Below are 72,089 nucleotides of genomic sequence, written 5' to 3'. Positions count from 1 at the left end.
AATTGAGAGTATCACCTGGAAAGTGTGCCTTCTGTCAAGGTCAGAGAGAGATCTGGTGAGGACAATGACAGAAGTTCCAATGGTGGAATTTAAGCACAGTCTTAAAACATTTCTTTGGTTAATTTTTTTTTTTTAAAGAAAAACATTATTCCAGAACTAAGTTGTCATTTCTAGTCCCAGATGACGTGGGTGAGTGGACAGGGGATGACCATCAGAGGGAGATGATCTAGTCACTGCTGTACACCAGCTATGACCATGGTAGAACAGCCAGCCTTGAACTGATGGTTTTGTGGAGTTTTAATGAAGAATAGAGAGATTTTAAAGTATCAAAAATTTCTGTGGTTATTTGAGCAATGATCTCGATTTAGCATTGAGTAAAGGGCAATATTGTTAATAACCTACAAGATAAAAAACAGTGATGGAAGCCTACCTTTTTTTTTTTCATTTGCAGAGTATTCCATAAATTCAGTATGATTGACAAGATTCCAACACTTTAGAGGTTTGAGAAGGAAATAAGATAGTCTGTCTCTATATACTCATTCCTGTTACTTTTTTTTTATTAATTTTATTTATTTATTATTTTTGGGGGGTACACCAAGTTCACTGTTACTTTTTTTAACAGAGAAAAAATAGTTGTCTGCATTTTGGTGATTATTCCATGCAGTTTCATAATTATATGTGCACATGTCAACAAACATATTTGGAGGAGTCTTATTTTCTTTGTGGGATATATAGGATATGGAAGGGTATTTCAAATTCCAATTTATTTAAAATCAATTTATGCTTAAATATCTTTCATTCAATGTGAATGTTTGCTTTTAGAAAAGTTAAGAGAAAGCTCATGTAACAACACATTTTTAGTGTTCCCTTCACATTTTAGGAATGGATGGTTAAGGTTTGGAAAGCAGATATGGAAACACAGTGAGGTACAAGAGTAGGATTATTGGGCTTGACATTAACTATGTGGAGAGTGTCAGTAATGTCGATCCACCACTAGTCAACTTGGATGATGATCAGGCATAGGAAGGTCCTCTGTCTTGACACATAGCCTAGAAACATCTGTACGTTAAAGTGTAGCTGATAGTGTTTAGTAATGGAAACCAGAGATAAACCATTTGTTCAGGTTCCATTGTGTGCATATTTTCAAACATTTAAACATGGCAACTACACTAAAATAACCTTGACTATGGAGGGGGACAGGGTGATGTACCTTCATCTCAGCTCCACATAAGCTCATTAAGAAAGGGTGGCTATGATGCAGCATCTCTGCAGGATGACTTTCTGTTTATTTCCTTCTCTTCTAATTGTTAGAGAACTTTTGCTAAACAGACATTTGACTAGTCTTGAGTGATGGGGGACTCCAGACAGATTGCGAGCATTTATTTAACCTTCATTGTTACTGTCCCTCTATCTGGTACAATCTATGTATATCTTCCAGGGAGTAAATGAATCTTGTGTCTCAGCTTCACCAATTTAGGTGACACAACAATACAGGAGGGGGACATTCTATTCAATTGGTCAAGGTGTTAATATTGTTGCTCTTGGGATGGGGCTGTTGGGAGGAATTGGGAGATTGAGATGGACACATACAGAGTGTGATATTATGTATAAAATAGATAATTAATATCACACTGTGATATTTTGTATAAAATAGAGTTCCCTGTATATCAGAGGAAACTATACTTAATGCATTGTGGTGACCTAAAGAGGAATAAAATCCAAAAAAGAGGGGATATATGTATAGCTGATTCATTTTGCTATGCAGCAGAAATTTAACAAAACATTGTAAAGCAAATATACTCCAATAAAAATTAATTAAAGGAACCCTCCTGCACTGATCATGGGAATGTAAGTTGGTACAGCCACTATGGAAAACAGTTTGGAGGTTCCTTAAAAAACTAAAAATGGAACCACCATATGACCCAGCAATCCCACTACTGGGCATATACCCAGAGAAAACCATAATCCAAAAAGAAACATGTACCATAATGCTCATTACAGCACTATTTACAATAGCCAGGACATGGAAGCAACCTAAATGCCCATCAACAGATGAATGGATAAAGATGTGGCACATATATACAATGGAATATTACTCAGCCATAAAAAGGAGTGAAATTGCGGAAAAAAGATGGTGGCGAAGTAGAGAGACGTGGAGTGCATCCCTCTCCACAGATGCATTGGGAATGCACGGAAGGACGCAGTAATTCCCACAGAGAACCAGCTGAACACCAGCAGACGGCCTTGGACACCAGAAAGGGCTGCGGGGAGCCCGACATAGCCGGTAGGGAGGCATCTACGAGGGCTCAAAGAGGGTGAAGCGGCGGAGCTGTGGCAGACGGGAGGGAGTGAGTAACATACGGAGGGTCCCCAGCGCAGCTCAGCGTTCCCGGACCGAGACATCGATCCGCGGCTGAATGGAGTGTCCAGGAGCGGGAGCTTGGGAACTGGAGAGCTGGTTCAGGGTGAGAAACATTGTTGCCGGTAGGGTGACGGACCGAGAGGACAGGAGGGAGGAGGTCCGCGGAGAGGAGTGCCCGTCCCTGAGAGCTGCCCAGCCATGATGGCAGCTGGAGGCTGCAGGCTCCCGGGCGGGGGGGAGGAGCCGCGCGCATAGCCTCTCCCTCTCTTTCGGTGCCTCTGCAACAGGCAGTGGAGAGACGCCCTGCGGGCCACCTAAGGTGCTCAGGGATAACAAGCACCCTCAGGCGCTCGGGCAGGGCTAGATTAAAACCCCTTGCAATGCCAGCAGCAGGGAGGCTGCCGAGAGAAAAAAAAAACCAGCATCAAAAAGAAAAAACCCCGAGAGAGGCCCAACTCTAAGACTTTCTGTGTACGCCTGAGCCACCAGCGCCCTCTGCAACAGGCACCTCCAAGCCTGACTGAAACAACAGTGCGCCACTGCTCACTCACTCCCAGGAGAAGGAGCCACTATTGTACCCTCTCCCTCCCCACACACCGAGGCTTACAGACGAACAATAAAGGAACCTCTCCTGGTCACAGAATAACGCAAAAAACAACCCAAGGCAAGGAGAAGAACACTTACAGCTGAGACGCTAAGGAAACAGAAATACTAGTATCAATACCTATTGAACTGGTCCATTCTGGGATCAGTTCTGGATTTTTTTTTTTTTCTTTCTCTCTCTCTCTCTTTTTTTTTTTTTTTTTTGATTTATTAAATACGAACTTAGCCCTAAGGGATCTACAAGTTTTATAACATAATTTTTTAAGGATATTTTTTATTCTTTTTTTTTTTTTTTTTTTTTTTGCCTTTTTATATACTTCTATATCTAGCTAAGTTTTTGGTAGTATGGACAATATATCTCTCATACTTTCCTTTCATCCCTATCTTTTATACACTTCTATTCCTTTCTTTTTCTTTGCATATTTCCAACCACATTACGCTCTTCTGTTCCCCTTTCTTCCAGCCATTTTAAGTGTATTTTATCTTAACATACTTATAAGCAACACTATCGGTCTGCTCAGACTCCTTGCTCTATTCTCCAGATGATGCACTGCCTTGGTATTAATATTAGGCTGTTGTCTTTATCTTAGTTCTTAGTACAGTTGTCTAATTACATTCTGAGAATCTCCATTCTCTCTGGTGGTACTCCAGCTCATTTCTATATTTGATCCTAGCTTACAAAATCTCCCTGGATTGATGTTTGTATGTGTAGGGTGTTATTTGTTGTTTGTTTGCTTTTGCTTTTGTCTCTGATTTGTTCTGTTTCAGTTGTCAATTTCTGCTGGGTTTCTCTTTGAATATCTGATAGCACACTGGGGTTCTGTCAGGTCTTTCTAGAGCCTTATGTCCTAACGGATTCAATAATTGTGTGTCTTATACATGTATGTGTTTCCTAGACTGAATATTCGTTTAATCCAATACCTGGACATTAGTCTGAGGCTTAGACAGTCTTCTATAAACACCTCTATCACCAGGACAAGCAACCCCAAAAGCTTGGACAACCATGAGGAAACAAAGAAACCCCATGCAGGCAAAGGAGCAGGAAAAAAACCCACAAGACCAAATAAATGAGGAGGAAATAGGAAAAATGCCTGAAAAAGAATTTAGAGTAATGATAGTAAAAATGATACAAAATCTCGATAACAAAATAGAGAAAGTACAAGAAACAGTTCATAAGAACTCAGAAAAACAAACAGCAATGGATAACAAAATAACTGAAATTAAAAATACTCTAGATGCTATAACCAGCAGAATGACTGAGGCAGAAGAACGAATAAGTGAGTTGGAAGATAGAATGGGAGAAATAAACGCCACAGAGCAAGAAAAAGAAAAAAAAATAAAAAGACTAGAAGACAGCCTCAGAGACCTCAGTGATAACCTTAAACGTACCAACATTCGAATTATAGGCATCCCAGAAGAAGAAGAAAACAAGAAAGGGTCTGAGAAAATATTTGAAGAGGTTCTAGTGGAAAACTTCCCCAACATGGGAAAGGAAATAATTAACCAAGTCCAAGAAGCACAGAGAGTCCCATACAGAATAAACCCAAGGAGAAATACACCAAGACACATATTAATCAAACTAACAACAATTAAACACAAAGAAAAAATATTAAAAGCAGCAAGAGAAAAGCAACAAACAACATATAAGGGAAAACCCATCAGGATAACAGCTGACCTTTCTACAGAAACTCTGCTGGCCAGAAGGGAATGGCAGGATATCCTGAAAGTCCTGAAAGAGAGAAACCTACAGCCAAGAATACTCTACCCAGCAAGAATCTCATTCAGATTTGATGGAGAAATCCAAAGCTTTCCAGACAAGCAAAAGTTAAGAGAATTCAGCACCACCAAACCAGCCTTACAACAAGTGCTAAAGGAACTTCTCTAAGTAGGAAACACAAGAAAAGGAAAACACCGACAAATACAAACCCAAACCAATTCAGAAAATGGTCATTGGAACACACATGTCAATAATCACTTTAAATGTCAATGGATTAAATGCTCCAACCAAAAGACACACACTGGCTGAATGGATACAAAAACAAGACCCTTCTATATGCTGCCTACAAGAAACCCACTTCAGACCAAGGGATACATATAGACTGAAAGGAAAGGGATGGAAAAAGATATTCCATGCACATGGAAGTCAAAAGAAAGCTGGAGTAGCAATACTCATATCAGACAAATTAGACTTGAAAGTAAAGACTATTAAAAGAGACAAGGAAGGGCACTACATAATGATCAAGGGATCCATCCAAGAAGAACATATCACAATGGTAAATATCTATGCCCCCAATATAGGAGAACCTCAATACATAAGGCAAATGCTAACAGCTATAAAAGGGGACATCGACAGTAACACAATTATAGTGGGAGACTTGAACACCCCACTTACATCAATGGACAGATCATCCAAACAGAAAAAAACAAAGACACACAAGCTTTAAATGACACATTAGACCATCTCGACTTAATTGATATTTATAGGACATTCCATCCAAAAACGACAGACTACACTTTCTTCTCAAGTGCACACAGAACATTTTCCAGGATAGATCACATCTTGGGTCACAAATCAAACCTCAGCAAATTCAAGAAAACTGAAATCATATCAAGCATCTTCTCAGACCACAATGCCATGAGACTAGATATCAATTACAGGAAAAAAACTGCAACAAATACAAACACATGGAGGCTAAACAATTCACTCTTAAACAACCAAGGAATCACTAAAGAAATCAAAGAGGAAATCAAAAAATACCTAGAAACAAATGACAACGAAAACACAACAACCCAAAACCTATGGGATGCAGCAAAAGCAGTTCTAAGAGGGAAGTTTATAGCAATACAGTCCTACCTTAAGAAACAAGAAAATGATCGAATAAACAACCTAACCTTACACCTCAAACAACTAGAGAAAGAAGAACAAAGAAACCCCAAAGTGAGCAGAAGGAAAGAAATCATAAAGATCAGAGCAGAAATAAATGGAAAAGAAAGGAAAGAAACCATAAGAAAAATAAATAAAACTAAAAGCTGGTTCTTTGAGAAGATTAACAAAATTGATAAACCATTAGCCAGACTCATCAAGAAAAAAGGGAGAAGATGCAAATCAACAGAATTAGAAACGAAAAAGGAGAAATCACAACGGACACCTCAGAAATACAAAACATCATGAGAGACTACTACAAGCAACTATATGCCAATCAATTGGATAACCTGGAAGAAATGGATACATTCTTAGAAAAATACAATCTTCCAAGACTGAACCAGGAAGAAATAGAAACCATGAACAGAGCAATCACAAGTACAGAAATTGAGGCAGTGATTAAAAATCTCCCAACACACAAAAGCCCAGGACCAGATGGATTCACAGGCGAATTCTATCAAACATTTCGAGAAGAGTTAACACCTATCCTTCTCAAACTCTTCCAAAATATTTCAGAAGGCGGAGCACTCCCATACTCATTCTACGAGGCTACCATCACCCTGATACCAAAACCAGGCAAAGATGTCACAAAAAAAGAAAACTACAGACCAATATCACTGATGAATATAGATGCAAAAATCCTCAACAAAATACTAGCTAACAGACTGCAACAGCACATAAAAAAAATCATACACCATGATCAAGTGGGGTTTATCCCTGGGATGCAAGGATTCTTCAATATACGCAAATCAATCAATGTGATACATCATATCAACAAATTGAAGGAAAAAAACCATATGATCATTTCAATAGATGCAGAAAAAGCTTTTGACAAAGTTCAACATCCATTTATGATAAAAGCGCTCCAGAAAATGGGCATAGAAGGAAATTACCTCAACATAATAAAAGCCATATATGACAAACCAAAAGTCAACATTGTTCTAAATGGGGAAAAACTGGAAGAATTCCCTCTAAGAACAGGAACAAGACAAGGGTGTCCACTCTCACCACTGTTATTCAACATAGTTTTGGAAGTGTTAGCCACAGCAATCAGAGGAGAAAAAGAAATTAAAGGAATACAGATTGGAAAAGAAGAAGTAAAATTGTTACTCTTTGCAGATGACATAATATTATATATAGAAAACCCTAAAGACTCTACCAGAAAACTGCTAGCACTCATTGATGAGTTTAGTAAAGTAGCAGGATACAAAATTAATGCACAGAAATCTCTTGCATTCCTATACACGAACAACGGAAGAGCAGAAAGAGAAATTAAGGAAACTCTCCCATTCACCATTGCAACAAAAAGAATCAAATACCTAGGAATAAACCTGCCTAAGGAGGCAAAAGATCTGTATGCAGAAAACTTTAAGACATTGATGAAAGAAATCAAAGATGACACAAACAGATGGAGGGACATACCATGTTCCTGGATTGGAAGAATCAACATCGTGAAAATGACTGTACTACCCAAAGCAATTTACAGATTCAATGCAATCCCGATCAAATTACCAGTGGCATTTTTCACAGAACTAGAGCAAGAAATCTTACGATTTGTATGGAAACGCAAAAGACCCCGAATAGCCAAAGCAATCTTGAGAAGGAAAAATGGAGTTGGTGGAATCAGGCTTCCTGACTTCAAACTATACTACAAGGCCATAGTGATCAAGACAGTATGGTACTGGCACAAAAATAGAAAGGATGATCAATGGAATAGAATAGAGAACTCAGAAGTAAGCCCAAACACATATGGGCACCTTATCTTTGACAAAGGAGGCACGAGTATACAATGGAAAAAAGACAGCCTCTTCAATAAGTGGTGCTGGGAAAATTGGACAGCAACATGGAAAAGAATGAAATTAGAACACTTCCTAACACCATACACAAAAATAAACTCCAAATGGATTAAAGACCTACATGTAAGGCCAGACACTATCAAACTCCTAGAGGAAAACATAGGCAGAACACTCTTTGACATCCATCAAAGCAACATCCTTTTTGACCCACCTCCTAGAATCATGGAAATAAAATCAAGAATAAACGAATGGGACCTCATGAAACTTAAAAGCTTTTGCACAGCAAAAGAAACCATAAACAAGACTAAAAGGCAACCCTCAGAATGGGAAAAAATAATTGCCTATGAAACAACGGACAAAGGATTAACCTCCAAAATATACAAGCAGCTCATGCAGCTTCATACCAAAAAAGCAAATAACCCAATCCACAAATGGGCAGAAGACCTAAATAGACATTTCTCCAAAGAAGACATACAGATGGCCAACAAACACATGAAAAGATGCTCAACATCACTCATCATCAGAGAAATGCAAGTCAAAGCCACAATGAGGTATCACCTCACACCAATCAGAATGGCCATCATCACAAAGTCTGGAAACCACAAATGTTGGAGAGGGTGTGGAGAAAAGGGAACTCTCCTGCACTGTTGGTGGGACTGTAAGTTGGTACAGCCACTATGGAAAACAATTTGGAGGTTCCTTAAAAAACTACAAATAGAACTACCATATGATCCAGTAATCCCACTCCTGGGCATATACCCAAAGAAAACCATAATCCCTAAAGAAACTTGTACCATAATGTTTATTGCAGCACTATTTACAATAGCCAGGACATGGAAGCAACCTAAATGCCCATCAACAAATGAATGGATACAGAAGATGTGGCATATATATACAATGGAATATTACTCAGCTATAAAAAGGGATGAGATGGAGCTATATGTAATGAGGTGGATAGAACTACAATCTGTCATACATAGTGAAGTAAGTCAGAAAGAGAAGGACAAATATTGTATGCTAACTCACATATACGGAATCTAAAAATGGTCCTGATGAACTCAGTGACAAGAACAAGGAAGCAGATACAGAGAATGGACTGGAGAACTCGAGGTATGGGAGGGGGCGGGGGGTGAAGGGGAAACTGAGACGAAGCGAGAGAGTAGCACAGACATATATATACTACCAACTGTAAAATAGCCAGTGGGAAGTTGTTGTATAACAAAGGGAGTCCAACTCGAGGATGGAAGATGCCTTAGAGGACTGGGGCAGGGAGGGTGGGGGGGACTCAAGGGGGGGCGTCAAGGAAGGAAGGGAATACGGGGATATGTGTATAAAAACAGTTGATTGAACCTGGTGTACCCCCCAAAAAATAAAAAAAAAATAAAAAATAAAAAAATAAAAAAAAAAAAGGAGTGATATTGAGCTATTTGTAATGGGGTGGATAGACCTAGAGACTGTCATACAGAGTGCAGTAAGGCAGAAAGAGAAAAACAAATACTGTATGCTAATTCATATATATGGAATCTAAAAAATGCTACTGATGAACCCAGTGACAGGGCAAGAGTAAAGATGCATATGCAGAGAATGGACTTGGGGGAGTGCGAAGGGGAAGCTGGGACGAAGTAAGAGAGTAGCATAGACATATATACACTACCAAATGTAAAATAGATAGCTAGTGGGAAGTTGCTGTATAACACAGGGAGATCAACTCGATAATGGGTGATGACTTAGAGGGCCAGGATAGGGAGGGTGGGAGGGAGTTGTGGGAGGAAGTTTATATGGGGATATATGTATAAATACAGCTGATTCACTCTGGTGTACCTCAAAAACTGGTACAAGAGTGTAAAGCAATTATATTCCAATAAAAAGCTTAAAAAATTAATTAAAAAAATAAAAATAAAAGTAGGAAAGAAATAAATTTAGTTAATCCTGAATATTTACCGTTACATAGATTTAATTAATCTTTAATAAATTAATAAAATTAAGCCAACTAATTAAAAAATAAAATACTTTTAATAATATTATAACTAAGACTTCTTCCTGATGTCTATCATTCTGTGTTATTCCTTATGTCTCTGTATAATGAAACACTGAATATAACGGAAAAAAATATATTGTTGCTCTTATACTCCTGCAGCTTCTAGGAAATGGGGCTCTTAACTAAAGAAATCAAGTGGGGCAACCAACCAAAGAATAATATATCAAAATCCCTAGTCTGATTAATACAATTCTAAATAAGGGCATACATTTGGAAGACAGTTTGGCAGGGCCTTACAAAACTAAAGATAATATTGCCATATGATAAAGTAATTGTACTCCTAGGTATTTACCAAATTGAGTTAAAAAATTATGTTGATACAAAAATCTGCATATGAATGTTTATGGCAGCTTTATTCTTAATTACCAGGACCTAAAGATAACCAAGATGTCCTTCAATACGTTAACGGATAAACAAATTTTGGTACATCTGTACAACAGAATATTATTCAGCAATAAAAAGAAATAATCTATCAAAGCATGAAAAGGTATAGAGGCTCCTTACGTTTCTATTGCTACATGAAGGAAGCTGATCTGAAAAGTCTGCATACTGCATGATTGTACCTATACAACCTTCTGGAAAATGCAAAACTCTGGAGATGGCAAAAAAATAGATGGTTGTCCAGGGTTCATGGATTCGCAGAGATGGATGAATAGGTGGAGCACAGGGATTTTAGTGCAGTGAAATTATTTTTTATGATACTGTAATCTTGGATATATGGTCTTAGACATTTGCTGTGTCATCTGTGAGCTCCTGAAAGGAATGACATCCTAGCAACAATGAGCACATGTTTGTTTCTAATACCATTTTCCACTAAAAGGAACCAAGGATTTTAGGAGAAATGGCTGATCAAAGTAATAGGAAACATTGCACTTTTTTTTTTTTACCAGCTTTTGAGGTACACAAAAGTGAATCAGCTGTATTTATACACATATCCCCATATCCCCTCCCTCTCGCGACTCCTCCCCCCCCCCCCCCACCATCCCTGTCCCGGCCCTCTAAGGAATCACCCATCATCGAGTTGATGTCCCTTTGTTATACAGCAACTTCCCACTAGCTATCTATTTAACATTTGGTAGTATATATATGTCTATGCTACTCTCTCACTTCGTCCCGGCTTCCCCTTCACCCCCCACCCCCCCAACCCCGTGTCCTCCAGTCCATTCTCTGCATCTGCTTCTTTATTCTTGCCCTGTCAGTGGGTTCATCAGTACGTTTTTTTTTTTTTTAGATTCCGTATATACGAGTTAGCATACAATATTTGTTTTTCTCTTTCTGGCTTACTGCACTCTGTATGACAGACTCTAGGTCTATCCACCTCATTACATATAGCTCCATTTCATTCCTCAACATTCATTATACAAAGCATTTTTCACATCTTTTCTTAATTTAATTATATTTACTCACCTTAACAACTATAAAACTTCATGGAAAATAATTAGGGAAACTTTCATTTTAATATGTTAATAAATATATTTGTGTAGTTATTATGTACTGCATATATTGTATTATTCCATAATAAAATAAGTTTCTGTAACAACAACAAAAAAAAGGAATAGGAAAGAATGATGCAAGATAACCTAGAGCGTTCTTTAGTTCCAGAAAATAAAAGAGTGCTCAAACATACATAAACTCACAAATTTTGATGGGGATATATATCAAAGAATCTTAAGAGCCAAAAAAGAAAACTCCCAATAGCAGTATTAGATTATAATTATAATCTAAATTATGAAATAAATATCCATGATTTCATACTGATATAAATGATTGAATAAATTAACACGTGGGGTATAAGAGAAATCACCCATGCAGAAGAATTACAGGTAAATTATGTAGACACGCTACCCTAAACAAGGGGAACATATGTCCCCATTACTTAAGTATGGGCTGAGTATAGTAGCTTTTTCAAAAACTATAGCATAGTAGTTAAAATAACTTTACAATGAAGCAACCTAACAAACACTACTTCAGCCAGATAATCAAAGTCAACACCAATGGATGTAAATCATGTTGATACTGTACACCCTTGCTAGGAGGTGATGAAAATAGCACTTTACGTGTGGTATTCCTCCCTTGAGCCCATAACTCTGGTGTAGTCATGAAGAAAATGTCAAACAAATGTCAGTACAGTGCTATCTTTCTTACTTTGCAGTTCCTCAAAAAGTTAAACATAGAATTACCATATAACCTATCAATTCTGATCCTAGTTATTAACCCCAAAGAATTAAAAACAGGTTTTCAAACAAAGCCCTGTATACAAATGTGTATAGTAGAACTATTCACACTGGCCAAAGGTGGAAACAATGCAAATGTCCATCAGCTGATGAATGGATACACAAATGCGGTAATCCATACGAAGGAATGTCATCACAGGGGGTGGGGGGGATGGACAGTGACTGCTCATTGGGTACGGGTTCTCCTTGGGGCGATGAAAATATTTTGGAACTAGGTAGAAATGATGATTGCACAATATCGTGAATGTACTAAATGCCATTGGATGGTACCCTTCAAACAATTAATATCACATTAAGTGAATTTTACCTATGTGATAAAATAACAAAATTTTATATTAAGAAGATAAATGTGGAAATATTTTCCATTATGAATTAAGATTTTAGTTATCCATTTTGTTTTAGCTCATTTTTTCCAAAATCATACTTGGCTTATGTACACCTTTCCCTTTTTTAGATAAAAGTGTACTTCTGTTATAAATGAGAATGCTACGGTTCACACACCAAGTTTTTGCTCATTTGTCTCCAAGCTAGATGTTATGTAGAAATTAGTCCAAAAAATTGTGAGAGTTTCCTAGGTGGTGCAGTGGTTGGGAATCTGCCTGCCAATGCAGAGGACAGGAGTTTGATCCCTGCTCCAGAAAGATCCCACATGCCACAGAGCAACTAAGCCCTTGCGCCAAAAAAAAAAAAAAGAAAGAAAGAAAGAAAGAAAGAAAGAAAGAAAGAAAGAAAGAAAGAAAGAAAGGAAGAAAGAAAGAAAACGTGGTGAAATGAGAATAATAGATGTTTAACTAACAAAAATCAAGTTTTTAGAACAATGTGTTGAAATGGAGCTCTTATAATAGTGTTAAATGATATAAGAATGTGTGATATTTGGTCTTCGGTGTGTGTATATTGTTTTTCTGGGCAGCATTATAGGCTTAGAGATATTCAGTATGTCTGGATTTACTTAATGAATAATAAAAAAATTGCTGGGCTGAATACCAACGCACGCAAATTCTATCCCCTTTTCTGCTATTAGTTTGATCAATCACAATTTTATTTCTTCATCTTTTAGGGAAGAATATTGGGTTTCCATCTCACCATTTTGTTAGAAATAATAAATGAAATAATAAAGGTAAAAATATTCAGCCAAGCGTAAAGCTAAGTAGACCTGTGAACTTTCATTTTTATGTTCTGCAATGATCTAAATAAAAGAGAGACTTATAGCACAGTGAATAAATGAATGGACTTTATAAATTTATTTATTTTATTGGCGGTGTTGGGTCTTTTTTGCTGTGTGCGGGCTTTCTTTTTAGTTGCGGTGAGTGGGGGCTCCTCTTCGTTGTGGTGCATGGGCTCCTCATTGCCGTGGCTTCTCTTGTTGCGGAGCACGGGCTCTAGGCACGTGGGCTTCAGTAGTTGCAGCACATGGGCTCAATAGTTGTAGCTCACGGGCTCTAAATCTCAGGCTCAATGGTTGTGGCGCATGAGCTTAGTTGCTCCGCGGCATGTGGGATCTTCCTAGAGCAGGGATCGAACCCGTGTCCCCTGCATTGGCCGGCGGATTCTCAACCACTGCGCCACCTAGGAAGCCCCAATTCATGGACTTTAAAATCAGAAAATTATTGCATTTGAATTTTGGATCTGATTTTAGTATAGTGACATTTGCCAACATATTAAATTTCCATATCATTTAATATTAGTATCTCTAAAATGGGGATGGTAAATTGCATAAATGAGGTAAAAAGCAGGTACAGTGATTCCAAGGATGTTCCATGGATATGCTTCCAACAGAATTCTAAATAATTTTTACTAATGAGTTTTTAATAGGTATTCCTTTTTCACTGGTATTGGTCTAAACGATATTTAGCAATAGGCATTAAAATGTTAGGAGGTACTAATTTTCCCTGAAGATATTTTCTGTCATATTTTATTAAACATAGCTTCCATTGTCTTTTTTTACTTTTTTTTTTTTGGTGGGGTGTGTGTGTGTGTGTGTGTGTGTGTGAGAGAGAGAGAGAGAGAGAGAGAGAGATTTGGCCACACCATGCTGGCATGCAGGATCTTAGTTCCCAGACCAGGGATCAAACCTGTGCCCCCTGCAGTGGAAGCACAGAATATTACCTGCTGGATCACCAGGGAAGTCCCGCCATTTACTTTTTAAACCAAACTTCTAATATTTTTTTCTTCTCATAATGACATGGGAATTGAAAGTCGAGCTCCTGTGATAAGTGGCCTGAAGACTCAGGTGACTGAGTCATCAAGGGCTAACCAAAAGCTGTTGTTAGAGCTGGAGCAGTTGTAAGGAGCACTAACCACAGAGATCTAAGAGGGAAACAGTTCTTAAAAGGGTCAGTAACTGAAACCATTGTTTTCTGAGATTTGTTTTTGGGGGAGAGGTCAGGTAAGTGGGAACCGTGTAATGTAAGTGAATGGCGTGCTAAAACTATCAGCTATTTGCCTTATATGTGTAAGGCATAGCAGCTCTGCAACATCTCAACAAACCTCCCACCCCCTCCTTCCCTCCACTCTTATCTCCATTTCTAGTTTCACTTCAACAAGCATTTGTTGAACCAACACAGGTGTCAGTCTTTCCAAAGGGAAGTTAGTATTTCGTTTCAGGTTGCATGAATTGCTCCATATACCTTGATTGTTTCTTGATTTGTAGGGAAATTTTTGGACCTGGACTATTTTTTGTGTGTGTGCTTATAATTACTTTTTTTTTTTTTCATTTTATTTATTTATTTATTTATTTTTGAGGTATACCAAGTTCAATCATCTGTATTTATACACATATCCCCATATTCCCTCCCTCCCTCGACTCCCCCCACTATTTCACTAGGAACTTGAAAGGAACTTGGAAATTGGTTTTAATGTGAATCACCTCTGACTTTCCATGTGTTCATGGCAATTTCTAGAATGATAATTGTTTTTTATTTCTACTGGCATCATTTTTCATACAAATAAAATATAAATTACAAAAGTTTTTACCAAGAATCCATTCTTACCAATTATCGACGCATTTATATGCATATGCATGCCCACATCCATCCGAACACTTGCTTCTCTGCCAAAATGACCACACAGTTTGGTCAGGATTTATGACTAAGACACAGTCCTTGCTCTCAAGAAGATCATACTCCTAGCAGGGAGACAGAGAGAATAGTCAATTGTAAATTATAATGTCTTGAAAGAAGTGTCATGAGAAGTTTGCATGTATAATGTGAAAGCATAAAGGAGTATGCAATCCAGACTGGAGAAGAGAGTGAGAGACATCCTTGAGTAATTGTTGCAAAGTTGGAATTTTTAGTAGGGAGGTAATCAGCCAAATGAAAAAGGTCAGACAAACCTTTAAGGCAGAACAAAAGTATGGGTAAACCTGATATTAGTGAAACAACAAATGTCCATGTTTTTCAGGTTTGTGAGGTGGAGAGGCGAGATAAGAGGCTGGGAAAATGAGTTGTAGATAGATCCCAAGAGTTTTAGGTGCCTTGCTGAGACTTGGTGAAGGCAGAAGTTACTGAGGGTTTGTGAGCAGTGAGCAGGCAAGGAAACACTGGAGGAACCACGCCCTAGGTATGCTGTTCTAAGTGCTTCCCTTTTGGCTGTTAGGGTATTCCTTCTTGCTTGCTTCTATTCTTCTCTCCCACTTCTTTTCTCTGCATGTTCCTGTCCCTTCTCTCTCCTCCCTATTCTTCCCTTTTTCTGTCATCTCCTTCCTCACTAGTATCAATCAGCTAAAGAATAGACATATGTTAAAGAAACTAGCAGTAGACTGACAAATAGGAGGTTTTATCTTGGTCATTAATCTGACAGAGAACATTTCTGCCATGGGGATGTTGTGATTTTTATGAGTAAATGCTTGTTCACACACTTGTAGAACTTTATTTCAATTTTTAAATGCTTATTTGATGCTGACATTGCTACAATCGGAATTTGAAGGGTTGTAGATCTTGAACCGCTTATTCAGTATCAAAAGCAGTATCAGGTCATTTTAGACCATTTGAATAATACAGAAATATAGGCCTTGGGCACTGAAAGGCCTTCGTTGTAGCAAGGCCTTGTTACATGTAATAAAACATGTAATCCTGTGCTTCAGGATTCATTGTTGGTAATATTTGGTGTGCATTCTTGGAACTTTTTTTTTTTTAACACAAATGTATTTTCATAATATGAATTTTTTTTTTTTTACTCTTAGAGATTCTTTTATAATTCAGCATTTGAATGGTTGTTTCCAGTTATTTAAGTACGCATAATAAACTGACCTCAGCATTTTACTAATTTAAGACATAGTACTGGTCATCATGTAACAATTTCTTGCAAAAATTAATATTGCCTAGGGATATTCACAAACATGTTAAATTCTAATACTGTTGACTTCACATCTACATGACGATAATCTTGCTATAACTCATGAGAAGACCTCATTTTTTTATGTAACATCAAACTTAACCAGGTTAGTTTGTGGATGGCAGATTGTTGTGGATAGAAAATTCTTTATGTAGGACTGAACAAGCCACGGCAAATGCTGATTGATGTAGTTTTTTTTTTCAGGTAGTTTAGACTGAGTTATGCTGTAGTAGCTAACAGCCTAATACAAGTGACTTATGATAGTGTATTTTTTCAGCTATATTGAGATATAATTGACAAATAGATATTGTATATATTTAAGGTGTACAACCTGATGTTTTGATATATGTATACATCATGAATATCAAATAAGTTTTGATTTATAACTACATTGTGTATATCAAGTAACTACCACAATCAAGCTGTTTAACATATCCATCGCTTCACATAGTTACCGTTTTTTTCTGTGAGAACTGTTAAGATTTACCATTTTAGCAAATTTCAAGTATACAATACTTGAAGGTCAACTTGCTTTAATATTAGGTCTCCAGAACTTATTCACCTTGATAAGTGAAATTTTATCCCTTTTAACCAACATCTCCCCATTTCCCTCTCCCCCAACCCCTGGCAACCGCAGTTCTACTCTTTGTTTCCGTGGATTTGACTATTTTAGATTTCTCATGTATGATACCATACAGTGTTTTTCTTTCTATGACTGGCTTCTTTCCCTTATCTCCAGGTTTAATCATGTTGTTGCAAATGGCAGGATTTCCTTTCTTTTTTTAGGCTGAATATTGTTTTGGTGTGTGTGTGTGTGTATCACATTTTCTTTATTCATTCATCCATCCATCACCAGTCATTTAAGAATATTTTGGTTAATGTGACTAATCTTCCAATGAACATGGGAAAACAGATATCTTTTCCAGATACTGATTTTATTTCCTTTGCATATATAAGAACCATGGGATTGCTACATTATAAGTTAGTTCTATTGTTAATTTTTTGTGAACCTCAAAACTGTTTTCCCACAGTGGCAGGCATAATATTATTTTTATGCACGTTTCTTTTTTCCTTTAAATTGAAAATCTTTCCAGATTTGTATATATAGAACTATTTGTTTAATTTTTTATAGCTTTATAGTATTCCATTGCCTGTATATACTACAGTGTGATTAATACCTTCTCTATTGATTGACACGTGTTAACATTCTATTATATGTATATCTGTGTGTGAATGTATGCATAAATGTATACGTCATATAAACATATATACCACATATGTATAATGTTTGGTCTTGTGCTAGTATGTCTAGAAACAGATTTGTACATTTTAAATTCTACTAAATATTGTCAATTGGTAATTCCTTCAACAATGTACAAGAGTAGCTTTTATTGAAATCTTGATAATTCTGGAAATTCTTTTTCATTGTCACCTGTCTCTTCTCTTTCTCTTCCTTTCTTTTTCCTTGTCAGTTGGTAAAACAGAAAACTGTGAGTCTGCTAATCACTGGTTATGGTGAGGCTGAGCACCTATCAATAGGTTTATTGGTCACTGGTATAAGCTGTTATTGATCCTATTGTTAGTTCCCATGCATGTATCCCTACTTTTTCAAGTTTGACCTCCTGCTAGTGCAATTAATATATTGACCTTTCTATCAAATATAATCCTTTGTTTCACTGACCCCTATGTTTTCCCCTTCCTATTGTACTATAACAAATGAAGAGAGTTTGTATTAGTGAGTAAATTTTTAACATTTAGAAAATAAAGAAAAGAGAAAAACAGAAAAAATGAGTACCAAATTTTCCCACGACTAAGGAAAAAAATCAATCGGTATGGTTTTTTCTGACTTTTTTTGGTTTTTGAAACACTCTATTTTGTACAATTGGTAACATAGCAAATAAACATTTTTTGTATACCATAATATGTATATTTTGAATCCTACATATTGCATGATCAAAGCTTTTAGATAGAGACTTGATTATAGCTTCTTTAAAATGTCATGTCCGCTGCAGTTAACTTTGGTCATTGTCCCATTCTCCCTTGTTCAGCGCTGCCCTATTTTTTTTCTCAGTTATTGGCTCTAAAATTCTCCATCCAGTGCCCTTCTGTCTGGGCCTCCCAGCACCACCCCTGCAGTGGCTACAATACCCACTCCACGTCCATTACCCTCACCATGTCCTTCCTGACTGGCCTGGCTGCCTTCAAGTCTATTCTTGGCTATAGCAGGTTCAAGGTGCTCCAACCTACTTATGCTGCTTTCTTGTTGAGGCTATGCAGGGTTGTGCCCAAGGGAGAGGCCAGGCACGGTGTGGAGTGCCACAGGGAGGAGGTTGTTAGAGGTGTGGGGCCTGGAGGAAAGCTTGGTGGTGGCAGTGCAAATGGGGGCTCATGGTATTCAATTCAGGTGTGGAACAAGCATCACTATTTGGTTTGTTTGTTCAAGGATAAAGTAGCTTAGAAAATCATGTATGGAAAAATAAGTTATATATCAGGTTGAATTCGATAAAATTGGTATTTGACCATCTTTGAACTACTGAAAGGAGGAATTCATATGGCTCACATTAACAAATGCATAAAAGCCCAGAGGTGAACAATTTATTGATAAGAATTAAAGATAAGCATGTTTCTATTTTTTCCCTAGACATATAAGTTTTAAAAATGGTTTTCTTATACATTTTTTCTTGGAAACATTTTCTTTTCAAATGTTTAGTATTCACTTATTTTATAGCCCTGATTTTTATAAAGATATGAGGAATAATGCTTTCCCCAGGTGAAAGAACTATGAATGTTTTAATTCTCTAATTTTTCTTTTTATAAACAATGTATAATAGGTGCCCCTTATAGCCTAATTTTTAGCTTATCTATTTTTATCACACTAATAAATATTCTTGAAGTGAGATTCTTAGTCACAAACTAAGGAGAAATTTGAACTTTTGGTATGTATTTCAAGTGTACCTTGTAGAAAAATTGTATCAATTTTTACCCTCATTATCAGTGTATGTTTGTGGCTTCCGCACAGCCTCCCTCATGATGTCATCAATTTTTAAACCTTTGAAACTTGTTAGTACAAAATAGTACCCCAAGGCAATCTTATGTACAGTTTTTTGATTACTAATGAGAATATTTGCTTTTCAAATGACTACTGACTCAGGATTTTTTTGTTGTTGGTAGCCTTATATAATTTGCTCATTTTTAAATTGGTATACCACAGTTCCTTTCTTTATCTATTTGGAGGAACTAATTTTATATTAAAAATGGTAATCATCTGTCTGATAGTTAATAACTATAATCCAGGGTGTGTTTTTACCTTTATTTATAGTGCAAAATATAAGATATCTTTATACACTAACTTTATATGTCTATGTTTTTGTATAATATGAATTTAATATTTTAGATACTGCCAATTATTTTTCCTCCCTTATCTGTTAATGATGGATATGCTTAGAATGAATTTTCCATCTTAATGTTTGTTTACATATTCTTTTACTTTATTTTCCTTTGTCTCTCTTTTTAATGTTTAAATATCTATTTGAAACTTCTTTGAGTTTATGTTGAGAGGCAACAATCTACATTTTTTCCAAGTTATCAGTTGTGCCAACATCATTGGTTGAATAGTTCACCCTGACCACACTGATGTGTTATAATTCTTCTGTATTCCCTTGAGATCAGTTTAAGTTTACTCTCGCCCTCTCATCTCATTGTTTACACTGAAGCTTTTGTAATTGTTTGAAAGCAGAAATATGATCAGCTACATCTGAATATACACCCATATTTTCTATTGCTCACAGAATAAAAATCAAAGTTCTTCTCATGGCTACAAGATTCCATCCTGTCTGGTCTATTACTGTAGCCTGATCTCAGTCATTCATCTTCTTGTCCCACTGGCCTTCATGTCTCAGAGTCTTTGCACATGGCATTTCCAAAGTCTGGATACTCTACTTACTCTTCAGTAGTAACTCATTTAGCAGAATCTGAGCCAACACCACTGTAACAAGTCACATTGTTCTCATAGTCCTCTTCTACTTTAAATCAATTGTTGGAGTTGTATCTGTATTTAAAATTATTTAATATCTAGATCTACTATTGTCTACTTGTCTAGATGTAGCCTGTATGCCTCTGAAAGTCACAAGTACTGTTTTACCTCAGAAGTTGATATATACCTAGAATGTGGTAGATGCTCATTAGAAATATGTTATGCTCATTAGGTATGTTAGCTGAAAGGATATAGTAATTGAAGCTTTGAAGTTTTAAAAACATATTATTGACTGTTAGTAAAGATTTCTTCTTAAAATCAGATTTAAATAAAAGCCTATATATGTTTCTTTAAATATTAATTTTTGTAAATCATTTTGTAATAATTTTGTTTTTGGTCTTTAGGTATCACCAGACAAAGCCAATGTATGAAGCAAATTACTCTTCAGTATCTGAATTTGTGTTCCTGGGACTTTCTACCTCTAGACCAGTGCAGTATTTCCTCCTTGTCTTCTCTACAGTGTTTTATGTAACAATTGTTCTAGGGAACCTCCTTGTTGTGTTTGCAGTGACATTTGACGCTCATCTACATTCCCCCATGTACTTCCTTTTAGCCAACCTCTCACTTATTGATTTGTGTTTTTCTACCTTAGCAGTTCCTAAGATGATCTCTGACCTGTACTTGGGGCACAAAACCATATCCTTCCAGGGGTGTATCATCCAGATATTTTTCCTTCACTTACTGGCTGGATCTGAGATGACACTGCTTACTTCAATGGCCTTAGACCGATATGTGGCCATATGTAAGCCCCTGCACTACCTGACCATCATGAGCCCCCAGATGTGCCTCTTGCTTCTGTGTGGTGCTTGGGCTATTGACTTCATTCACTCAGTGGTCCAGTTAGCTTTTGTTGTCCATTTGCCTTTTTGTGGTCCTAATGAAATAGACAGTTTTTACTGTGACCTTCCTTGGTTTATCAAACTTGCCTGCATAGACACCTACAGAATGGAGTTCATGGTTACTGCTGACAGTGGGTTTATTTCCATGGGCACTTTCTTTTTATTGATTATCTCCTATGTTTTCATCCTGGTCACCATACAGAAACGCTCTTCAGGTGGTTTGTGCAAAGCTCTTTCTACTCTGTCAGCTCACATCACTGTGGTGGTTTTGTTCTTTGGACCATGCATCTTTGTTTATATGTGGCCATTTCCCACAGTGCCAGTGGATAAGTTTCTTGCCATTTTGGACTTTATGATTACACCCATCCTGAATCCTGCCATTTACACATTGAGGAACAAGGGCATGAAGATGGCAATGAGGAGACTGAGTAGTCAGCTCCTGAATTGGAGGAAGATCTCTTAACTCATTAGTGCAGTAGTGGTACCTTCTCTAAGGGCTACTGTAAACATTAAAACAAATTATGTCACATTAAGGCCATTTATTGTCTTTAATCTAGCAGCTCAAAAACTCTTGGATAGCTCATTCCAAATTAATGGCCAGTAATGTGATTATACATTTGGTTATTAATCTCTAGGCTATTGTATACAGCTTTAAATTTTAAAATGTATGAAATATACTTTGTGCGACCTACCTTTTGAATAATCCATAAAATATCTTAATATTTAAAATACTTTAATATTTTTTATGAATTCCAGGTCACAGTGCTTTATTTGCAAGTCTACTGATGTATGTTGATATTTTCTTCTGTAATTGTGTTGAAAATTTCTCAATTAAGAAGTATGATTGGTTCTTTCGTACGAGTTTTTGGCCAAGCAAAGCAAGATTATTTTCTATGTTGATTTCATTTGCTGATGCTTCTTTTCCTTCCTTTATTCTGTTACTCTAATGTACTCAGTTACATGAATATAGTTTCAAGTAGAAGTTAAATTTCTTTATTAGATTAAATACTGTCTAATATTCACATATGCCAAAACAATACAGTGGACAAGAAATAGTTAAACAGTTATTTTTGTTTGAGATTATTTTAGGAGCTGGTCTCTAAGAAGGCAAAGTTACGTCTTCTTCCTCTCATCTGTGCTTTTAACTATTCCCTTTAAATACATACTGATAGTGGAAAGGTATGGATTAAGAAGTAACATTCATCAAAGAGTAGAACTAGGCTAAGATTGAAAAAATGATAAAATAAGGAAACTTATATGTACTATTCCACAACAACAGATACAATGCAATGTTGAACACCAATCTATGTTCAAGCCTTAAGCTTATGCTTTTAGACTTACATGTCTGAGACTTACACACAAAGCAAAACAGTGTGTTTTGAAAGCTTTACATGTTGAAAGTGTATTCTGATATTGAGGTAGAATTTGCTTCCCTATATATTTCATATTGTGTTCCTCATTTTGTAATCTGAAATTGTGCAAAGTAAAATATATTCTATAGTATCTCCTTTTATGTTTGGAATAAATGATTCCATATCTTCTAGTTTTAATGTTAAATATTCTTTCTGAGGCTAAACATACTGAGTCTCAAACCTTTTTAGGCAAAATTCCTCATTTTGAAAATTTCACAAGAGGTTTTTGTTTTTGTTTTTTCTAACTATGTGGCAACCTGAAATAGCAGTTTTAACTTTCTGTTAAAATATATTTCTGTTGGAATCTGGGCCTAAACTGACACTGATTCCATCCAGAAAACCCTATGACAATAATCTATCATAAATGAAATGTCATTAAACCTGCAATACAAAATATAAAAAAATACCTGAATCAGAAACTCCAAATCTCTGAATGGAAATGACTAAAAATATGGAAGTAAAAACTAGGAGGTGATGGATGGAAACTAAAGTTTTGGTGGTGAGCAGTCTGTAGTATATTCAGAAGTAGAAATATCATATTGAACATTTGAAACTTATATAATGTTATAAGCCAATGTTACCTCAATTTTTTTTTAAAAAAGTAAGAGACAACTTAAACTCAGAACAAAATCTGAACAAGATGAAATCATTTCAGAAATGAAGAACAAAATACTAGGTACCCAGTGAAGAATAGAATGGCCAAGATTACAATGAATGATACAAAGAGTAAAGATGAAAAGAACTAAGAAATTAAACCTAATTAAAGAGAGAGGTCAAAAAGTTTCAGAGAGAAGGTTGTATACAACCATGCAAACAATATTGAATATTTGTGTAGTTTGAAAATGAGGCAACGTAATAGAATTAATATTTCAAACTTTAATTAATGTGTCAAATAAAAGACCAAAATATACATAATGAAACAGCTTACAGTCACCTTAGGAAAATTGATCCTGGATGGCTAATTCCAAAACATATCCTAGTAAAATCATTAAATATTTAAAATATAGTATCTTCTGAGCTTCCTATCAAAGTAACATAAGGTACTTAAACAGGAGAGAAAATTCAGATTGGCATCTGAATTCTTGATAGTGATATAGAAAGAAAGACAATGATTGAACTACATTTCCAAAAAACTCAAGGAAACAAAACATGAGATAACAATTTAATGTATAGTCAATAAGTTCTTCAAAAACATCAACATTAAATTTAAATATGAAAGCTTTTTGTTTGTTTATTTGTTTTGTTTTTAGCTGTGGTGTGCTGGTACGTGGGATCTTACTTCTCCGACCAGGGATCAAACCCACAACCCCTGAATTGGAAGTGCATAGTCTTAATCACTGGACAACCAGGAAAGTTCCACACCTAAAAAGTTCTTTTTTTTTAAGCTCTTTACTGGAAAATAATTGCTTTACACTCTTGTACCAGCTTTGGAAGGTACACCGAAGTGAATCAGCTGTATTTATACATATATCCCCATATCCCCTCCATCCCGTGACTCCCTCCCTCTCTCCCTCTCCTAGCGCCTAAGGCATCACCCGTCATCAAGTTGATCTCCCTTTGTTATACAGCAACTTCCCACTAGCTATCTATTTTACAGTTGGTAGTGTATATACATCTATGCTACTCTCTCACTTCATCCCATCTTCCCCTTCTCCCCCTGCCCACCCAACCCCATGTCCTCCGATCCATTCTCTGCATCTGCATCCTTATTCTTACCCTGTCACTGGGTTTATCAGTACTATTTTTTTTTTTTTAGATTCCATATACATGAGTTAGCATACAGTATTTGTTTCTCTCTTTCTGGCTTACTTCACTCTGTATGACACTCTCTAGGTCTATCCACCTCATGACATATAGCTCCATTTCCTTCCTTTTTATGGCTGAGTAATATTCCATTGTATATATGTGCCATATCTTCTTTATTCATTCACCTGTTGATGGGCATTTAGGTCGCTCCCATGTCCTGGCTATTGTAAATAGTGCTGCAATGAACATTATGGTACATGTTTCTTTTGGGATTATGGTTTTCTCTGGGTATATGCTCAGGAGTGGGATTACTGGATCATATGGTAGTTCCATTTTTAGTTTTTTAAGGAACCTCCAAACTGTTTTCCATAGTGGCTGTACCAACTTACATTCCCACCAACAGTGCAGAAGAGTTCCCTTTTCTCCACACTCTCTCCAACATTTGTTGTTTCTAGATTTTTTGATGATGGCCATTCTGACCGGTGTGAGGTGATACCTCATTGTGGCTTTGATTTGCATTTCTCTGATGATTAGTGATGTTGAGAATATTTTCATGTGTTTATTGGCCACCTGTATGTCTTCTTTGGAGAAATATCTATTTAGGTCTTCCACCATTTGTGTATTGGGTTGTTTGCTTTTTTGGTATGAAGCTGCATGAGCTGCTTGTATATTTTGGAGATTAATCCTTTGTCCGTTGCTACATTGGCAAGTATTTTCTCCGATTCTGAGGATTGTCCTCTTGTCTTCCTTGTTTATGGTTTCTTTCACTGTGCAAAAGCTTTTAGTTTCTTTAGGTCCCATTTGTTTATTCTTGACTTTATTTCCATTATTCTAGGAGGTGGGTCAAAAAGGATCTTGCCTTAATGTATGTCATAGAGTGTTCTGCCTATGTTTTCCTAGGAGTATTATAGTGTCTGGCCTTCCATTTAGGTCTTTAATCCATTTTGAGTTTATTTTTGTGTATGGTGTTAGGAAGTGTTCTAATTTCATTCTTTTACATGTATCTGTCCAATTTTCCCAGCACCACTTATCGCAGAGGCTGTCTTTTTTCCATTGTATATTCGTGCCTCCTTTGTCAAAGATAAGCTGCCCATATGTGCTTGGGTTTATCTCTGGGTTCTCTATTCTGTTTCATTGATCTTCCTTTCTATTTTTGTGCCAGTACCATACTATCTTGGTCACTGTAGCCTTGTTGTACAGTCTGAAGTCAGGAAGCCTAATTCCACCAACTCCATCTTTCCTTCTCAAGTTTGCTTTGGCTATTCAGGGTCTTCTGCATTTCCATAAAAATCATAAGATTTCTTGTTCTAGTTCTGTGAAAAATGCCATTGGTAATTTGATCGGGGTTGCATTGAATCTGTAAATTGCTTTGGGTAGTACAGTCATTTTCACAATGTTGATTCTTCCAGTCCAAGAACATGCTATGTCTCTCCATCTGTTTGTATCGTCTTTGATTTCTTTCATTAGTGTCTTATAGTTTTCTGCATACAGGTCTTTTGCCTCCTTAGGCAGGTTTATTCCTAGGTATTTTATTCTTTTTGTTGCAATGGTAAATGGGAGAGTTTCCTTAATTTCTCTTTTTGCTTTTTCATTGTTAGTGTATAGGAATGCAAGAGATTTCTGCACATTAATTTTGTATCCTGCTACTTTACTAAACTCATCAATTAGTGCTAGCAGTTTTCTGGTAGAGTCTTTAGGGATTTCTATGTATAATATGTCATCTGCAAAGAGTAACAATTTTACTTCTTCTTTTCCAATTTGTATTCCTTTTATTTCTTTTTCTTCTCTGATTGCTGTGGCTAAAACTTCCACAACTATGTTGAATAATAATGGTGAGAGTGGACACCCTTGTCTTGTTCCTGTTCTTAGAGGGAATTCTTTCAGTTTTTCACCATTTAGAACGATGTTGGCTGTTGGTTTGTCATATATGGTTTTTATTATGTTGAGGTAATTTCCTTCTTTGCCCGTTTTCTGGAGAGTGTTTATCATAAATGGATGTTAAATTTTGTCAGAAGCTTTTTCTGCATCTATTGAGATGATCATATTGTTTTTAGACTTCAGTTTGTTGATATGATATATCACATTTATTGATTTGCATATACTGAAGAATCCTTGCATTCCAGGGATAAACCCCACTTGATCATGGTGTATGATTTTTTTAATGTGCTGTTGGATTCTGTTAGCTAGTATTTTATTGATTTTTGCATCTATATTCATCAGTGATATTGGTCTGTAATTTTCTTTTTTTGTGACATCTTTGCCTGGTTTTGGTATCAGGATGATGGTGGCCTCATAGAATGAGTTTGGGAGTGTTCCTCCTTCTGCAATATTTGGAAGCGTTTGAGAAGGAAAGGTGTTAGCTCTTCTCTAAATGTTTGATAGAATTTGCCCATGAATCCATCTAGTCCTGGGCTTTTGTTTGTTGGGAGATTTTTAATCACAGTCTCAATTTCCATACTTGTGATTGGTCTGTTCTTATTTTCTATTTCTTCCTGTTTCAGTCTTGGAAGATTGTATTTTTCTAATAACTTATCCATTTCTTGCAGGTTATCCAATTTATTGGCATATAGTTGCTAGTAGTAGTCTCTCACGATCTTTTGTATTTCTGTGATGTCTGTTGTTACTTCTCCTTTTTCATTTCTAATTCTGATTTGCATCTTCTCCCTTTTTTTTCTTGATGAGTGTGGCTAATGGTTTATCTTCTCAAAGAACCAGCTTTTAGTTTCATTGATCTTTGCTATTGTTGCCTTCATTTCTTTCTCATTTATTTCTGATCTGATCTTTATGATTTCTTTCCCTCTGCTCACTTTGGGGTTTCTTTATTCTTCTTTCTCTAATTGTTTTAGGTGTAAGTTTAGGTTGTTTATTTAATATTTTTCCTGTTTCTTAAGGTAGGACTGTATTGCTCTAAACTTCCCTCTTAGAACTGCTTTTGCTGTGTCCCATAGGTTTTGGGTTGTTGTGTTTTTGTTGTCGTTTGTTTCTAGATATTTTTTGATTTCCTCTTTGATTTCTTTAGTGATTTCTTGGTTGTTTAATAGCGTATTGTTTAGTCTCCATGTGTTTGTATTTTTTGCAGTTTTTTTCCTGTAATTGATATCTAGTCTCATGGCATTGTTGTCAGAGAAAATGCTTGATACGACCTCAATTTTTTTGAATTTACCAAGGCTTGATTTGTGACCCAAGATTTGATCTATCCTGGAGAATGTTCCGTGTGCACTTGTGAAGAAAGTGTATTCTGTACTTTTTGGATGGAATCTCCTACAAATATCAATTAAGTCGAGATGGTCTAGTGTGTCACTTAAAGCTTGTGTGTCTTTATTTATTTTCTTTTTGGATGATCTGTCCATTGATGTAAGTGGAGTATTAAGTCTCCTACTATTATTGTGTTACTATCGCTGTCCCCTTTTATGGCTTTTAGCATTTGCCTTATGTATTGAGGTGCTCCTATGTTGGGGGCATAGATATTTACAATTGTTATATGTTTTTCTTGGATGGATCCCTTGATCATTATGTAGTGTCCTTCCTTGTCTCTTTTAATAGTCTTTACTTTCAAGTCTAATGTGTCTGATATGTGTATTGCTACTCCAGCTTTCCTTTGACTTCCATGTGCATGGAATACCTTTTTCCATCCCCTTACTTTCAGTCTATATGTGTCCCTTGGTCTGAAGTACATTTCCTGTAGGCAGAATATGTAAGGGTCTTGTTTTTGTATCTATTCAACCAGTCTGTATCTTTTGGTTGGAGCATATAATCCATTTACATTTAGGGTGATTATTGACATGTGTGTTCCTATTACCATTTTCTTAATTGTTCTGGGTTTTTTTCTGTAGGTCTTTTCTTTCTCTTGTGTTTCCTGCTTAGAAAAGTTCCTTTAGCAATTGTTGTAAGGCTGGTTTGGTGGTGCTGAATTCTCTTAACTTTTGCTTGTCTGGAAAGCTTTTGATTTCTCCCTCAAATCTGAATGAGATTCTTGCTGGGTAGAGTATTCTTGGCTGTAGGTTTTTCTCTCTCAGGACTTTCAGGATATCCTGCCACTCCCTTCTGGCCTGCAGAGTTTCTGCAGAAAGAGCAGCTGTTATCCTTATGGGTTTTCCCTTATATGTTATTTGTTGCTTTTCTCTTGCTGCTTTTAATATTTTTTCTTTGTGTTTATTGTTGTTAGTTTGATTAATATGTGCCTTGGTGTATTTCTCCTTGGGTTTATTCTGTATGGAACTCTCTGCGCTTCTTGGACTTGGTTAATTATTTCCTTTCCCATGTTGGGGAAGTTTTCCACTAGAACCTCTTCAAATATTTTCTCAGACCCTTTCTTGTTTTCTTCTTCTTCTGGGATGCCTATGATTCAAATGTTGGTGCGCTTAATGTTGTCACCAAGGTCTCTGAGACTGTCTTCCATTCTTTTTATTCTTTTTTCTTTTTCCTGCTCTGTGGCAGTTATTTCCCCCATTCTATCTTCCAGTTCACTTATTCATTCTTCTGCCTCAGTTATTCTGCTGTTTATAGCATCTAAAGTACTTTTAATTTTGGTTATTTTTTTATCTATTACTGTTTGTTTGCTCTTTAGTTCTTCTGAGTCCTTATTAACTGTTTCTTGTATTTTCTCTATTTTGTTATCGAGATTTTGGATCATCTTTACTATCATTAATCTAAATTCTTTTTCAGGCAATTTTCCTATTTCCTCTTTATTTATTTGGTCTTGGGTAATTTTACCTTTTTCCTTCATCTGTGACATATTTTATTGTCATTTCATTTTCCCCCCACTTTGGATGGGTGGGATTGTGTTCCTGTCCCACTGGGTGTTTGGCCTGAGTTTTCAAGCACTGATGTTTGTAGGCTGTTGAGTATAACTGGGTCTTGGTGTTGAGTTGAGAACCTCTGGGAGACCTCACGGTAAAGAATATTCCCTGGGAACTGGGTTTCCCTGTTAGTCCATGTTTTGGACTCAGAGGTCCAACCTCAGGAGCTCAGGCCTGACACTGGGCTTGTGTATCAAGATCCCACAACCTGTGTGGAGCAAGGAAAACTAAAATAAATTAGAAAAAAAAGTTGGAGAACAGCAGAACAATAGCAAAATAAAAAGTACAATAATAGGAAACTAACAGACGTGTAAGAAAAAATTAAAAAAAGAAAGATGGAGCAATAACTGGAAAGTAAAAGAACTGCAATAGCCTAAGTTAGGAGGTGGGAAAAAAAAGAAAAAGAAAAAGAAAAAAGAAAAAAAAAATCCAGAAAAGGCCTTGGCTGTGGGGACGGGGCTTAGACAAGGGCGGAGATGGGGGGGGGGGGGGGATGTTAGGCATTTGGCAAGGCCTACATATAGAAAAGGCCCTGGGGGTGATGGGGAATGGGGCCTAGGCCCAATGAGGCAGAGGGGCCCAAGAATGCCTGTGGTGCTGGGAGCAAAGGACCAGGTCAAGGTATCCAGCGGGCTCCCTGGGCCCAAGTTGGTGGGAGAAATGCTAGGCCCCTCCCCTAGTCCTCCAGTCTCAGAAGGTCCCTCCCTCTTGTGTTCTCTTCTTTCCCACCCCCTCTCTCCTATTCCCCTAGAACCCTCACAGCTGCAGGGGGCACTGAAAGGCAGGAGACCAGACTCTGACGCCCAACAGGCTTCCCAGGGCCAAGTGGGCTAGGGTAATGCCTGCGGCACTTCCCCAAATCTCCCAGTCTGGTAGGGTCCCTGTCTGCCTCTCTTCCTCTCCCCCACTCTGCTAGGTTCCAAGCAGCAGGAAGCGGTGCAGAGAGGGAAGGACCAGGCCTGGGAGCCCAGTCAGCCTCCCTGGCCAAGGCGGCAGCCGAAACGCCCTCTCGCCTCCCTGTCCCCCAATCTCAAAGCCCCCACCCCCTCCTGTCCACCTCTCTACCTCCTCGCCCCTCCTCCCTCCTTCCCACATCCCCAGGACCCAGGCAGCCCGGAGAGGGCCCTGGAGGGTGGAGGACCCCGCTGGGGAGCCCAGCAGGCCCCCAAGCCAGGGAGCTCAGCAGGCCTCCTGGCCTCCTGGGCAGGAGAAACCCAGTTGCGGTTTCCCTTATCTCCCCCACCCCAACGGTCCTTCCAGGTGGGAACCTCCCCCCTCACCCAGCCACCCCCCAGGGGAGCTGGTCCCGTCAGGCTTCCCCTTCCCTGCCCTCCTGACTTCCCCCAGGTCCTACCCAGCTGCTCCGGGGTTCCTGCGGTCTACTTGGGCCTCAGGTCCCCCACCGGCCTCCGGAAACTGTTCTATTTGTGGGAAGATGCGATCTCCGTGTCTTCCCATGCCGCGTAATTTGTTATTAAATATCATATTTTAAATTCAAATCACTGTCAAGGAAAAACATCAGGTATTTTGCTGAATTTCATAAACTTATTTTTGGAGTCAGGGGCATAGTTTCTGATATTGAGAAACTTTGGGGTAGGAAGATGTGAGTAAGATTTAATAATATTAGCAGCCTTAAAGGCATCTGCAAAAACTCATTTTGGAGGCAAAGAGAAAAATGAGTGTACTTTGATAGTGTGAGTAGATACTGAAATTCAGTTACTGTTTTCGTAGGAGGCACCACATGTGAGTACAGACTCAGACTTTAAGACAGAGAACCAACCTTGTGCCCACAATAAGCACCAAACCATTCTGTGACAGATTGTACAGACTTTCTGTGACAAATCCTCTGAAGATTCACTTTATTTTCCCTTTCAATCAATACCACTGTAATGCCTTGTTAAAGCATGTATTTGCCAACTCCTCTTAAATGCAAGTGAGTTTTTAATTGAACATTTTTATAATTCAGTCAGCATCCTTTAAAATATCTAAAGCTATTTAGTTATTTTTTTGTTGGTACTACATTAAAAATATTCTTGAATGTGTGATATTTATAATTTTGCCGTGTTTTACTTGACTTATTTTGTATGGATCTATAATAACTTTTGAAAGGAAACCTTTAAAAACTTTAAAAATACCCTGCTTCTGTCTGTACTGTATTTTTAATTTAAGTATCATCTCTAGAATTCACAAAAACACTCCAGAGTTTCTTCATGGCTGTCTTCATTTGTTTGTTTCGCAGAGTGTAGATAATTGGGTTCAAGATAGGGGTCATAATCGTGTAAAATACAGCAAGAAACTTATCCACAGAGTGGTTGCTGAAGGACCATGTATAGATGAAGATGCATGGGCCAAAGAAAAGAATCACCACTGTGACGTGAGCAGTCAAAGTGGAATGGGCTTTGGACTGCCCAGTAGAAGAGTGGCTCCTAATGGTTATGAGAATCCGACTGTAGGAAATAAGCGAAATGATGAAACAGCTCAGAGAGATCATTCCACTGTTGGCAACAATGACTATCTGTACAATATAGGTATCTATGCAGGCAAGCTTAGTGAGCAGAGGGAGATCACAGAAAATGCTGTTCACTGCATTGGAACCACAGAAAGGCAGGTTCACAACGAAGGGTATCTGAAACCCTGAATGAAGGAACCCTAAGAACCATGAGGCCACTACTAGCAAAACACACACCTTCTTGTTCATGATGATCATGTAATGTAGTGGCTTACAAATAGCCACATATCTGTCATAGGCCATGGAGACCAAAAGAACCATTTCAACTCCACCCAATGAGTGAAGGAGAAAGATCTATGAGAAGCATTCAGCAAAGTAAATGGTCTTATGCTTTTTCATCAAGTTCACAACTATCTTAGGGCTGACAAATGAAGCAAGTATCATATCTACAAAGGAGAGGTTCCCAAGGAGAAAGTACATGGGGGTGTTAAGGTTTGGGATGTAAAACACTGTGACCACAATAAGAAGGTTACCCAAAAAAGTGGCCACATAGATAACTGAGAAAAGTACAAAGAGAAGGAATTGTAGATCCTGGGAACTGGTTAGTCCCAGCAAAATAAGTTCTGACACTTTCGACTGATTTAGTTGTTCCATGGTCTCCAATTGCATGGCTTGTTCTTGGACGACCTGTAGAGAGAAAGAAGGGAGCACTAATACCATGAGATTGCCAAGCTTTTTTATTCCTTTGGGTCAAATCTCATTTGATTTTGAAATTTAGTGTTATTCTCTGTTACATCTAAGAAGGAGGACATAGAGTCTAAATTGTTCACTTCTAACCCCAGCTTATAAGTAACAACCTGTTCATATTTCTTTGTTCCTCTAAGCGAATTCATGAACTCAGAGGCATATACTTTGTCTTCATAAGTAAAAGGAAATAGTATTATTTTCAGAACTTTATATTTTTAATAGGAGATGAGATCACTTAGTCTGAGTTCCTGGGAGGACAGATGGGCTTGGCCCAACCTCTTTAAAGTTCAGATTTTGAACTCATCTGGGAGATATTGTCTGCCCATAACTACATTAAGAAATTCTATTTTGGTTCTGAATCAGTCCCAGAGTTTTGAAGAGCCTGTGATCCAGCAGATATAAACCTGCTCTGGATAAGTGAGTCAGTTGGGTTTGGAGTGAACCAGACTGCTGTTTTTCCCAACAATCCCTAAGTGAGCTTCTGATCTCTTCACAATTCTAGAAAGACTTTTGGGCGGAAACTATTTTTCCTAATGTAATTGTCACCATGCATGGCCTGCTGTGGCTGAAATCCCCTTTCCTAGAGAGGTTTCACAGGGTCTGTAAGTTGCAAAGGCAGGTGTGGCTAAGCAGCAGGGATGAATATTCTGAGTCTCTGAGTAGCCTCATCACGTTCTAAGAAGGGCCGCATATTATAGAGGGAGTAAGAAAGATGCTGTGCGTTCTAAATCTTTATAGGAGGCTGCCGTTTGAGCATTGCATAAGTGAGACTGGCTCCTTGGATCCCAAGCCAATCTGAAAAGTGGCTCAGCAGGTGAATGTGAAGAAACTACCTGTACCATTAAAGCCCAGGCATGAGTCACCACTTTGAAACCAATAGAGATTTGAGTTAGCAAGACTACAACTTGTCCTTCTTTATTTGTGTAAGATAAGTTTTAACTGTTAGGGCAGAGTGGCAATAGCAAAAGCCGCTGGGCTGGTGGCCATTGCATTGCTTTATTTGTCTTATGCTTGGAAACAGGCTGATCATATTTATTAAGTCCCCTTAGTTCTTGGATAAGTCAAGAGTAAGGGAGGCTTCAATACTGAGATTTAGACTATTGGCTAATATAGGCAGAAATTCCTATTATAACTAATTGAATACAACAAAAATGATGTGTTCATATTTGACTCCTAAGCTGATGCAACAAGTCATTCTCTTTACAAAGAAGAGATGTTAAGGAGTGGAAGAGGAGGATCAAGTAGTCCTGTAGGTGTGGAGACAGCAGGAACAAAGGAGCAGAGGTCAATCTTGCCGGCTTTAGGGGCAGGTGCTATAACAGAGAGAGATTGTATAGAGTAGAAGACGAGGAGGGGGAGCAGGGCAAATTCTTAATGAATGCAAGTACCAGGGTAAGTCAAAAATTATCCGCACTCTGGCTGTAGAATTTATTTGAGTTAACTTTTACAAAAGGCAAATACATCATTTTTCGACATTATCTCCTTGCTTTTCAATACACTTTGTCCATCTGTCAACAAGCCTTCATATTCCCTCATTCAAAAATGTTTTAGGCTGAGCTGTGAGCCACAAATGCACTGCTGTCTTCACTTCATCAGAAGTGAATCTTCATCCTCATAAGGCTACTTTCAGGGGACCAAACAGGTGAAAGTCTGATGGAGGCAGATCAAGACTATAGGGAGGATGCTTTAACACCTCAAAATGAAGTTTTGCAGAGTGTCGACAGTGTGGGCAGAAGCGCAGGGACATGCACACCCTCAGGCCGCGAAACCAAATCAGTGTATGCTGCTCGTCTTTCATGCAAATCACAAGTGGGGCATCCATTTTTGCTCACACCACAGTTGCAAATGAACTGGAATGTAACATGTTCACACCTGCATAGGGGTGACGGGGGAGACGATAGCCTTGAACAGAAAGTGCTGATAAGACAGTGTGGCCAACAGAAGTTTTAATATAACCAGAGCGCGGATAATTTTTGACTCACCCTCGTATTTCAGGTGGAATAAGTGGCAGCTGGAAAGATTATAGAACTTATTGGAGAGGGGGGAGGGAAGAGCAGCTAAGTCTCGAGTTTTCCTGTGCCATCTCGGAACTTACTTGTCCATTACTTTTTATACTAGACACTGAGTGATTATATCTCAAAACTTAATAAGTAAGAAATTTAAGATGTAGAGAGGTTGGCTATTTTAGTTGAAATAATGTGTGAAAAGCACTTGGCCCAGATTCTAGCATACAGTTCTCACAGAAATGTTAGTTATTGCCACTATTTCTATTACGAACTTCCTCAAGTTTACACAGATAAATTTAAGGACTGAATTTCAAACTCAGGACTTCGTGACACCAAAGTTAAGTGTCCTTAACCACAGAGTTAAGACTTAACTTTAGCATACTCGTGCATACCATTAGAATTTTTTAAATCCTGTAATTTTTGATAATATGATTAGTAGAATTCATAGGTAAATACCTATTTAAAAAAGAAAGTGTTGGATAATTGGAAAACTTACACTGTTATCACGCTAGTACAGGCAGGCATTTTTCGTACTGTAGTTGCTGTTTGAGTAGAAGTGTCTGTTTCCCTCAGGCAAAATTCTTGCATGACCTGGTTTATATGTGATCTTCCTTTGGCATGGGATTGATATGATGCCATGCTTATTTTCTCCTTATTCACAAGTTATATTCTACTCTAAGCATAGTACATTAGGCTTTACGATGACAGTGTATCATTAGCTGTATCAGAAAAAAAAAAGACTTTTGACATTTATCTGAATTCAGTGGTTTATCAGAGTACCATTGGACAACAGTTGAAAACCCCTGCATGCCTAGAGCAGTTTTACATAATAGAAGCTTCAGAATTTTTCATCATTATATCATAGGATTTATATTTTCAGCCATGAACTTGGAAGTTTTCATACCTTTTTAGAGTATCTGAAATACTTTGAAATTCAGCAGAAAAGCTGACAAAGTTAGGATGTTGCCTCTCACTTTCCGCATACTTCTCACGCCAGAACAAAAAACTCACCTACTTTGGCCTACTGTATCTTGCTGCAGCAGAAAAATTTTGTAAACTTTCTCTAGGGATAAAATTATTTCTCTGAGCTGTTGCTTTGATCTTCTCTGAATTTAGGTTGCTGATCTCCATGTTTATTTTAGTTGCTGGTCTGGGTGCTAAGGCTTCATTTAACTAGTTTGTCTTGCCTTAAGCTACTCGTGCATTTCTGATTTCTGATTCTGTGGCCCTTGCCGTGACTCTGAACACACTGCTTTGTGCTATCAGTAACATCCGTGGCGCTCTGAATCCATTCTGCTCACCTGCCTTTGGAAGGTGTTTCAGTCCTCTGTAAACACTGGAACAGAAACTAAAGATTTCTGGGTAGAGAGGCTAATGACTTGTGCTATTCTTGTAAATGCTGGAGAGGGTGCAGAGAAAAAGGAACCCTCCTACACTGTTGGTCGGAACGTAAATTGGTACAGCCACTATGGAAAACAGTATGGAGATTCCTTAAAAAACTAAAAACAGAACTACCATATGACCCAGAAATCCCACTACTGGTCATATACCCAGAGAAAACCATAATCCAAAAAGAAACATGTACCATAATGTTCATTGCAGCACTATTTACAATAGCCAGGACATGGAAGCAATCTAAATGCCCATCAACAGATGAATGGTTAAAGAAGATATATACAATGGAATACAATGGAACTCAGCCATAAAAAGGAATGGAATTGAGTTATTTGTAGTGAGGTGGATGGACCTAGAATCTGTCATACAGAGCGAAGTAAGCCAGAAAGAGAAAAACAATTACCGTATGCTCATTCATATATATGGAATCTAAAAAAATGGTACTGATGAACCCAGTGACAGGGCAAGAATAAAGATTCAGATGTAGAGAACAGACTTGATGACACGGGGTGGAGGGTGAAGGGGAAGCTGTGATGAAGTGAGAGAGTAACATTGACAAACATACACTACCAAATGTAAAATAGATAGCTAGTGGTCAGTTTCTGCGTAATGCAGGGAGATGAACTCGATGATGGGTGATGACTTAGAGGGGTGGAATAGGAAGGGTGGGAGGGAGTCACGGGAGGGAGGGGATATGGGGATATATGTATAAATACAGCTGATTCACTTTGGTGTACCTCAAAAACTGGCACAATAGTGTAAAGCAATTATATTCCAATAAAGAGCTTAAAAAAAACAAAAACAAACAAACAAAAAATGAGTCTACTTTCCTCATCAAATGTCCTTTCTGGATAGCTTTGTGAAGTAGGGGCTCTGACTCTGCCCTCTGATTCCGGTCAGTTTAGATGAAACTGTTTAGCTCCTCAAGAATATATGTTTTTTAATGTGATTCTTTTAAAGGGAGGGGCTAACACTTCATTTCTGCAATTCACTGTCAGCTTTCAGGGTTCTTCAATCCCTTTGCTCACTAGGGCTTCTCCATCTCCCCACCCCACCCATGCACAAAACTACAAACATTATGACCCTTTTATCGAATCCTTACCTCCCATTGCCTTCCTCACTACTTGTATAAATAGTAAGGTCCGAATTGGTTTCCTTCCTTCCAGCCCTTCCAGAGCTTCATTTCTTTCCCTTGTTTACCAGTCTGATTTACAATGAAGAGAAAGCTAGTATTGCATTTTTGCCCTTCCCATTGGAGAGAAGAATTGCACAAGGTTGTTGAGTATATCACACAATAAAAGGGAGCCCCAGGCAAAGAGAAAAGAGGTAACTGTAGGTGGGGCTACTGGAGTAAAAGCTGAACCCAAGTGATTCCATCATTACTGGGGTTTATGCAGCTTCTAAGGATTGTACAGGACAGGTCTGTACTTTTTGTCTAACACATATTTATATTTTCTAAGCTCTTCTTTATTCTTCCCAGCCTCTCTGCAAGAGACCAAAGATCAGCAACTCTAGCTCTTGTGGTTCCTTTCCTAGAATTGTTTGGAGCCTGAGCAACAACAGCAGAATAAAATGTCTAATACAGCTCCCTGTTTGGGCATAAAAATGCTCCGATGCTCTTAAATTAGCATGGGTTGCTAAGAGTTGTCTGTTTGTTTTAATGATTTTAGTTTAGCAGCAGCCTAACTCTCTTCCCAAAAGCTTCTAGAATGGAAGGTTTCAAGAGATTTAACTCCCTAGTAAGAAGAAATGCATACATCTACATAAACGAACCCTCTTGACTTTCTAATTCCTTCTGTTCACTCTCAATGCCTAAAATCAAATAATGTATCAGTGGATCTTTTTGTAACAAGTTGAGTCAGAATTAAAGTTTCTCTTCTCTGTGCCCCTATAGCACTGCTCTTATAACTTAAAATATGGGTTTTTTTTTTAATATATTTCTGTCTTCCTTCCAAGATTATGAATTCTTTTATTAATTTATCATTGTCCCCTTAGCACCTAACAAAGTGCCTGTACAACAGATTCAAAATTCTTCCCTGGATGTCAATAAAATACAATCAGTTTTTGAGGTTCTGCTATTTGCCCGACTCTGTATTAGGAACTTCAAATAAATCATCTCACTTATATTCCTTAACTCTGAGTTTAATTCTTTCTGGCCCATTTTCGAGAATCTCTGACACATTTTCCCAAACCTGAGACTGTGCCTTTTCATGCCAGATTAGTAAAATTCAGTTAACAATGGCTATTTTGTGTGAGCTGTAACAGGCAAATGCATTGACTTTATTATGCCTGCAATGTCTCTTCTGCTTACCAGTTCAGAAGCAGTTACAGACAGAGTTCAGGCAGGAAAATATCTAGATGGCCAGGGTCAGGAGGCTTCTGAATTCATAGTCCCATAAGAAGGAGCAGGTTACCAAGGTATATAAACTCCAACCTGGAGACTTCCTAACATAGTTTTCATTAGCACTAGGTTGTGTCCAATAAATGCTAGAAAGTCTTGGGAATCCTCAGTGGGTGATTCTAATGGGAACTCTGTCTGTTGTGGGTATAGTGCTTCAGAAAAGTGCTTTATCATGGTTGATCTTTTAGCACAATGATAGTTTGGCATGAAAGATGAAGTTAGATCCACTAGGGAGATTGGAAACGTTTTTAGAGCTGGTGTCTTGCTTTCTTCTCTTGTCTTCAGGTGGCTGTGAGATCACTAATGAAATTATGTTTTCATTGTGAAATAATCAGATTAAACAACCTTTGTTCTACTGGTGCCAGCAAAATGAATTACTATTTCCAGTTTCCTTAGTTATATGACTCATTTTCAAATAAAAATACCCAACAGAGAAATATATCAAATGGGAGGAAGTTAAGTCGTATATCTGTACCTTGGCAGTGAAGTTGGTTGGGAAATGTAGCCTTTTTAAAAAAAAAATCTTTATTGGCAAGGCACAGTTACTCTGATAGGATTATCATCAAAATGTGAAGATGTTCAAACACTTTTTTTAAATTTAAGTATAATTGACACATAATATTATATTAATTCCAGGTGTGTAACATAGCGATTTGACATTTATATTCATTAAAAATTTATCACCATGATAAGTCCAGTAACCATCTGTTATCATACAAAGTTAATACAATATTAATAACTATATTCCCTTTGCTGTACATTGCATCCCTGTGATTTATTTCATAACTGGAAGTTGGTACCTTTTAACTCCTTCGCTTATTTCACCCAACACCACACATCTCCCCTCTAGCAACCACCAGTTTATTCTCTGTATCTATGAGTCTGTTTCTGTTTTGTTTTATTTGTTCCTTTGTCTTGTTTTTAGATTCCACATTTAAGCGAAATCACATGGTTCTTGTCTTTCTCTGACTTCTTTCACTTAGCATAATACTCTCTAAGTCCATCTATGTTGTTTCAAATGGCAAGATTTTATTCTTTGTTATGTCTGAGTAATATTGCACTAAATGGGAAAAAAAACCCACAACAATTTACAAAACCCTATATTGATAAGTCATGGAGAAATTAGGACCCTTCATAGAGTATAAACATCTACAACTTTGGAAGAAATTTTGTAATTTCTAGTAAAGTTAGAATGTTTATACCTTACAAGTCAGCACTTCCAGTTCTAGGTAAATATCCTAGAAAAATTATCCTAGAAAAGAAGTGCACATGTAATCTATATATACATATGCATATATGTTTGTATGTATATATATATATGTATTCAATTGAGACATTTATTTATAACAGTAAATAATTGGATAAGTCTAAATTTTTCCCAAGAGGAGAGGTAAATAAATGTTAGAACACCCATAAAATAGAAGGCTCTGTAGCCATTAAAATGAATAAACTAAATCCAAGTGGTGTGAGAAAGCTAGATATCCACAGAAGATGATGTTGGATTTTTACCTTTCACCATATACAGAAGTTAAATCAAAATGAGTTAAATACTTAAATGTAGGACCTGACACTACAAAACTTGAAGAAAACATATGAGAAAATTTTCAAGATGTTGGATTTGACAATTATTTGTTGGATATGACATCAAAAGCACAGGCAGCAAAAGCAAAAATCAGACGAAGGGGGTTACATCAAAGTTAAAAACTTCTGTATAGCAAAGGAAATAATAACAGAGTGAAAATCAAATTACAGAATGGAAGAAAATATTTGCAAATCATATATCTGATAAGGAGTTATTGTATAGAATATATAAAGAACACTACAAATTAACAATATAAAACCAAATAACCCAATGGAAAATGGGCAAAGGACTTGAATAAATATTTGTTCAAAGAAAATATACAATAGTCAGCAAGCATGTGAAAAAAATGTTCATCTCTAGTCATCAGGAAAATGCAAATCAAAACAACGGTAAGATATTAATTCTCATCTGTTAGGATGGCCACTATCAAAACAAGACCAAAAACCAATAAATAACAAGTGCTGGTAAGGATGTAGAGATGCAGAGAAATGGGAAGCCTTTGCATTGTTAGTGGGAATATTATATGTTACAACCTTTCTGGAAAACAGTATGGAGTTTCCTCAAAAATTAAAAATAGGATTACCATATGATACAGCAATTTAAGGCAGGATATTGAGGAGATATTTGCACACCTGTGTTTATTGCAGAACTATTCACAACAGCCAAGGGGTGGAAGCAACCTAAACATCCATTGCTGAATGACTGGATAAAGAAAATGTGGTCTATACATACAATGGAATGGTATTGAGCATTAAAACAGAAGGAAATCCCATCATACGCTGCAACATGGCTCAACTTTGAGGACAGTATGCTAAGTGAAATAAGGCAGTCCCAAAAAGACAAATACTGCATGATTCACTTATATGTGGCGTCTAAAGTACTCAAACCCTTAGAAACAGAAAGGAGACTGGTGGTTGCCAGGGAATGGGGGAGGTGAAAAGGGCACTTTTACAATGAGCATAGAGTTTCAATTTTGCAATATGAAAATGTTCTTGAGATCTCTTTCACAAGGTGAATATATTTAACATTATTATACATTTAAAAATTATTAAAGTGTTATATTTTATTTTTTGGCTGCTTTGGGTGTTCGTTGCTGCATGTGGGCTTTCTCTAGTTGTGATGAGTGGGGGTACTCTGTAGCGGTGAGCGGGGTTCTCATTGCGGCACCTTCTCTTGTTGCGGAGCACAGGCTCTAGGCACACGGGCTTCAGTAGCTGCAGCACTTGGACTCAGTAGTTGCAGCATGTGGGCCTAGAGCACGGCTTCAGTAGTTGTGGCACATAAGGTCAGTAGTTGTGCGCGTGGGCTCTAGGGCGCATGGGCTTCAGTATTTGTGGTGCATAGGCTCAGTAGTTGTGGTGCACAGGCTTAATTGCTCCACGGCATGTGGGATCTTCATGGACAAGGGATTAAACCTGTGTCTCCTGCATCAGCAGACGGATTCTTAACCACTGTGCCACCATGGAAGTCACGAGATGTTATATTTTTTAACCACATTAAAAAAAATGAACTAGGGCAGCATATATTTAAACAGATGAATCTTTAAAACATTAAATTGAGTGAAAAAATAAATTTTAGAATAACGGCATTTATGTAGATACCATTTATATCAAGTTAAAACTATACAGAATGTATTTTTGCACAAAGTATGAAAAATGAGAAAATAATTTTTAAAATATACAAAGGAATGAGACTTATGGAGTTAATGATATTTATCATTGCTATGATAAAATAATTGGATGTGGAGGGTTACTTAGGGGTCTTTATTATTTCTAATAATCCACTTTTGTAGTAAAAGAGAATCTGAAATAAATGAGGCAAAATGTTAAAAATTTGACAAAACCACGTTATTTTATATCAGTGTTTACACTAAAGTCTACAATTGAAATAGTTCATAAGAAAGATAGAAATATGTCTAGTGACCTAGTTCCTACCCTCCTAAAAGCATTTTTTAAATTAAAAATTTTGTCTAAAGTATGTCATGCACATGGTTAGAGATTCACTTTTAAAGCACCCTTCAGCCTATAATTAGTATATACACGTACTGTTTACAGGCAATGAAGAAAAAAATGTTTGATAGAAGCCTATAGATGGATCACTGAATGGGGAAAAGCAGAGCATTTGAATTTGATACCAAAGAGGTCATAAAATGTCTTTGTATTCTAATGCCCATGAGCCATATATCAAACTTTGTAACTTAGCACACTTTATGCAATATAAGTAGCATAAACACCTTCTGTTTTGTTGTGAAGTGAATAATTGAATATAGAGAGGCTTCTTTATTTATTCCTTGTCTATGTGGGCTGACATAGAAATGCTCTTACTTGATTCTTGATATATGAGAACAATTGTGAATACAACCATTAAAGATGGAATCAGGTAAAATGAACTGTGTATAACTTAGGTGTCTGGTGGAATTTCTATTTTCTTAAGAAATGAATATGTGCTTCTTGCCAGCAGTTGACAGTTATTATTTGGATCTATCTACTTACAGAAACTAGCCTGCTTGCCTTGTCAAAAAAGTAATAATTCTTACACATATGAGTATCCACAAAAATGTAAGTTTACGTGTGTGTGTGCGTGTGATTCTGGTTAATGCTTTTTCATGCACATTTAGTCAACTGGAGAAATTAGCTGAAAGAGCTCTCATTCTGAATCTAAAAATAGACAAATTCATATTTGATTTCTCTTTATTTAATAAAGTTTAGTCTTAAACATTTCTGGGTTTCCAACTATAGTTAGTGAGCCAGTTTTTTCTATTTAATTCTTTATTACATTTAAAAAATTAACCCCAACTGAGTTGAATTTCAATTAATAAGTATTCTTTCAATAAAACCAAATATGTCATAGAGATGTAATGATGGCACATTTGGTAGTTTTAATATACATTATGAATATTTAAAAACATCTACCAGCAAAGCAAACTAATACCAACTTATTCTGAGATGTACTACATATGAGTTTTGCTGTAGAAACCTTCCTCATCATGGTTGTTGCCTAGAAGATCTGCCTGGGACTCACATGTTGGACCCTCAGTCTACTCATGGCTGTTTTCATCTCCTGATTCCTCAGAGTGTAAATAATGGGGTTCAGCAAGGGTGTGATAACTGAATAAAACACAGAAAGAAACTTATCCACTGAAAAGCTACTAAATGGCCAAGCATAAGTGAAGATACATGGCCCAAAGAACAAAGTGACCACAGTAATATGAGCAGACAGTGTGGATAGAGCCTTGGAGAGAGCATCAGAGGACCGACGTCGGACAGTTACCAGAATGACAGTGTAGGAAATGAGCAAGAGTGTGAAGCAGATGAAGGACAACAGTCCACTGTCAGCAATCACTAGCAACTCCAGAATATAGGTCTCAGTGCAGGCAAGCTTTAGAACTAGGGGAAGGTCACAGAAAATATTGTCCACTATGTTGGGGCCACAGAAGGGCAAGGTGATAGTAAAAACCATCTGGCTCATTGTATGCACAAGACCAACAGCCCATGACAGCAGCACGGAGCCTGTGAGTACCCAGCGGTTCACGATGGCTGTGTAGTGAAGAGGTTTGCATATTGCAGTGTACCGATCAACAGCCATAACTATGAGAAGAGTCATCTCACTACCCCCTAAAAAGTGAAGGAAGAACATCTGAGCCATACAGCCCCACAGAGAAATAGTTTTATTCTCCCTGAGAAAATCTGCGACCATCTTAGGGGTTGTGATTGTAGAAATAGACATATCAAGAAATGAGAGATTTCCAAGGAGGAAGTACATTGGTGTGCAGTGCAGATGAGAGTCAAATGTTACGGTGACCACAATGAGAAGGTTTCCTGCCATAATTGCTGCATAGGCCAACAAAAATATGATAAAAAAGAAAATTTCAAGTTCCCAAGAGTTGGCGAGTCCTAACAAAACAAACTCAGATATCATTGAGCTATTCATCATTTTCATCTAGTATATGTAGGAGTTTTCAAAAGTCTTTAGATGAAGATAATCTGGAAAAAGTGATAATTTAATCTGTGATCATTTTGTACGTATGGACACACAGAAAGTAGTATTTGATTCCTATAGAAAAAGAGAAGAATGGACATTTCTGAAATATACATTTTAATTGATTAATGCAAGCACATTACTTGTATATATATTCACATTACTGCACGTATTTTCAGACAGAAAGGCACAGAAGATGGGACATTTATTGTAAAATTTTGTAATTATAGCTTGCAGGCATAGATTTTTGTCTCCACATTCATGTGTTGTTTCTATTATGAGTTTGTGAATTCATGAACCATGAGTTCAATGGGTCAATGAGTAAAAGAATCAAATGGTTTTTGGTCATAAGTTATTTCAAGTGGATTGGAATATAGTCGTGTAACTTTTTGGCACCTAGTATTCAAACTTTTACCGTTTCACCTCCCTAATTTGAAATATTCAGATATGTTCATATGAGTTGAGTTATATACCCACTCAGCAAATTATGGTACTTTCTTCTATCAGCTATACTATATTCTCACCCTTCCCTTTTATCCCAAAAATATATACCAGTGATTTCACTTATTCCTGAAGCTTTAAACTGATTATAGTCTGTCATATGTTCTTACCTCCCCCAAATTATAATAAAGCTTTCTAAGCTTCCTAGGAAGTTTCTGCACAAGAACATAAATATTTCTCAGTGTCCAGGTTTCTTTCTTCCTTCCTTTTCTTCTCTCTTTCTCCTTCCCTCTTTCCCTCCCTTCCTTTCTTCTTTTTTTTTTTCTTTTTTCTTTTTTTTTCAATAGTGTTCTGTATCTCATAGTTTGTTTCCTGAATATAATTCTTGATCTCTACTTTTTGCCTATTTCCCACAATCTATTGTTGCTGGGTTCCAGGCTGGAGTTTTCTTTCTTGTCCCTTTGCGTTCTGTGTGTAGATGGTCTCTAAACGACCACCAAATATTTTCCAAGTAGTATTTGTGTTCCCTTGGCTCCTAAATGCTTACCTTTTTGTAACTTTTGCTTTCCTCTGAGTTTTCACACTTGTGTCCAGACTGACTCTTGATAATTCCTGGCTCATACATCTTTGATAGTTGTACTCTGTTTGTTTTCCCACAATGAGCTGACACTCACTTTTGTCTACTTTTTCACTTTGATTTAGATCTTTTGGTCCCAGCTTTCTGTTTTTGTTTTTTCTTTTCTTCTTTTAAAAAGACTATTAATGAAACATTCCAACCACATGGACACGGATGCAGAATCACACAAAAGCACACAAAAACACACAGACACTCATACCAAGTTCTTGTTCTGGAGTACCAGGACAGAATGCAGAAAATCTACTCTGAATTTCCCTTTTTTTTTTCTTTATCATTCATGAAATATTCAGAAGTTATTGTTTAGCCCAACCATCAGAATTAAAAAACAAAAACAAAAACTGAACCAAGAGTTAAGAATCAAATTCTAGTCCTGGCCTCAATATTTACTAGGGAAATATCCTCTTAAGTCTTTTGAACACTGATTTATTTTTCTATAAAAATAAAACAATACCTACTCTTCAACCTCCCAAATTGTTATAAGACTCTAAAGGGTAATCGGAATATATTTGTATATTTTATTGTACACATAGGTGCTATTATGTATGTGCATTCACAAAATTTTATGTTTAGCATTATTTCATTTTCTGGTGATAGTAAGGATACTCAAACCAGTAAGGACCACAGAAGGATTTTACTAGGGAAGACTTGGTAGAGAAGACTTAGTGTTAATGAAAATATTTTTCATTATTAAATATAAATAAAATTGCCTAGTTGTCTTCTTTATAAAGAATTGTTGTCATCAATTAGTATTATATTTCATTAGTATTATATTTCATGTAGAAATTGAGTCTACATATTAGTTATGAAATTGTTGTCCTCAATCTCACAATACTAACAGAAGAAAATCCTGAGGAGTCTCATAAAAGTAATTTTTTATAGGTTGATATGTAAAATTGAAAATTAAAAGCAAAAATTATCTATATTAATTTAGGCTTTTTTGAAAATTTACAAGCATATTTATAAAATATATCCAGCTACATGTACATAAACATGGCCTCAAATCTGTTATAATAGATGCAACATTCATTATGACAATTTGTACATATGCTCAAACATGAAATATCTTTTAAATACCTACTTTTCTACTCAGACACATGTAAAAGTAAGTTGGAATCAGAAAAAGAAAACAAGTCTTCCTAACTTGAGTTACAGTTAAAACTCACATGAAAAATTTAAATTTTTGAGTGGTGTATATATTATTGAAATATTGAACTGAAAAGGAATGAAAAATAATTGAAGAAAACTGAATGAGGCATGGTTTGGTTTCTCTCTAGCAGGAGCTTCTCTGAGAATGGGATGGGTGCCTGTGATTGGGGAGCCTAGCTCTTTCTGTGCCATTCACTTGACTAAATGAAGAAAAATTACTCCATTTTTTTCCAACAGTGGTGCTTCTTTGAAGAAAGGAAATTGTAGGATGTTTAATATTATGTGTCTATATTCAGTAATTAAGTCTTTTCTATACATTTTCACAAAAGCACTTAACTAGTGTATGTGGAAATATGTAACTGGCAGTTCTTTTGATAAGAGAAAAAAAGCTGTGATGTTTCTATTGATCTTGAGGGTTTTTTCCTTAATGACTCCTTGACACCAGAGTGTTAAGCCAAGTATGGATTAGATAACCCAGAGGTAATATTCACTTACCACAAAAAAAATGTTTCGTGTGTGAAAAATCAGATTTGCTGCCAAAATAACCATTATAAATATTTTCCTAATTAAAAAAAATAAGCTTGTACATTTGATAGAAAAAGCTCCAACATTACAAGTTCCCAAAGGACTTTGTTCTCATATATTGATCAAGTTCAAAATAAAGTATTTGTTATAAATGTAGGTAGAAAAGGGTGGTGGGTTTAGAAAAATAGGAAATGGGCCTTGGGTTACAAAATCACCAAAACAAATATATTAGCAGTATAATTAGGCAATTGTATTGAATATAAGTCTGCATAACTTCAATCAAGAAAATAAATGTAGACTTGGGAAAATTTTTTGCTAAATATTTATTTAAATTAATCACTTATATCACTTAGCATTCCATAAGTGTTTTCTAAGTTGAAATAAATATTCAATGTAGGAAAGTAAAAACATAAAGAAGTAAATTAACATAAGATAAAATAAGTCAATGTTTTCCATTTTCTTGATATGAGATTTTTATTAGATACATTTTAGACTTCTCACAGATGCTAAATATAGCCAAGGATGAAACTAATTTTCCATTATTTTATCGTATTCTAAATTATTTTGTCTTTTTATCCTATAGTGATTAAACAAACTCAAGTTCATTTTCCAAAAACACAAACTCAAATTATAAAACTGACCCCTCAGATCAGGAATGTCAGTGGTACTTATTTATCAGTCACAGATAGGCTCTACTTTTTTACTAAAACTAGATACATTTGTAGAGACGCTGTCTGACCTAAATTGTCTTTTACCATTGCCCTCATGATCAGAATAATACAATTTTCATTCATTCCTAAGTTTCTTGTACAAAGTCTCCTTCTTTATTAAAGTATACAATTTCTACATGTTGTTAGCACTGCTATTTAAACCTACCAGTTCTAGCTGAGGAGTGGCCTCTTCAAAGAAATGTAGACAAAGTGAGATTCTTTTTAATCTCTGTGAATATACATGACAATAATTCCCTGGTCAGAAAAAAAAAAAAGGACAAGAAATATATACATAAGATACAGACTGGAGAGTAATCTCCAGAGGGAATTATTACAATAAACGTGCTAGTTAGTTGTCCCTAGAGTTCAGAGCAAGGACTTATTCTCTCATTACTTAAGTAGGTTGTGAATTCACCAAGTGTACCTATAGCCATGTGGATTTTCTCTAATAAGTGCTTTCCAGAAAAAGCACTAACGCAGGTGTTTTGGTTGGTAGAGGTGAGCAAATTTATAGAAAATGGATCTATCATAGATCATGGACATGAGAAAACTATACTTCTATTCATTTAACTTTATCAATATGAATATTTATAATTTGATAATTGAATGCATTAATTCAATTAAAATTAAACGGTTTCCACTCAGAGAAAGACATAGAAGGAAATTCATAGACTATAGACTCAGTTCTTAACATAGAGAAAAATTTCCTTTTACCACATAAGGGAAGAAGAGAGAGAGAGAGAGGACACACACTTATGAGCTGGAACAAGCAGAGGAGGCTTTCACCAGAGTAATCAACAAATGATTAATTGTAATCAACAAATGATTAAGTAGTGGAGTTTGGCAGATTTAGAATTTCATGTAGTCCTTCACAATCATATTTAACTTCACGATGGCTCAGCAGTATTAAAGGGAGATCATGGAGGGAACTGTAGTAAAACTTTCATGGTAAAACAATATAATTAAGCAAGTAAAATTCTAAAGGCTAGCTGAGTAGCAATACATGACTGCAGATGAGTTCACCTGTTTGAGGAATGTTTCTGCATTTATTCTTATATATAACTCTGCCAAGTTTCCTCAGTTATAATCCTTTTGAAAAGATTACAAGGAAGTGAAGGTTGTAAATATATGGTAAATATGACAGACATTGCTAATAAATTTCTGTTTCTGAGTCTCAGAATTTTTTTTCAATGTTTTTAGTTCCCCAGACAGCCACTGGCTATTAGAATTGCAATTAAACAAAACAAAACAAAAACAAAAACAAACAAAAAAACTTTAAAAAATATTTCTGCTAAAGAGATATATGCCACAACTTAGTGCGCCTTTGAGGAGATGTTTGCAAGATAAGAGAGTATTCTTAGAAATTAGAAGGATAATATGAGCACAATATTGATATCCAGATGAGATTACTCACACTAGTTGTTAAGGATGGTACGCATATAATATTTCAGAGTAAACTGAAATGTTAGGAGCACATTGTCTAAGGTCAAACTGAAGTAGGGCAAATGCAAACTAATGCAGGGAAATAAATAAGTAAATAAATAAATAAATAAGGGATAAGGAGGGAATATATGTAGGTTTGATACTCCAGATACATTATTTTGTACAATAAAAGGCCTCAAAAGAGATGATCCCCAAGATGTTTGCATAATTTAGATTTCCTATCAGTCTTTGGAAGGCTTCTTTGCAATGTTCCCATAAACTCACTGCTTGGATCATTTAGTAAATTCAGGTTACAACCTGAAACAGCACACTAACTATTGTATCTGCATTCACTCCTATTACAATTTATTCTCCACTTGAGAAGACAGAATTGTGTCAGACTTTGAAAGTATATTGAATGTATTCCCTCCCATTCTCAAAACCTTTTAATGGCTTTATACTGCCAAAAATAGGATTCACAAGGCCTGAATACTGTCTCTTCCTTTCTATATAATCTCAACACAGGTCTTTCTTCCTTTTATCCACCAGCTTCCTTCATTAAAGGACTGTCTTTAGTGCCTACAAGCTCTTTCTGAGTTCACAATATCTACATATACTGGCCCTTCTGCCTGGAATGCTCCTTTCCCCACTCAAATGTCTATTCTTCTTAAGCTTTCTTAATGTGTTTCTATGAAATCCTCCTCCTTAAAGTGGTCTTCTGACACCACCACACCTAAACATATTTAGATGCCTCCTTGTTATTCTCTCCAAGGCAGAGAACAGGGCTGTGTGATTAACCATGTATCTGTGTTGCTTTGGACAGTATTTTGTACCTAGCAAATATTTTTAAAGGTTTCATAAATGACAGAATTCAGTTAAAAGAACATTGAGTATTCATGCTGCCTGCTGTAGCAAGAGATAATAACCAGTTTATGGTTTTAATTTTCACTATTTCAGCTTTATTGATTCTTATAAAATTATTTGGGTACTCAAATATATGTTTGAAATGTTTATTTCTAGGCATATTTTAAAATTCTACTACGGATAATTATCCTATTGATACCATAAAGTACAAAAAATATTCTTCAAATCCTCATTCAAATCACAACTCCTCTGTGAAGTCTCTGTATGGTTGCCATACATAGGTAGATATTTTAACACAATTATTAAGTTACTACTTGTAATTTTAGAAATAAAAATTTAAACTAAGCACCACATAGTATGCCATCTTACTAAAGTTTCTTATTTTTACAGATTGATTCACTAATATATTATAAAAATTTTTATAAGATATTATGCTTACCCATTTTATTTTTATTCTTTTTAGTGCTTATGTATTTTAAACATTCATCAGGGTTTCCTGGAATTCTGAGACAAAGAGGTAAAGGAGATAATGAATGCATGCTTATTGATGTATTACATCCATTGTAATAATATTTTTCATTTGTGTTAAATTGAAAATATCTTAATAATACCACACATTTTGAAGGTGGAAAACTGATATTATGTAACATTTGATTTCAATTACTTGAATAAATATTTAAAATTCAATACCCACAAAGAGCAGAGAACACGAAACAATCATTTGTTTTAGACAATTTAGTGGGTGAGCCAGGAACCAACATGCTGGCTGCTCAGTCTCTTAATGGCTGCCTTCATTTCCTGATTCCTCAGAGTATAAACAATTGGGTTAAGAAGAGGGGTGATTATAGAGTAAAACACAGAAAGAAACTTAGCTACAGAGTAACTATTAAATGGGAAAGCATAGATAAAGATAGCGGGACCAAAGAAGAGAATGACCACAGTGATGTGAGCAGAGACTGTGGACAGAGCCTTGGAGGATGCACTGGAGGAGTGATGCCAGATGGTGACCAGCATGACAGCGTAGGAAGGGAGCAAGAGGATGAAGCAGACCAGGGACAGGAGCCCACTGTTCACAACCACCAGGAGCTCCAGCACGTAGGTATCAGTGCAGGCAAGCTTCATGACCAGGGGGAGGTCGCAGAAAAAGCTGTCCACAACATTGGGACCACAGAAAGGCAAACCCACTGTGAAAACCATCTGGCTTGTGGTATGGATGAGCCCAATTGCCCACGAGAGCAGCAGAAACACAATGAGCGCCTTGGGACTCATGACGGTCTTGTAGTGCAAGGGCTTGCATATGGCGACATACCTGTCGATGGCCATAGCTATCAGAAGAGACATCTCTGCGCCCCCAAAGAAGTGCATGAAAAACATCTGGGTCATGCAGCCCCACCAAGAGATAGTCTTGCGTTTTCTAAGCAAGTCTGAAATCACTTTGGGAGTTGCAGCAGAGGAAAGACATAAATCAAAAAATGATAAATTTGCCAGAAAGAAATACATGGGGGAGTGAAGATGGTTATCAAGTATCACAGAGATCACAATGAGGAGGTTTCCTACTATGATGGCGACATAGACAAGAAAGAAGACTGCAAAGAAGAATATTTGAATTTCTTGAGAAGTAGAAAGTCCCAGCAAAACGAACTCAGAAACCCTTGATCTATTATTCAGGAGATCCATTCATCCTTCTGCATGAGTTTATCAGAAGGTATCTGAAAAGGAAAAACACCCAGGATGTGATAGGAACTAGCAGGTCTGGGAACCTAATATTCAGGGAACCTAATATTTACTTAAGCATCCTGTTTCTCATCCAGGGAAACAGCCCTTTTGATAATATGACTGCTTTGTCCGTATTTTGTAGTGGGAGATATTTCGCAGGACCACAGACCATAAAAGTGTGGTGGTTATGGAGCCAATTAAATCGAATTTTCTCTTGGTTAGTACAAGGCAAGGTCAGTTAGACATTGAGAAAACTTGTCTCCCTTCATGTTTAGTCCAGAGCACACTGTGCATGAACACTTTATTAGAGTGACAGAGAGGAGTTTCTGAAAGCATCGGGGAATAGATTTTTATCTTTTGTGGGTTTCAGGAAATATATTTACTGACACATTTTTGTGCAGTAAAAAGTTTGCTATATTAAAAAAAATATTGCTGAAATCAAATGATGTACGTTATGCTTCCTGAAGAGAACTAATGGTGATTCCGACAATGACCACTTTGTGATAGCAAGCTAAATGTTGAGACAGCTACGCAGTTTACTGAGATCAAACCCAACTACTGAGGTTTTACACCTGAATGACCCAGACTGACTCTCAAAACACACATCTCACATGTTTGTCTAAGTCTTCTGCTTATGGGTCAGACAAGTGAGTGTATCCCATCTTTGCATTCTTATCCAACTGTTGCAAAATTGAATCAAATGACCATTTTTAACTATCTTTCCAATTAATATCTTTTCACATGAGTCTATAGAAATACGAAAATCACTATTATTGACTATAAACTAGTCAGTTTTCCACAGTAGTCCTGTTCAACCGTTCTCTCTTAAAGAGATGTAAGGCGTAAGAGGAATCTATATTTCCTCACAATAAACTTCCTTAAGTTTCATTTAACCTTTAACTTTGTCAACGATGGACAGAGTCATAGGTATTGTGTTACTGACTGAGGTGAACTCAGCTAACCTAAATGAACATTTTAGAAATACATACTTCCACATAAGGGGAATAGGTCAGTGTTCAATCTACAGAAGTTCACTTATTTCAGCGCCTCCCCCGTTTTGTGATTTTGGGTCTATTTTTCAAATCTTATTCCAGGCCTGCTGATCATCTCCAGTGCTTTTCTTGCCTTCTTCAGAGCCTAGAGCCAGACCTAATGCTAAAAGGAGAGCACAAAATAAGGTATATTTGGTTATTTGTGTACCTTTAACCTTTTCATCACACAGTTTAAATTTTAGAGATACAGTATATTCAGTTAACCATAATGAATATTTACTTATATGCACTTAGATATGTAAGGTTACTATCAGTAAGACACACATTTTATCATAAGTGGCCAATACTCTAACCATTATGTTTGACACCATCACTCGGAGTAGAATAAAAACTTCTTTCTTTCCCATGATAGTGGAATAGAAAATGGCAATCTTTCATAGCAAGTCATGCATGTGAATCTTCATTCCTTCTTTGTGCTTTGTGCTCTTAATGCAAGACAATGATTTTACCTAAGCTATAGCCCCTGGACCTTCTGTGCTTTTCTGAAGTATGCAAATAAGTCGATTTGAAGATGCTCATGGACTTGGCAAAGACAGGGTCCTAGACAGGGTGATTTCTCTCACATCTTTTTTTTTTTTTTTTTTTACAAACTAATGTTTGTTTAATTATATGGCCATTTTCAGACTGTTGTCATAGGATAGTTCATCATGTATTTCTATCCATAATTCTTAATAAGTGTAGTGATAGCATCAATATTTTGCAAGTGGTGACATTCTGTGATTCTCCAAGCTGTGAATCAGGCATTTTATCCTTACAGTTTTCTTGTCCATCTCTCTTTAAAAATAATTGTGTCCCTGGAAACAAATATGCAATTTTCTCTACATTATGCAATAATTCAGAGAAAAAAGTCACCCAATACGATCAGTATAGCCAAACAATCTAAGCTTGCCTAGATCCTTTTTCTATATACATAATTTATTTGGCCTGCATTGCTGTATTATTTTCTTAATTCCCAGTAAACATCATTACAGTGATTTTTGTTTCTTTTTTCCATTTGCACAAAAATCAAAATTTTTTCCAGTTTAACATACCCTTTTCAGCCTTCCTTTCGGTTATTATTTTGGCATTTGAATTTTATCAGTATGGACACACATATTGTAAATGAAACGTGATAGATGTGGTATATAGGTAGAGTAATATGTCAGGATTATGTAACCTACCAGTTGCACTCAGACTTCAGAAGTAACATCAATATGAAATGCTGAAATGCTTAATCTTCATCATCCAGAGATTTTATATTCCACTATGAACTTCAAAAGACAACAGTACATAAAAGTATCCCTTGATAGGAGGCATAAAGGAGAAACCTCATTTGATTGTTTTAGAGTCCTCAGAGACTGGCAGTAAAAAGTAATTGGGATTGTTCAAGGAGACATTTGCCATTACAGAAAATGAGATACCATTTTTCACCTCTCAACTGACACTACTTTAAAGGCATCAATCAGTAATCAAGAGGGTGCTGAAAGATGTCGCTAGCTGTGAATTTTGAGATTTTTGTATGATGTTTTGTCTTTTGTTGTAGTTTCTTTTCTACAATAAGCATTGATGACTGTTCTATTCAGGCAAAATATATTCATTCCAGACAATTTTAATTCTAAATCTTATTAAAAGTGAAATTTTCCCATGTTTTAACTTTAATCTGCTAGAATTTATGGATAAATAATGTGAGATAATTATTTACACCATTGTAGTTAGAAGTTAATTCCACTAAAGTTCCTAATATTTCCTTTACCATTTAAATATATAGATAGATAAATCTCTTCTTCAGATTTCTCTACTTTTCTCCTTTTTAAAAAATAGCCTTTACTTTTTAGAGCAGGTTTAGGTTCACAGCAATGTTGAGCAGATGATATTTTCCATATACCCTTGCCTTCACCCATGAATAGCCTCCCCTATTATCAACATCTCACACTAGAGTGGTACATTTGTTACAAATGATGAACCTAACATTGACACAGTTGTCACTCAAAGTCCATAGTTTACACTATAATTCACTCCTGGTGTTGTACATTGGATAGATTTGTACAAATGATGATATATATCCATCATTATAGTATCATACAGAGTACTGTAGTTTCATTGTCCTGAAATCCACTCTGCTCTACCTATTCATCCCTTTTTCCCCCTAACCGCTGGCAACTATACAGACCTTTTTCCTGTCTCCATAGTTTTTCATTTTCCAGAATGTCATATGGTTGGGATCATATAGTATGTAGACTTTTCAGACTGGCTTATTTCATTTTAAGTTTTCTCAATGCCTTTTGATGGCCTGATAGCTCACTTCTTTTTAGTGCTGAATTAAATTCCATTGTCTGGATGTACCATAGTTTATTTAACCATAAACCTACTGAAGAACATCTTGGTTGCTTTCAAGTTTGGGCAATTATAAATAAAGCTGCTCTGAACATCTGTGTGCATTTTTTTCTGCACATGGTTTTCATTGCATCTAGGTAAATACAAAGGAGTGCAATTGCTAAAACATATGTGAGAGTATGCTTAGTTTCGTAAGAAACCACCAGTAGTCTTCTGAAGTGGCTGTGCCATTTTGCATTCCCACCAGCAATGAGTGAGAGTTCTTGTTGCTCCACATTCTTGCCAGGCTTTGGTGTTGACAGTGTCCTGGATTTCGGCCATTCTAGTAGCTGTGTATTGTGGTTTTTTTTTTTTATTTTATACATTTTTTAAAAATTTATTATTTTTTGGGGGGTACACCAAGTTCAATCATCTGTTTTTATACACATATCCCTGTATTCCCACCCTCCCTCGACTCCCCCCCCCACCCTCCCTCAAGTGACCCCCACCCTCTCTGTCCCACTCCTCTAAGGCATCTTCCATTCTCGAGTTGAACTCCCTTTGTTATACAACAACTTCCCACTGGCTATCTATTTTACAGTTGGTAGTATATATATGTCTGTGCTACTCTCTCACTTCGTCTCAGCTTCCCCTTCACCTCCCGCCCCCACAAACCTCAAATTCTCCAGTCCATTCTCTGCATCTGTGTCCTTGTTCTTGTCTGGTCACTGAGTTCATCAGTACCATTTTTAGATTCCGTATATGTGAGTTAGCATACAATATTTGTCTTTCTCTTTCTAACTTACTTCACTCTGTATGACAGACTCTAGGTCTATCCACCTCATTACATATAGCTCCATCTCATCCCTTTTTATAGCTGAGTAATATTCCATTGTATATATATGCCACATCTTCTTTATCCATTCATTTGTTGATGGGCATTTCGGTTGCTTCCATGTCCTGGCTATTGTAAATAGTGCTGCAATAAACATTATGGTACATGTTTCTTTTGGGATTATGGTTTCCTTTGGGTATATGCCCAGGAGTGGGATTACTGGATCATATGGTAGTTCTATTTGTAGTTTTTTAAGGAACCTCCAAACTGTTTTCCATAGTGGCTGTACCAACATACATTCCCACCAACAGTGCAGGAGAGTTCCCTTTTCTCCACACCCTCTCCAACATTTGTTGTTTCCAGATTTTTTGATGATGGCCATTCTGATCGGTGTGAGGTGATACCTCATTGTGGCTTTGACTTGCATTTCTTTGATGATTAGTGATGTTGAGCATCTTTTCATGTGTTTGTTGGCCATCTGTACGTCTTCTTTGGAGAAATGTCTATTTAGGTCTTCCACCCATTTGTGGATTTGCTTTTTTGGTATTAAGCTTCATGAGCTGCTTGTATATTTTGGAGGTTAATCCTTTGTCCGTTGTTTCATAGGCAACCATTTTTTCCCATTCTGAGGGTTGCCTTCTAGTCTTGTTTATGGTTTCTTTCACTGTGCAAAAGCTTTTAAGTTTCATGAGGTCCCATTTGTTTATTCTTTTTTTTTTTGGGGGGGGGTACATCAGGTTCAATCATCTGTTTTTATACACATATCCCCGTATTCCCTCCCTTCCTTGACTCCCCCCCTCAAGTCCCCGCCACCCTCCCTGCCCCAGTCCTCTAAGGCATCTTCCATCCTCGAGTTGGACTCCCTTTGTTATAGAACAACTTCCCACTGACTATTTTACAGTTGGTAGTATATATAAACAAGACTAAAAGGCAACCCTCAGAGTGGGAAAAAATAATTGCCTATGAAACAACGGACAAAGGATTAACCTCCAAAATATACAAGCAGCTCATGAAACTTAACACCAAGAAAGCAAATAACCCAATCCACAAATGGGCAGAAGACCTAAATAGACATTTCTCCAAAGAAGACATACAGATGGCCAACAAACACATGAAAAGATGCTCAACATCACTAATCATCAGAGAAATGCAAGTCAAAGCCACAGTGAGGTATCACCTAACACCAATCAGAATGGCCATCATCACAAAGTCTGGAAACCACAAATGTTGGAGAGGGTGTGGAGAAAAGGGAACTCTCCTGCACTGTTGGTGGGAATGTAAGTTGGTACAGCCACTATGGAAAACAATATGGAGGTTCCTTAAAAAACTACAAATGGAACTACCATATGATCCAGTAATCCCACTCCTGGGCATATATCCAAAGAAAACCATTTGTTTATTCTTGATTTTACTTCCATGATTCTAGGAGGTGGGTCAAAAAGGATCTTGCTTTGATGTATGTCATAGAGTGTTCTGCCTATGTTTTCCTCTAGGAGTTTTATAGTGTCTGGCCTTACATGTAGGTCTTTAATCCATTTGGAGTTTCTTTTTGTGTATGGTGTTAGGACGTGTTCTAATTTCATTCTTTTACATGTAGCTGTCCAATTTTCCCAGCGCCACTTACTGAAGAGGATGTCTTTTTTCCATTGTATATTCGTGCCTCCTTTGTCAAAGATAAGGTGCCCATATGTGTTTGGGCTAACTTCTGAGTTCTCTATTGTATTCCATTGATCTTCCTTTCTATTTTTGTGCCAGTACCATACTGTCTTGATCACTATGGCCTTGTAGTATAGTTTGAAGTCAGGAAGCCTGATTCCACCAACTCCATTTTTCCTTCACAAGATGGCTTTGGTTATTCGGGGTCTTTTGCGTTTGCATACAAATCATAAGATTTCTTGCTCTAGTTCTGTGAAAAATGCCATTGGTAATTTGATCGGGATTGCATTGAATCTGTAAATTGCTTTGGGTAGTACAGTCATTTTCACGATGTTGATTCTTCCAATCCAGGAACATGGTATGTCCCTCCATCTGTTTGTGTTGTCTTTGATTTCTTTCATCAATGTCTTAAAGTTTTCTGCATACAGATCTTTTGCCTCCTTAGGCAGGTTTATTCCTAGGTATTTTATTCTTTTTGTTGCAAAAGTGAATGGGAGACTTTCCTTAATTTCTCTTTCTGCTCTTCTTTGTTAGTGTATAGGAATGCAAAGATTTCTGTGCATTAATTTTGTATCCTGCTACTTTACTAAACTCATCAACTAGTGCTAGCAGTTTTCTGGTAAGAGTCTTTAGGGTTTTCTATATATAATATCATGTCATCTGCAAAGAGTGACAATTTTACTTCTTCTTTTCCAATTTGTATTCCTTTTATTTCTTTTTCTTCTCTGATTGCTGTGGCTAAAACTTCCAAAACAATGTTGAATAATAATGGTGAGAGTGGACACCCTTGTCTTGTTCCTGTTCTTAGAGGGAATTCTTCCAGTTTTTCCCCATTGAGAACGATGTTGGCTGTTGGTTTCTCATATATGGCTTTTATTATGTTGAGGTAATTTCCTTCTATGCCCATTTTCTGGAAAGTTTTTATCATAAATGGATGTTGAACTTTGTCAAAAGCTTTTTCTGCATCTATTGAGATGATCATATGGTTTTTATCCTTCAATTTGTTGATATGATGTATCACGTTGATTGATTTGCATATATTGAAGAATCCTTGCATCCCAGGGATGAACCCCACTTGATCATGGTGTATGATTTTTTTAATGTGCTGTTGGATTCTGTTCACTAGTATTTTGTTGAGGATTTTTGCATTTATATTCATCAGTGATATTGGTCTGTAATGTTCTTTTTTTGTGACATCTTTGCCTGGTTTTGGTATCAGGGTGATGGTGGCCTCGTAGAATGAGTTTGGGAGTGTTCCTCCTTCTGCGATATTTTGGAAGAGTTAGAGAAGGATAGGTGTTAGCTCTTCTCTAAATGTTTGATAGAATTTGCCCATGAATCCATCTAGTCCTGGGCTTTTGTGTGTTGGGAGATTTTTAATCACTGCCTCAATTTCTGTACTTGTGATTGGTCTGTTCATGGTTTCTATTTCTTCCTGGTTCAGTCTTGGAAGATTGTATTTTTCTAAGAATTTATCCATTTCTTCCAGGTTATCCAATTGATTGGCATATAGTTGCTTGTAGTAGTCTCTCATGATCTTTTGTATTTCTGAGGTGTCTGCTGTTACTTTTCCTTTTTCATTTCTAATTCTGTTGATTTGCATCTTCTCTCTTTTTTTCCTGATGAGTCTGGCTAATGGTTTATCAATTTTGTTAATCTTCTCAAAGAACCAGCTTTTAGTTTTATTAATTTTTGCTATTGCTTCCTTCCTTTCTTTTTCATTTATTTCTGCTCTGATCTTTGTGATTTCTTTCCTTGTGCTCACTTTGGGGTTTCTTTGTTCTTCTTTTTCTAATTGTTTTAGATGTAAGGTTAGGTTGTTTATTCGATAATTTCCTGTTTCTTAAGGTAGGACTGTATTGCTGTAAACTTCCCTCTTAGAACTGCTTTTGCTGCATCCCATAGGTTTTGGGTTGTTGTGTTTTCATTGTTGTTTGTTTCTAGATATTTTTGGATTTCCTCTTTGATTTCTTTAGTGATTTCTTGGTTGTTTAAGAGTGAATTGTTTAGCCTCCATGTGTTTGTATTTTTTGCAGTTTTTTTCCTGTAATTGATATCTAGTCTCATGGCGTTGTGGTCTGAGAAGATGCTTGATATGATTTCAATTTTCTTGAATTTGCTGAGGTTTGATTTGTGACCCAAGATGTGATCTATCCTGGAAAATATTCTGTGTGCACTTGAGAAGAAAGTGTATTCTGTCGTTTTGGGATGGAATGTCCTATAAATATCAATTAAGTTGAGATGGTCTAATGTGTCATTTAAAGCTTGTGTGTCTTTATTTATTTTCTGTTTGGATGATCTGTCCATTGATGTAAGTGGGGTGTTCAAGTCTCCCACTATTATTGTGTTACTGTTGATGTCCCCTTTTATGGCTGTTAGCATTTGCCTTATGTATTGAGGTGCTCCTATGTTGGGGGCATAGATATTTACCATTGTGATATGTTCTTCTTGAATAGATCCCTTGATCATTATGCAGTGTCCTTCCTTGTCTCTTTTAATGGTCTTTACTTTCAAGTCTAATTTGTCTGATATGAGTATTGCTACTCCAGCTTTCTTCTGACTTCCATGTGCATGGAATATCTTTTTCCATCCCTTTACTTTCAGTCTATATGTGTCCCTTGGTCTGAAGTGGGTTTCTTGTAGGCAGCATATAGAAGGGTCTTGTTTTTGCATCCATTCAGCCAGTGTTTGTCTTTTGGTTGGAGCATTTAATCCATTTACATTTAGGGTGATTATTGACATGTGTGTTCCGATTACCATTTTCTTAATTGTTTTGGGTTTGTATTTGTAGGTGTTTTCCTTTTTTGTGTTTCCTACTTAGAGAAGTTCCTTCAGCAATTGTTGTAAAGCTGGTTTGGTGGTGCTGAATTCTCTTAACTTTTGCTTGTCTGGAAAGCTTTGGATTTCTCCCTCAAATCTGAATGAGATTCTTGCTGGGTAGAGTATTCTTGGCTGTAGGTTTCTCTCTTTCAGGACTTTCAGTATATCCTGCCATTCCCTTCTGGCCTGCAGAGTTTCTGTGAAAGGTCAGCTGTTATCCTTATGGGTTTTCCCTTCTATATTATTTGTTGCTTTCTTCTTGCTGCTTTTAATATTTTTTCTTTGTGTTTAATTGTCGTTAGTTTGATTAATATGTGCCTCAGTGTATTTCTCCTTGGGTTTATTCTGTATGGGACTCTCTGTGCTTCTTGGACTTGGTTAATTATTTCCTTTCCCATGTTGGGGAAGTTTTCCACTAGAACCTCTTCAAATATTTTCTCAGACCCTTTCTTTTTTTCTTCTTCTTCTGGGATGCCTATAATTCGATGTTGGTACACTTAATGTTATCACTGAGGTCTCTGAGACTGTCTTCTATTCTTTTTATTCTTTTTTCTTTTTCCTGCTCTGTGGCAGTTATTTCCCCCATTCGATCTACCAACTCACTTATTCGTTCTTCTGCCTCCGTCATTCTGCTGGTTATAGCATCTAGAGTATTTTTAATTTCAGTTATTTTGTTATCCATTACTGTTTGTTTTTCTGTGTTCTTATGAACTGTTTCTTGTTCTTTATTTTGTTATCGAGATTTTGTATCATTTTTACTATCATTCCTCTCAATTCTTTTTCAGGCATTTTTCCTATTTCCTCCTCATTTATTTGGTCTTGTGGGTTTTTTTCCTGCTCCTTTGCCTGCATGGTGTTTCTTTGTTTCCTCATGGTTGTCCAGACTTTTGGGGTTGCTTGTCCTGGCAATAGAGGTGTTTATAGAAGACTGTCCAACCCTCAGACTAATGTCCAAGTCTTGGGTTAAAGAAATACTAAGTCTAGGAAACACATACATGTATAAGACACACAACTACTGAATCCATTAGGACATAAGGCTCTGGAAGGACCTGACAGAACCCTAGTATGTTATCAGATATTCAAAGAGAAACCCAACAGAAATTGACAACCAAAACAGAACAATCAGAAACAAAAGCAAAAGCAAATGAACAAACAAATAACACCTTACACATACAAACACTAATCCAGGGAGATTTGGTAAGCTAGGATCAAATATAAAAAAGAACTAGAGTACCACTAGACAGAATGGAGATTTTCAGAATGAAATTAGACAATCGTACTAAGAACTAAGATAAAGACAAAAACCTAATATTAAATACCAAGGTGGTGCGTCATCTGGAGAATAGAGCAAGGAGTCTGAGCAGACCGATAGTGTTGCTTATAAGTATGTTAAGATAAAATAAACTAAAAATGGATGGAAGAAAGTGGAACAGAAGAGCGTAGTGTGATTGGAAATATGCAAATAAAAAGAAAGGAACAGATACGTATAAAAGACAGGGATGAAAGGAAAGTATGAGAGATATATTGTCCATACTACCAAAAACTTAGCTAGAAATAGAGGTATATAAAAAGGCAAAAAAAAATACAATAAAAAATAGCATTAAAAAATTATGTTATAAAACTTGTAGATCCCTTAGGACTAAGATCGTAATTAATAAAGGAAAAAAAAATCCAGAACTGATCCCAGAATGGACCAGTTCAATAGGATTGATACTAATATTTCTGTTTCCTTAGAGTGTCAGCTGTAAGTGTCCTTCTACTCGCCTTGAGTTTTTTGTATTATTCTATGATCAGCAGATCTTCCTTTATTGTTCGTCTGTAAGTGTCGGTGTGTGGGGAGGGAGAGGGTACAACACTGGCTCCTTCTCCTGGGAGTGAGTGAGCCGTGGCGCACTGTTGTTTCAGTCGGGCTTGGAGGTGCCTGTTGCAGAGGGATGCTGGTGGCTCAGGTGTAAACAGAAAGTCTCAGAGTTGGGCCTCTCTTGGTTTTTTTTTTTTTTTTTTCTTTCTGGGCAGCCTTGCTGCTGCCGGGGTTCCAAGAGGTTTTAATCCAGCCCCGCCCGAGTGCCTGAGGGTACTTGTTGTCCCTGAGCGCCTTAGGTGGCCCACAGGGCATCTCTCCACTGCCTGTTGCAGAAGCGCTGAAAGAGAGAGAGAGGCTACGCATGCAGCTCCTCCCCCCCACCCGTGAGCCTGCAGCTTCCAGCCGCCATCATGGCCAGGCAGCTCTCAGGGGCGGGCACTCCTTGCCACAGACCTCTTCCCTCCTGTCCTCTCGGTCCGTCACCTCACTGGCAACAATTTTTCTCACCCTAAACCAGCTGTCCAGTTCCCACGCTTCCACTCCCAGACCCTCTGTTCAGCTGTGAATCATCATCTTGGTCCGGGAACGCTGAGCTGTGGTGCGGACCCTCCGTGTGTTTCTCACTCCCTCCCGTCTGCCACAGCTCCGCCGCTTCACCCTCTTTGAGCTGTCATAGATGCCTCCCTACCAGTTATATCGGGCTCCTTGTGGTCCTTTCTGGTGTCCGAGGTGGTCTGCTGGTGGTCAGTTGGTTCTCCGTGGGAATTATTGTGTCTTTTGGTGCATTCCCAATGCATCTGTGGAGAGGGATGCATCCCATGTCCCTCTACTTCGCCGCCATCTTTTTCTCTCTCTGTATTGTTATTACTGTTTAATTTGCATGATCCTGGTGATACATTATATATACCTCCTTTGGTGAGGTGTCTATTAAAGTCTTTGACATTTTTTAAAAAAAGGTTGTTAGTTTTCTTATTGTTGAGTTTTAAGAATTCTTTTTATATTTTGGATAGCGGCCTTTTCTCAGATACGTATTTCACAAATTTGTTCTTCCTTTGTGGCTAGTCTTTTCATTCTCTTGACATTGTCATTCAGAGAGTGTTAATATTTCCAGGTTATCAATTTTTTCCATCATAGATTGTGCCTTTAATGGTATATCTGAAAAGTCATTGCCTAAGCCAAGTTCATCTAGATTTTCTCCTATGTTATCTTGTAGGAGGTTTATAATTTTACATTTCAAATTTAATTCTGTGATCTATTTTGAGTTAATTTTTGTTGTAAGGTTTATGTCTAGAGTCTTTTCTTTTTTTTTTGCATGTGACTGTCTATTTGTTGAAAGTTTGTCTTTTTTCCATTGTATTACTTCTGCTCCCTTATAAAGGACCAGTTGACTATATATATGCAGGTCTGTTCTGCTCCACTGATCTGTTTGTCTATTCTCTCTCATATTGTCTGTTAATTTTTGAGAACGTATCATATATTTTAATTTTACTGACTGTATTTTACAGTACATTTTAATATTGGGAAGGGAATTCAATGCTTTAATCATTCAAAATTTTCTTAGATATTTCTGTATTTTTTCAGTGAAGAAGAATTATTTTCTGAAGTTAAAACAAGTCCCACTGTGATCAATCAACACAGTGTTAAACTTACAATACATGTAAGAGAAATGAATAACTTTATGAAAATGGACATTTTCATCCAGAAAGATTTTATGTATCTTTAAATCTGTCTTCTTTTGTGGCTCACAACAAAGTTTTATCATCTTCATTATATGAACAATGCAAAATTTGTAGCAAATGCAGTGTGCATATTTTATAACTTTTTTTGCTATACTTGTGATATTTTTACCTAACAAAAATTATTTTATTGATATGGTCATCTGAAAATGATACTTTATATATATATATATAATACATATATATATGAAAGGTAAATGTCAGCACTGCTGAAATTGCATTTTTAATTTTATTTTTATAAGGAAATTCATAGACCATGGAGCAGTTGTTATCATAGGGAAAAATTTTCTCTTACCATGTAAGGTACTCTTTGAGAGAGGAAGAGATGGGGGAAGGATGAAAGCAGTGTCAGGAAGAAGGTGGGGAGAGAGAGCAGGAAATTGGAGAAGAGACAGTAGGAGGCAGACAGAAAGGAGAGCGGGGAGGAGGGTCTTTCACCATATCTAAAATTCTTTATTAGTTAATGGTAATCAAGTGATTAATTAGTGGAGCTTAGCAGTCTACTATTCTGAGGATTTCAGATTTTGCTATGTCCTTTGTTAGGGTGTGATATTTAGCAATATAAAAGGAAGTTAATGGATGCAATTCCAGTTAACTTTTATGGTAAAAAATGTAATTGGGCAAGTCAGTTGTGTTTATTCATATATGTAACTCATTCATGTTTCTACAATAGTTGCAACTTTCTGAAAAAGATTTTATATAAGTGAGGGTAGTAATTATATAATATAGTGCCATATTCATGTCTAAGCCCATAGCACACATTGATAGTTGATTAATGACTCTTTGCGACCAAGACTCAGATTTTTGATAAATTTAGTACCCCATGCAGCCACTAGCAATCAATAAGAATGGCCATGAAAAATAAAAACTTAAAAAAAATTCTCTGCTGAATGATATATACCTGGTTTTAGTGTTGTAATACTGTCAGAGAAGGCATTTGTAAGAAAAGAAAAGGTTCTTAAATACAGAATTTAGAAAGATAATATGTGCATAAAACTGGATGCCCAGAATGATTACTCAAGCTAGTTGGTAAATTTGGGAAATGAAGAATTTTCTTGAATAAAGCCAAAAGTTAAGGAGTAGATACTTCAAAGTCAAATTTCAGTAGAGTTAAATATATTCAAAAAGGTAAAGGAGGAGGATTAGGAGAGAAAATAAGTTTGATTTTAAGTGTGGCTATTCTTTTAAATAATTTGAAGTTTTGTACTTGCCATTGTAAGACCTCGTTGTACAGTTGTACAGTTGTACAGTTTCAATAAATTATAATCAGTTATTAGTTTCATTTAATCAACTGACTGTGTAAACAAAATAACTTACTATTCCCTCTGCTTTCACTTTTGTTACATTATATTCTCCACTTGAGGACAGAGGTGTACCAAACTTTAAATGTATACAATATTCCATCCTTTTCATTTTCAAAATCTTTTGTGTGTGCATGCGTGTGTGTGTGTGTGTGTGTGTGTATGTGTGTGTCCTTTACCGTAATTTTTTTTTCAGATCTTTATTGTAGAGTAATTACACTGCTGTGCCGGTTTCCCCTGTACAATAAAGTGCATCAGATGTATTTATGCCTATAATCCCGTATCCCCTCCCTCTTGAGCCTCCCTCCTACCCTCCCTGTCCCATCCCTCTTGGTCCTTTTAATGGCTTTATATTGCCAATAAAAAAGGATCCATGAGGCCTGAATACTCTGGTTACTTCCTTTTCATAAAATCTCTGTGCAGATTTTTCTTCTTTTTATTCATCAACCTCCTTCATAAAGCTCTGTCTTAAGTACTTACAAGCTTTCTCATATCACAATATGTATCTACACTGGCCCTTCCGCCTGGAATGCTCTTTTTCCCATTCAAAGATTTAATTCTTTAGCTTTTTTAATGTATTGGTATAAACATCTCCTCCTTAAGTGATTTTCTGAGACCACCACACCTAACATAGACCCCTCCCCTTTCTCATTCTCTCCAGGACAGGGACCGGGTCTATATCATTAAGCACATAGCTGCATGGATTTGTACAGTATTTTTGACCTAGTAAATCTGCTTTGAGAGATTAGAATTTTTTGATGTTTAAAATGTTTTAGAAATTCAGTCATAAATGTCTGAATTTAGTTAAAAGAATATTGAGTATTCATGCTGCCTGGTATAGCAAGATACAGTGAGCATTTTATGATTTTAATATTTAATATTTCAGATGATTTGTTGCTGAGAAAACTATTTGGGTTGTCAGAGAAATTTCTGCAATGTTTATTTCTAAGCACATGATACATTCTATTAAAGATGATTAGCCTATTGAAGCTATACAGTGAAAAATTATTCTTCAAATCTTCATTCAAATCAGAACTCCTCTGTGAAGCCCCGGTATGGTTGACATATATTGGTAGATATTTTAACACCTATTAAGTTACTACATATAGCATAGAAGTTTAAAGTTACACTCATACCATATAATGTGCTATTTATTAAAATTTCCTGTTTTTACAGATTGATTCACTGAAATATTATATTTTATAAGAATACTTTTGCATATGGATTTTAAGCTTCCATCACAGTTGTTTCCTGAAGTCTAAGAAAAGGAAGTACATAATGAATGCATTCTTATTTATGTATTACATCTGTGCTAAGAACATTTCAATTAGAATTTTAAATCAAAGTAATTTAATAATTCCATTAATTTTTGCAGAAGAAAATTCATATAATTTAACACTTTTATTTATAATATTTGAATATAGATTTAAGACTCAACATCTCCAAAGAGCAGAGAACACGAAACAATCATTTGTTTTAGACAATTTAGTGGGTGAGCCAGGAACCAACATGCTGGCTGCTCAGTCTCTTAATGGCTGCCTTCATTTCCTGATTCCTCAGAGTATAAACAATTGGATTAAGAAGAGGGGTGATTATAGAGTAAAACACAGAAAGAAACTTAGCTACAGAGTAACTATTAAATGGGAAAGCATAGATAAAGATAGCGGGACCAAAGAAGAGAATGACCACAGTGATGTGAGCAGAGACTGTGGACAGAGCCTTGGAGGATGCACTGGAGGAGTGATGCCAGATGGTGACCAGCATGACAGCATAGGAAGGGAGCAAGAGGATGAAGCAGACCAGGGACAGGAGCCCACTGTTCACAACCACCAGGAGCTCCAGCACGTAGGTATCAGTGCAGGCAAGCTTCATGACCAGGGGGAGGTCGCAGAAAAAGCTGTCCACAACATTGGGACCACAGAAAGGCAAACCCACTGTGAAAACCATCTGGCTTGTGGTATGGATGAGCCCAATTGCCCACGAGAGCAGCAGAAACACAATGAGCGCCTTGGGACTCATGACGGTCTTGTAGTGCAAGGGCTTGCATATGGCGACATACCTGTCGATGGCCATAGCTATCAGAAGAGACATCTCTGCGCCCCCAAAGAAGTGCATGAAAAACATCTGGGTCATGCAGCCCCACCAAGAGATAGTCTTGCGTTTTCTAAGCAAGTCTGAAATCACTTTGGGAGTTGCAGCAGAAGAAAAGCATAAATCAAAAAATGATAAATTTGCCAGAAAGAAATACATGGGGGAGTGAAGATGGTTATCAAGTATCACAGAGATCACAATGAGGAGGTTTCCTACTATGATGGCGACATAGACAAGAAAGAAGACTGCAAAGAAGAATATTTGAATTTCTTGAGAAGTAGAAAGTCCCAGCAAAACGAACTCAGAAACCCTTGATCTATTATTCAGGAGATCCATTCATTTTTCTGCATGAGTTTTTCGAAGTTGTCTGTAAGGGGAAAACACACAGGATGTGATAGGAACTAGCAGGTCAGGGAACCTAGTATTTGCTTAAGCATCCTGTTCCTCATTCAGGGAAACAACAGTTTAGGCAGTAGGACTGCTCTGTAGGTATTTTGTAGTGGGAAATATTTCAATGGACCGCAAGACTATAAAAGTGTGGTGGTTATGGAGCCAATTAAATCGAATTTTCTCTTGGTTAGTACAAGGCAAGGTCAGTTAGACATTGAGAAAACTTGTCTCCCTTCATTTTCAGTCCAGATCACACTGTGAATAAACACCTAGTTTATTAGAGTGACAGAGAAAAGTTATCAAAAGCTTCTGGCGGTACATTTTTACCTTTTGTGGGTTTCATGAAATACATTACTAACATATTTTTGTGACATTCTCAGTATGCAGTAAAAAATTTGTCATATTAAAAAAATTCACTGAAATCTCATGACGTGCATTATGCTTCCTGAAGTGAACTAATTAAAGACCACAATGTTGATAGAAAGTTAAATGTTGAGACAGCTATACAGTTTACTGAGATCAAACCCAATTAGTGAGGTTTTAAACTTGAAAGACCGGATGACTCTCAAAACTACAGATGCTCATCTCACATATTTGCCTAACTTTTCCCTTTATGTGGCTATACAAATAAGTGTATCCCATCTGTGCATTCTTATCCTACTGCTGCAAAATTGAATCAAATGGCCATTTTAATCTAATATTTGATTTTAATTCACATGTTTTTGTACATATAATGTGTGTGTAGAAATACCAAAAGCACTGTTATTAAGACTGTGAACTAGTGATGTTACCATAATAGTCCTGTTCAACTTGTCTCTCTTAAAAGAGATGTAAGGAGTAAGGTGAATGAATCATTTACCATTGTGAACCTAAAGAAACAAACAAACAAATAATTATGATGTATTGTTGAGCATAGTGGAATCTTCATGTAGTTACTTATTCTCTTTGGACTTGTTTCCTCTTATTGATTTTGCTTAAGTTTCATTAAATCTTTAACTTTGTCAAGGATGGACAGAGTGATAGATGTTGTGGTACTGACTGAGGTGGACTCCACTAAATTAAATGAATTTTAAAAAACTACTCACACATAAAAGGAAAAGCTCAGTGCTCAATCTACATAAATCCACTTATTTCAGTGCCTTCCCTGTTTATCTGATTTTATCTCTATTATTCCAGTCTTATTCCAGGCGTGTTAATCATCTACAGTGCTTTTCTTGCCTTCTTCAGAGCCTAGAGCCAGACCTAATGCCAAAAGGAGAGCACAAAATAGGGTATATTTGATTATTCGTGCACCTTTAACCTTTTCATCACATAGTTTAAATTTTAGAGATATGGTATATTCAGTTAACCACAACAAATATTTACTTATATGCACTTAGATATGTAAGGTTACTATCAGTAAGACACGCATTTTATCATAAGTGGCCAATACTCTAACAATTATGTTTGACACCATCACTCAGACTAGAATAAAAACTTCTTTCTTTCCCATGATAGTGGAATAGAAAATGGCAATCTTTCATAGCAAGTCATGCATGTGAATCTTCATTCCTTCTTTGTGCTTTGTGCTCTTAATGCAAGGCAATGATTTTACCTAAGCTATAGCCCCTGGACCTTCTGTGCTTTTCTGAAGTATACAAATAAGTCGATTTGAAGGTGCTCATGGTCTGGCAAAGACAGGGTCCTAGACAGGGTGATTTCTCTCGTCTTTTTTTTTTTTTTTTTCGTTTTTACAAATTAATGTTTGTTTAAATATATGACCATTTTCTGATTGTTGTCTTCGGATAGTTCATCATATATTCCTCTCCATAATGCCTGAGAAGTGTAATGAAAGCATCAGTATTTTGGAAGTGGTGACATTCTATGATTTTCCACGGCATAAATCAGGCATTTTATCCTTGCCATTCTATTCTCTGTCTTCCTTTAAAAATAATTGCATCCCTAGAAACAAATATGCAACTTTCTCTATATTATACAGTAATTCAAAGAATAAAGTCGTTCAATCTGATCAGTATAGCCAAACAATTAAAACACGTTGAAAATATACCCTTTTCTCTAAGAATAATTTATTTGGCCTGGGTTGCTGTATTATTATCTTAATTCCCAGTAAATATGATTAGAGTGATTTTTGTATCTTCTTTCCATTTGTATAAAAATCAAGTTTTTTTTGCAATGCAGTTTCCGCTTTCCAACCCTCACCTTAGTTATTATTTTGGCATTTGAATTTTATCACTTATGGAAGCATTTATATTATAAATGAAACTAGTGTGATATATGTGGTATATAGGTAGAGTAATATGACAGGATTATACAACCTACCAGTTGCACTTATACTTTGGAAGTAAAATCAATATGAAATCCTGAATCCTCAATCTTCATCATCCAGTGATTTTATTTTGTGCTCTGAACTTCAAAAGACAACGATATATAACTATAGCCTTTAATAGGAGGCATAAAGGAGAAAACTTGTTTGATTGTCTCAGAGTCCTCAGAGACTGGCAGTAAAAAGTAATTGGGATTGTTAAAAGAGACTTTTGCCATTACAGAAAATGAGACACCATTTTTCACTTCTCAAATTGATAATACTTTCAGGGTATTGAAAGATGTCACTAACTGTGAATTATGGGATTTTTGTATAATTTTTTCTTTTATTGTAGTTTAATTTCTAAAATAAGAATTGAGAAATGTTATATTTAGGCAAATATAAATATTCTAGATTATTTTAATTGTAAATTTTATTAAGGTTGAAAATTTCACTTTTAAACTCAAATCTGTTGGAATTTATTGAGAAATAATCTGAGGAAATTTTTTTGTCAATACAATGAAATAATAATTTATTCCACTATTTATTTGTTATGCCTTCTTTATAACTTAGTAAATTTGTAGATATATCAGGTTTTTCTTCAGATCTGCCCATTTACTCCCTTGTTTTCCTGTTAACTTTTGAGGAGGTACTACACACTTTATTTTTACTCATTATGTTTGATGTTATATTTTAACGTTAGGAAGGGTGTGTCCTTTTTCGTTGCTTTATTCATTCAAAGTGTTTTTATACTTTCGTATCTTTGTATTCTAAGTTTAATTGATTTATTTTCTAAAATTGAAATGAGTTCCACTAGTCATTTTGATATTAAACTTTTAAAAATGTAGAAAAAATGAACAGAATTACAAAATTGAGTATTCCAGAAAGATTTTGTGCCCCTTTAAACATTTGCCTACTTTTATGACACAACAAAATTTTGTCATATTTGTTATTTCAACACATTTTATGGTAACACATTTTTTTGTTAAATGTAATTTTGCCTCTTTTGTACTTTGGTGCTGTAAGTAATATGAGCTTTTCCTTAACATGATTAATCTTACTGCTTTTGATTTCATTTTACATATTTAGGTGGTAAATGGTATCACTGCTGAAATCTCATTTCTAATAATTTTTCTACTCCGTTCTCTTCTGTGTCTTGGTTACTGATAAAATTATCTCCAAACATTAATAATATTTTTTCTATTACTTTTCTTGTGGATTACTATGTTAACTAAAATTTTAGAGCAATTTTGACTAATACTGATGATAACTGCTGTGGGCAAAACTTGTTAGCTTCCCAACCACGACTCTCTTCCTTCTTGATAATGAAACCTAATTTCTTGGAATCAGCTGCCTATGTGCTTCCTGGGAGTCTTAAGCCCTGTCCAAAAACCTGCATCTTGCTAACTTAGGCCAATCCCAGCTCCACCATTTTCCTCAGCAGTTTCTAGTTTAGCCACAAGCACAGACCATGTAGCAGAGACCGCTATTGTCTGCTGTGTGGCCTTCTTCTGTTCCTCATTTGTAACATACCTGAATTCATTTAGAGACATTGCAGAGCCTCCCTTGCAATCAGAAGCGGCAAATAACATGAAAGAAAACTATATTATCAGGTAGCTACTTGGTAAAAAAATTCTCCATAGGGGCTGACTCATCGGCAATTTATGCTCTTTGCCTCTCCCTAACCGCATATTTTCTCAGTCTATTTTAGAAAAGGGTTTGTTTTTATGCTAACATTAAACACTGTAAATATTCACAGTTAAATAATATTAGTTAAGTATTTTAAGTATTTAAACAGAAGGAACTTAATTAATTACTCAAGTGACACAATGGCTGAGATGCTAAGAGGAAATGTTAGGGAAGCCACAAGTGAGTATCAATAGGAAGCTCCCACCACATCTAAGCTGGAGGGAAGAAAAGAGCATGTCTTACCACAGCCCCAGGGTGTGGTCACATATTCATTTTCTTCTTCTTCCTTAACAAATTACCATAAACATAGGGACATCATCCAACACAAATTTATTACCTTATCATCCTGTAGGTTTAAAACCCAACATTGGGTTCAAAACCCAACTGAAACAAAATCAAGGTGTCTGCAGGATGATATTCCTTGCTGGTTGCTTTGAGGGAGAATCTTTTCCTAGACTCATGTGGGTTGTGGGCCAAATTCAGTTCCATGTGGTTGTTGGATGACTCTCCATTTTCTTGCTGATTTTCTTTCAACCAGAGGTTATTCTTAGTTTCTAGATATTGCCTGTATTCCTTAGCCATGACCTCATCCTCTTCAAAGCTAGAAACTGTTAATTGAGGCCCTCCCAAGTTCTCGGCTTATTTTCTGCCTCATCAATCTCTTTTTCTGCAGACATGAAAGGTTCAGCACCGTTAAATCCTCTTGCAATAACACTGGGTCAGCCTAGATTGTTGAAGATAATCCCCTCATCTCAAAATTTATCAACTTAATCACATCTGAGAAGTTATTTTTGCCATGTAAGGTGACATATTCACAGGTTCTGTGATTATGGTGTGTACTTATTTGGGAAACCATTATTCTACCTATAACAGTTTAAAATAAAAGTTGGAAATGTGGTGGCCTTTTCTACCAGAAAATCTGAACCTGTGGAAGTGATGCAGAAATTCCAGAGTGAGCCATAGAAACTACTGCAGATGTATGGGC

At 36.6% G+C, this 72,089-nt stretch overlaps 5 protein-coding genes across 5 annotated transcripts; 1 reads left to right on the top strand and 4 right to left on the bottom strand.

Annotated features, from left to right (window-relative positions):
* Window positions 1-20,684: 20,684 nt before the first annotated feature.
* Window positions 20,685-21,623, top strand: LOC130845949 (olfactory receptor 4F6-like). Its single transcript, XM_057723832.1, has one exon. It carries the CDS (start codon window positions 20,685-20,687, stop codon window positions 21,621-21,623), a length of 939 nt encoding a protein of 312 aa, XP_057579815.1.
* Window positions 21,624-31,281: 9,658 nt separating this feature from the next.
* LOC130846539 (olfactory receptor 4K17-like) lies at window positions 31,282-32,281 on the bottom strand. Its single transcript, XM_057724832.1, is given in 1 exon segment — window positions 31,282-32,281. A coding segment is annotated over 1 exon segment (954 nt). The 5' UTR covers window positions 32,236-32,281.
* Window positions 32,282-42,694: 10,413 nt separating this feature from the next.
* Window positions 42,695-43,636, bottom strand: LOC130845809 (olfactory receptor 4K13-like). Its single transcript, XM_057723564.1, has one exon. The coding sequence runs from the start codon at window positions 43,634-43,636 to the stop codon at window positions 42,695-42,697; it is 942 nt and encodes a 313-aa protein (XP_057579547.1).
* Window positions 43,637-50,155: 6,519 nt separating this feature from the next.
* On the bottom strand, window positions 50,156-51,097 carry LOC130845705 (olfactory receptor 4K13-like). Its single transcript, XM_057723313.1, has one exon. The coding sequence runs from the start codon at window positions 51,095-51,097 to the stop codon at window positions 50,156-50,158; it is 942 nt and encodes a 313-aa protein (XP_057579296.1).
* Window positions 51,098-66,117: 15,020 nt separating this feature from the next.
* LOC130845654 (olfactory receptor 4K13-like) lies at window positions 66,118-67,059 on the bottom strand. Its single transcript, XM_057723176.1, has one exon. The coding sequence runs from the start codon at window positions 67,057-67,059 to the stop codon at window positions 66,118-66,120; it is 942 nt and encodes a 313-aa protein (XP_057579159.1).
* Window positions 67,060-72,089: the final 5,030 nt, after the last annotated feature.

The sequence above is a fragment of the Hippopotamus amphibius genome, chromosome 2 (genome assembly GCF_030028045.1).
Source record: "Hippopotamus amphibius kiboko isolate mHipAmp2 chromosome 2, mHipAmp2.hap2, whole genome shotgun sequence".
In the NCBI taxonomy this organism is placed as follows: Eukaryota; Metazoa; Chordata; class Mammalia; order Artiodactyla; family Hippopotamidae; genus Hippopotamus; species Hippopotamus amphibius.
This window is presented reverse-complemented; position numbering and strand designations above follow the sequence as displayed.

Coding starts and splice junctions, on each gene's coding strand:
- LOC130845654 (XM_057723176.1), bottom strand. CDS start 67,059: ATGGATCTCCTGAATAATAGATCAAGGGTTTCTGAGTTCGTTTTGCTG.
- LOC130845705 (XM_057723313.1), bottom strand. CDS start 51,097: ATGGATCTCCTGAATAATAGATCAAGGGTTTCTGAGTTCGTTTTGCTG.
- LOC130845809 (XM_057723564.1), bottom strand. CDS start 43,636: ATGAAAATGATGAATAGCTCAATGATATCTGAGTTTGTTTTGTTAGGA.
- LOC130845949 (XM_057723832.1), top strand. CDS start 20,685: ATGTATGAAGCAAATTACTCTTCAGTATCTGAATTTGTGTTCCTGGGA.